This window comes from Mesoplodon densirostris, chromosome 17 (genome assembly GCF_025265405.1).
Source record: "Mesoplodon densirostris isolate mMesDen1 chromosome 17, mMesDen1 primary haplotype, whole genome shotgun sequence".
Classification (NCBI taxonomy): domain Eukaryota; kingdom Metazoa; phylum Chordata; class Mammalia; order Artiodactyla; family Ziphiidae; genus Mesoplodon; species Mesoplodon densirostris.
Genome location: NC_082677.1, coordinates 42,299,040 through 42,371,128, shown reverse-complemented (window position 1 = coordinate 42,371,128; position 72,089 = coordinate 42,299,040). Strand labels below are relative to the sequence as shown.

Sequence of the window (72,089 nt, the reverse complement as noted above, 5' to 3'; positions counted from 1 at the left end):
AAGAAAGTAATGTGAAGCAAATTTTCCTCATGTTGTTAATATGTACTTTAATTCTGGGAATTCAAATAAAGCCAAAAAGGGAGAAATCTGTCAAGTGAACTGGACAGCTGAACAGCAGATACCTGAGGCTGCACAACAGAAGTGTGTCCAATTACTTTCAATCCAAGTAGTCCACAGAAGCCAGAAAATACATAAAACTCTATGAAATAAATTTCATGATAAATTTTAGTTGAAAATGGAATGTGTAGATGGAAATGTTATATAGAGAGTTAAAAATATACAACCGTGACATTAGAATATAATGTATATTTATAAGATATTTGTCTCTGTTATATCAAAAACAAGAAGGCAGATGCAAACTTAGAACATCAAGCACAAATTATGGAGAAAGTGAGGGAAGTGACATCACAGCCATTATACCAACACTTATTGAATACTTCCCATATAATATTTTATAAGTTCACAGTCTATAAGGAACATGAGTTTGAAAAGAAATGCCTGAAAAGTAACATAACTTTATTTTTGTGGCACTTACACAAGTGGTAACAAAGAAAAAAATGACCAACTCATTGAAAAACTTAGGGGAGATATCACAAAGGAGAAAATAATTTAGTTAGATATTAAAGATAGACAGAAACTTTTATCTTTGGACCCATGGAGAAACTGGAGTCCCAAGATAGATATTAGACAAAAAACTATAGTAATGTGAAAGAATGCACTATTTAGATTTTATTCCAGAAATGACAGGAACTATTAAAAGAGAAAATATTACCCATGAACTAATCTGACACATAAGGAAAAACAAATATTGTTAAAGTAGCAGTAAACTAGTGTTAATTGAAATCCTTTTATCTTCCAGGTGAGATGATGATAGACAATTAATATATAATATATATCTCATTTAATCATTCCCACAAGTATTATTGACAAGCACATTATAGCCCAGGTTTTACAGAGAGTAGGTATGATAAGTCACCAAACATATTATCCTTTAGCAATTTGACTGGATGCAAAGTATTTTGTAAGATGGTGTCCCCTACTCCTCCTGAAGTCATTTAAAAAAAATTGAAAATTAAAATTAGTAATGTCAATAAGGCCTAGAAATAGAGTTCTAATGTTTTAAGTTCCTTAATTTCACTTTCATATCTAATGTTGCCATTCATTCTACAATAGAAAGTCAACCTTGGTACAACTGAAACCCTTAGACACTGAATCCTTGATGTCATCAACACCTATGGCTTCTCCATCATTTCTCTCTTCTAACGCAGTGCTGAGTGGGTGTGTCTAATTGGTGCAGCAATGTTTGCCTGCTTCCATAAGTAGGGGAAATGAATTTGTTATGCCTTTTTCTTTGAGGCATAAGACTCATTAACAAGAATCCCAAAAGGAAAAAAACAAAACTCTGTTAAAGGAATCCTATGGCCTTATATTCCATTTTGGAAAATGAATATCCACTATAATCGGTGCATGCAAAGTCAATAGCTAAGGGGGTTTATAAATGGAGGAGATATCAAGTTGAGTTAAAAACTTAATCCACTTAGTTCTGATAGCATAGCTTTCTTTTTCCTCACATCACAATGATCTTTGTACTAAAGAGAAAAAAAAAACTTATAAAGAGAGAATAAGTAAAAATTGGCTCAAAAGGAATAACTCAACAAAAATATGCACAAATATATAGCCATTATGCTAAAGTCAAAAAACATTGAAGTTGAAAAAATTATTTTCTTTAATTTTATGAGCAAACAATATCGACCTTAGTTTTCTAAACTTTCTGAAGATTCCTCGTACAATACAGGTTATTCATTATGTGATACAAGTATTCTTAATTTATGAGTATCAAAAACTTCAAATAGTTTTTGTGGAATACAGGTTATTCATTATGTGATACAAGTATTCTTAATTTATGAGTATCAAAAACTTCAAATAGTTTTTGTGGACTGCAATATGAATCAATTTTATTCAAAATTTATAAACATGTTTATGATAAATAAGAGAAGCACAATTTTCTATAAACTGTATAAAATAAGCCCATATCTTGAAGAAAATGAGAAGTTTGCTTTATATAGTACTATATTCAACATAAACTATTTTCAAAAAAATTAAATCCTGAGTTTTTATAATGCATGCTGATATAAAGTTGCTTACCTCTGCTCACTTGAAGAGACTTTCCAGAGGGCCTGTAACTTCTGGATTCCTTATGTTAGGACAATATGTATATATGAATGAAATTACATGAAAATGTAAAGGAGTGTTTGAAATATCACAATGCCACATTTCAAATGGTATTAAAATAACAATGTAATGATTGATAAAAAAAATTTGATATTGTAAAACTTAAATGTCAAGCATATACACAAGATTAAATACCATCATCCAAAACAACATATAGATGCTCAGTGCCCAGTGGACTTAGATGGTTGGATAAACAGATGAATGGATAGATGGATAGATGGGTGATTGACTGTTGGAGATGCCATCATAACTTGCATCATATTTGAGCTGGATCTTCTGAAAATATTGAATAAAATGATGTTTCCTCTTCTTCTATACTCTCTCCTAGGTATTTGTTTGTCTTTTTAAAATTTATTTATTTTATTTATTTATTTTTGGCTGCATTGGGTCTTTGTTGCTGCATGTGGGCTTTCTCTCGTTGTTGCGAGCAGGGGCTACTCTTCATTATGGTGCACAGGCTTCTCATTGCAGTGTCTTCTGTTGCAGAGCACGAGCTCTAGGCACGCGGGTTTCAGTAGTTGTGGCTCATGGGCTCTAGAGCACAGAGCCAGTAGTTGTGGCCCACGGGCTTATTTGCTCCATGGCATGTGAGATCTTCCCAGACCAGGGCTCGAACCCATGTCCCCTGCATTGGCAGGTGGATTCTTAACACTGCACCACCAGGGAAGCCCCCTCTCCTAGTTTTAACAATACTATTATTTCTCTAGTGTCCTATGACAGAACTTTGTAAGTCATCCTTATTTTTCTCTATCCCTGTCTAATCCATTTCAGTCACTTCATGAAATCAGTATAAGACATGAATAGTAAAAGCAAGAAAGTACATATGAGTGGAACTAAGTATTTGCTAAGATTAGTTTATTCAACATGGTGCAGTTTTTTTTTTTTTTTTTTTTGCAGTATATGGGCCTCTCACTGTTGTGGCCTCTCCCGTTGCGGAGCACAGGCTCCGGACGCACAGGCCCAACGGCCATGGCTCACGGGCCCAGCCGCTCCGCGGCATGTGGGATTTTCCCAGACCGGGGCACGAACCCGTGTCCCCTGCATCGGCAGGCGGACTCTCAACCACTGCGCCACCAAGGAAGCCCTGTGCAGTTTTATGTAATAATAATTATGTAAAATTCTTAAGGTATTATTTACTAAAAATCTTATATTGGATGATAGAATTTGATACAAGCAGGGATTCTGGAAATTTAGTCCTAATGAAAATTCACTCTAATTTACAGTATATACAGTGACAATGACAAGGGCTGTCCTTAATATCTTGAACCTAAGACATCTGGGACTAAAACTATATTTTTAATTGTCTAGTTTACTCTTATGTACTTTATTACTGCAATTGAATGTGTTAGTTGGTAGATTATCATTATTATTGTTGTTGCTTTTATATAGAAATTAACCATGAAATTGATTTCATTTTTGCTATTTATGATGCCACGAGTCCATATTGTCCTAATATGTAAGAAAATATATCCTATACTCTTATTTTTGTGAATAACTATATGAAATTAAACAAATCATTTAAATTTTTGAGTAATTTCTCTCTGCAAAATTAGGTGGCTAGATTAGGTAATCACTATCGATGTTTTGAGCTTTAATATTATTTACTAAAAAAAGAAAATAGCAGATAAATACTTTCCTATATCATGCTAATACTTAATTCCTAAAAAGAGCTTTTCCATAAATTATCTATTGGAGTTCCTATTATAGAATATTAAATGGATTTTTATCCCTCCCAGATTTAGAATCTTCTATTCCCTTCACTTGTATATTCACATTTTAGCTGAAATGATCTCTTGTACCTATAGATTTCAACAATGGTACTGAAAAACCATTAGCTATTTTTTTTTTTTTTTTGCTGTACGCGGGCCTCTCACTGCTGTGGCCTCTCCCATTGCGGAGCACAGGCTCCGGACACACAGGCTCCGCGGCCATGGCTCACGGGCCCAGCCGCTCCGCGGCATGTGGGATCTTCCGGGATCGGGGCACGAACCCGTGTCCCCTGCATCGGCAGGCGGACTCTCAACCACTGCGCCACCAGGGAAGCCCCCATTAGCTATTTTTAAATTGCCCTCAAATTTTATACTTCTTTTTTACTTTGTCCATGTTCCAAAGGTAAATTCTATATTCAAAACAATAAGAACAGGAGATATGTGAAGACAAATACAGGACTCCCCATTTTTTCTTCTACTTTGCACAGCAATGAAAATCTGAAAACAGACACAGAGCAAAGGACTGCTAAGAAACACAGTACCTCTCCTTGAATCAAGATGTCTCCTTTGGGAAGAGATTGCATAGCTTTTGTCACCAGTAGTATTCATTCAGACTGATTTAATAACAGAAATGTTTATAAAGTTGATAATATAACAAAGAAATGGAGGTGAATATATGTATTAAGCATTGGGTGTATGTGTGTTTCCTTTGCTAAAGATCTGTGCATTTCAAAGTTTGGTTCTCTTGTTCTTACATTTTCCCCTAGAGCTCAGAGATAAGTAATGGTACTGCTTTAAATTGTGCAGAATAAAAGCAGTTCGCACCTCACCCATAGTCTACCCTCATTGACAGGAACATGTGATCATACAATCCTATCAACCTATCATATTTTCCATTAATGGAAAAGAACATATATTTAATGTGGGAGTTGATATTCATATATGGATAGTTGAATAAAGGGAAGATTTCAGTGTTTCTTAAGCAGGCTACTTAATACATATTTTGCTAGATAATAATACCTCGAGGTTGCACTATCCCTAGTTTTACAATATTTGAGGTTCTGTCTTTATATCCATGAAAACTTTTCAGTTGTAACTGCAGAACTAAAACAGAAGTGAATATCCAAATATATGTCCCTCACATGTCCTATTTTTAGAAAGTATAGAGTTTTTCATTATTTCACCTTGGTTATGTAAGTCATAATCATATAGTCTTTTGTTACAGAGAGAATTGGATTTGTCAAGTATCAAAAAATAAAAGGAATGCATAAAATAAACACATATTGATGATATTAACTGTATATTAACCTGGGTCTCCTTGAAAGCACAACTAGAATCAAAAACTTAGTGTCAATGATTGATTTGGAAAATGATCCCTGAGTGTAAAAATTGGAAGTCAGATGAATGGACCAAGTAAAGAAGGAAAGTCAATCCAAGAAGCATCCTTAAGGTGACCACTGCTAAGGATGACAGGTTAATATGCTCACTGACTCCTTTTGATGAGCTACAGTTCATTTTCTGATTTTGAGCATAAAAGATTAAAGAAAATCATTTATATTTTTTAAGGAGAAATCTAAGCTTCAAAGAGGTTTTTAAGACTCTCATTAAATTTCTAGAGATTTTAAATCTCCAAATTAAATGCATGCATGGGTCCTTCAGCAAGTAGTAGACTCTTAAGAATTTACCACTGACTCTAAGGCACACATTGGGAAGGAAAATAGGTCAAAAGTGATTTGAAATGAAAATATTTCCCACAATGGTCTCTCTAATCGAGGATGAGTCCAGAAAGGATAATTCATTTTGTGTCATCATAGCCTGCACTCCTGAAAGTCCCATCCTAAATTCTCGTGTATTCAACTCTGCTTACACAGGCATAGCAACAACAACAAAAAGTGGAGTAACAAAGTACCCTTGGAAAAACAAATCAGGCACAAATGGCAAGGGGGCGGTGGGCAGTTTATACCAGCGTTTCCTTTTTAGTAACGTTTACTTGCCATCAACACAAGCCTGAACAGAGACTCCACAAACTGAAATTAAATTCTGCCAAGATCACAGGGAATGCCAGGGGTTTGACCAGAGAGCATCAAGGGAAGCTCCATAGCTTCCCACTGACTTTGGAAAGCTGCAAGGTCAACATCTGGACTTCAGGCCATTTCTGAAATCAGAATTAAGAAAGTGAAACTCCTCTCTCCCAAATCTGCTGCCCACAGATAAAAGTGGGAAGCAGTTATCTTCAAGCTGCTACCCCCAAACTGTCAAGATTGGCCCTGCTGTGCTGAGTTTCCCTTTGTCTAGGTGTGCATATGTGATTATCACAGAAATCACCTTCCATGGCATTAGAGAAGTCCCTAAAAGAGGAAGTGAAGGGACTTCCCTGGTGGTCCAGTGGTTAAGACTTTGCCTTCCAATGCAGGAGGTGTGGGTTTTATCCCTGGTCAGGGAGATAAGATCTCACATGCCTAGTGGTCAAAAAGCCAAAACATAAAACAGAAGCAATATTGTAACACATTCTATAAAGAATTTAAAAATTGGTCCACATCAAAAAAAATTTTTTTTAAGTTTTTTTTTTTTTTTTTTAAAGAAGGAAGTGAAAGTTCTATAGCAAGATTTGGGTCAGGAGGCTGACCAGATATACTTGAACAAGACTTGCTCAGAGTCATCATGAAATGGTTACTGATGGAACAGCTCTAGATAGAGTTGGAGCCAAAAGATTTTATCATGGCACAAAAATTAGGCCCCATAGGACTTGTCATGAGTGCTGCTCTATTCGAGTGTCTACTAAAGCAGAACTAATGCCGTAAGTTACTTTGGTTAAAAAAATATGATTTTTGTATCCATATTACTGAAGTGAAATCTACTGGAACTGAAAATAAAATATAAAATAATCTTTATTTTTCAAGGTCTTACCTCTACCATTTTAGAGTTTCTATTTTGTTCTAAAAGAAAAAATATTACCATGTTAATTGAGGTATGCCAATAAAAGTGGCAAGGGAAATTGGGAAAAAAAACATTTTTAGCTGAAACTGAACATACAGCCACCAGGAAAATATCACCACTTAAGGGTGTATTGGAAATAAAATTGTGTTCAGATTTATTAGGAGTAATAAAGCAGACATTTCTGTGGGAAAATGAAACTATGAAAGCCAAAAGTTGTTTTCTGACCAAAGATTATAGTTTACTTATAGTCTAGATGTTCTAATATCAAACAGTCTATGAAATGATTGACCTTTAATATAATATTTGTTAGTGGAGAAAAATAGTTTTCTTTTCAGAAAAATTCACACATTCAATTTACAGAGTTCTCAATGCAGTTTTTTTTTTTTAGTAGAACAATGCACACCCTTTAGCTGTTTATGGTTGAATTAACTATTAAGACTTGTATTTTTTTTAAAAAAGCCTATAAGTTAATTAACCTAAAAAATGAACGCAGAAAAGCAGGCTGTATCCACAGGTGGTAAATCATTTCAACTGTGAGGGAAATGGGAAAGTAAAAGTGATAGCCAGCTGTTCAAAGCAGTGAAAATTTTACCTAGAAAACTGGAACATGAAATACAAGCTAAAACTTACTGCAATCCCTTCAAGACAGCAGATGCTCAAGGTGGAAAAAAAAGGGGGACAATTTGTTGTAGAAAATTACATTGATATTATGATCTATGATCCAGACATCAAAGGTCTCTATTAATCAATAGTCCAATATTACAAATACAATTTGATTGCACTGGCAAAGAAAATGAAGATTTTTTATTAAAAATGCATAGTAAAACCATCTGGAATGAGACCTTGTTAGTACACCATCCACCCTTAGGCAGATGCTTGACAAACGCTGTCGTAAATAATGAGACCAGGTGTATTAAAAAATAAAACAATTAATCACAGACCTCTCTCAGAATAAAGCACTTTCTGATGTATCATGGAGAATATAAAGAGAAAATAAAGATTTTAGGTCTATTTAATAACAGATAAAGGCTGTTAAAAGATAAAACAAATCCATAGAAAAATATAGAATTAATTTTACCATTGATAAATATATTAGATGAACCATAGTAAAGAGCAAATGCCCACAATATGAAAGCAATAAGGAGACTTCATTAATGAACATGTCTTACAGCAGGGGGTGGAATTATTTAAACTAATATAAATTACCTTCTCGGGTATTGCTATAAAATTGAATATTATGTAATTCAGCAAATTAAACACCATGTTTGCTCTTTTATTTATATTTTCCTCTTTTTAAAAATTATCTTTTGTTGTTTTTTTAGTAAGATATTTGACTTTAATTAGGGTTTTACACATATTTATATATCAATGAGAATGTTGGAAAAAAACCACTAATAGTACTATCTTAAAAAAAGGGAATCACATATTAATGTTTTCCCTTCATAGGTTTTCCAGAATTTTAATAGTTATTTAACTTGATTTTTGACCCTCATGAGATATTCTATCTGAATGTGAGAAATTCACAGAAAAATATTTTTTAACCTCATATCTCTTAAGAATTATATTATATATACACTGAACATCAGAGGGCTGACTTAGACTTAATATTTCACCACTTCTCTTAAAACAAGGAAATCTTGAAACTGTATAAGCCCTTGATGTTTTACTTATAATATGCATTTCATCTATGTACATTATAAACCTCAGAATACAGTGCTATAAGTTTGCCTTAAAACCATATTTTCAGAAAAAATCAAGGGAAAATACTCTTTTATATTTCACCCGTATTAGTATTTCCAATGTGTCTTGACTACTTGTTTCTTTTGTTTTCATTTCATGTCAGGACAAAAATTTACTGTAGTATTCCTTGTATTGTGTGCCCGTTGGTGAAAAAAACATTTTTTTCTTTCTTTATTCTGAAATGAGGTTTGTTTTCATTTCAAATGCCTTTATTTGGTATATTTGTAGTATATTTTTGCCTGATTTGGAATACTATGTTAACTTTTTTTCAGCATTTAAAATTCTTTTCTCACTGCCTCCAGCCTCCATTTTTCTGAATAGTCAGAAAATTGACCATCCCATTTTCTGAATATCCAATCAAGTTCCATAATATATGTGCAAAGTGTCATTTTTCTCTGACTTCTTTCAAGTTATTCACTTTATCTTTCTTAGCTATTTGGTTGTGATGTATTTAAGTGGCTTTTTTTTGTTTTTATTCTTCCAGTTTGTTGTTCTCTGAGCTCCTAAATTTCTAACTTTATGTAAATATATGTCTTTTCCCAAACAGCTACAATGTTTTCACTTTTTTGTTTGTTTTCTGCACCACTCTCCTCTTTCCATAGGAACTACAATACACATACAGTAGACCTTTTGATACTGCCCAAGAGATCACTGAGACAATTTTTTTTCTCAATAATCTTTCTCTTAAAAAAAAAATAGATGATTTCTATTGATCAAGTTTTAAGCTGTCTCTTTCCTTTGTCATTTCCACTTTGTTCACAAGCCTATTTAGTGAACATCTTATTTTATATACTGCATTTTCACATCTAGAAATTATTTTTTTTCTTTGCTGAGAATCCTTATCTTTTTATTCATTATCATAATATTTTCTCTATATCCTTGAGCTTACATGTGTTAACTGTTTTAAAACTCTTTTCTGATAGTTACAAATTCTAGGTTATTTTAGGTTTGTTCTCTGATTATCTTTTCTCTTGAGAATGGTTCTTGTATTCCTGTTTCTTCAACACTGTGTATAATATGATATATTGTAGAAATTATGGATTCTGCCACATTCCTCTAAAGAATATTACATTTTTAAGGGGGAATTATTCTGCCTGGGTTCATACTATAAATTCTATTTCTTTAGCAATCAGTGGTAGCCCAAATTTCAGTTGTTGTTGTTGTTGTTGTTGTTTTAAATTTAGCTTGCCTTCATGAAATCTGGATCACACATATGTAATTTAGAGAGCAGCTATGGAGTGAGCAGAGATTACACACAAAAATTATGACTGAACTTTTTTACTTTCCTCACTTTTCAGAAATTGTGATCTAAACCCTGTTCTCTGTTTTTTTCAGGACAATATTGCATGGTTTTCAACTACTCTTTGTTGTACAAACTCTGACTAAAAAATATAAAAATAAACTGCAAACATATTTGGGAACTGCTACAGTGTTCATGATGAATTGTTTATATCAGGCCTCAATGCCTTTTAGTGAATACAATGTGTGTTGCTTCTTCTTCTGTGTCTTTGCTGCTGCCAGTATCTGGAATCCAGAATAACCATACCCCATATCTCAACTTTTGTATATCCAGACATACAGTCATTTATTCCATTAACTAATATTTGTATTTCAGATCACAGTACAGTTGCCTCTGTCTCTGGGAATATTTTGTTGACAGGGCTGAAGTGGTCAGTTTTCATTGAATTGAACTGATCAATTCAATTTTCTAGATTGAATGCTCTATAATCATTGAATAAATTCATAAATGAGAGAAAAACTGGGGAATTACTAAAAGCAAGAATGAATAACTGTATGAATGAGTAAACAATCTTTAATGAACATCCAGGTTGTTTCTTCAAAGTGGAACACTTTTCTCAAGGTCCTATATATCCACTTCAGCTGCAGCTTAGATCTCATATTATTAAAGCTCAATACTTGTATTTGATTGATATAAATATATAAATGAATGAGTAAATAAAGTCATTATAAGGAATTGCCTTTACTTTTGTTTTTAGAGTAGAAAAGTGTCTAGTTAATGGTGAAAATGAAAGGAGGAAAAAGAAAACCTCAATAAAATCAAGAAAAATGCATAAAATTGGAAAATAAATGTAAAAAATAATTTAATTTTGGAGAAATTTTATTTAAACTTTGGAGAAATTAAAAGCTTAAAATGTTATGATTGCTGTTCTCTTCTAGAATATCTTCCAATCTCTGTAAGCCCACCTCCCAGGCCCCACAGAATTTAACAACTGAACCATTCATTTACACTTAACATAAAATTATTTATGTATTGTAAGCACAGATGTATTGTAAGTACTATTGATTGCAAAGCCTGTGGTTTATACTGTTTTGTAAGACAGTTCTACTACAAATTCCACAGCATAATAGGTGCTCAAAGTTGTAAAATTAATTAGAATGAATGGCTAACATATTTATGAAAAGTCAAGGAAGACTCAACGATGAAAGGAGAAATCAGATCTCCAGCTCCATGTTAAATTCTAGCATTGTTTCCTTCATAATTTTATGCCATAAATTAATAAATTAAATTTCATACTGTAATGACCATAACTCCTTTCATTTAGGATATAAATCAGATCATCCTTGAAAATATGTTAACAATTCAACTAAATGCTAGAATGTTAATTTGTCTAACTAAATATTGCATGCACTTAGAAATTTTTGACCACAGGATCAGAAAACTTCTTCAACTTTCAAGCAGTTCTATCTTTTAAAAAATGACCTAAAAGGGAGTTAGAATGTAATGAGTTACAGTATCTTGCTCTCTAGTCTTGTTGACATTTTAATGATTTAATATCCAACTGTTTAAAAAAAACAATAGAGGTAGAAAATAATTTTAGTTAATGCTCTGATGCATTGTATTTTTAATTCTCATAGCTCAGGGATAAGACCATCTGTGCTATATTAACTGGGTGCAAGATTTTTAAAAGCCAAGTATTTCCTTAAGCCTGAATATGCAGGTGCTATGACTCATGCAGTCGGGACTTAACAAAACATTAGTATAACTGCATAATCTAACTCTCAGAGAAGCAAAGATTGTCTACTGCAAGAATTGGGTTTTGTGTTAATGACTGATGAGATTGTTGTATCAAGTGAAAGAAAAGGCCTCCCTGGTGGCACACATATGCTAGTTGCTGATAAGATGTTTCTTGGTTGTGTTATTTTTATGCTATCTGCTTTTAATAGACTTCTTTTCTATTTTATTTTCTGACCACTTAGTTTTTCATGACTGTTGGTATCTTGATGTGAGGGCATTTATAGGAATGCAAAACCAAATAATTTGCTTGTGGAAATTATTGTGCTTTATAGAGTTATATACTCATTTTATCTTTATTCATTATCATAGATTTCTTTCAATAGTTGAAAGTTACAAGACCCCTGAAAGATCTTTCAAATATCAATTTTTAATGGATAAAACATATTGTAAAAAGGCTAAAGATCTATTAATTTTCCCTTTAGTGTTTCATTTCTAAATGTTCTTTAGCATTTTTCATTAGTGATTTTATTAACTACTTTAGGATTAAATTCCTTTGAAAATCATCATGACCTCCACAATATCTAGATGTCTTTGTGTAACACAGACTAAGTTTTTACAACATCGCACAAGTTTACTCTGATGAATGAGACTAAGGTGGGTAATAGTAACTTGTTCTGAATTGCTCTATTGAGATGATTACAAACTGTCAGAAATAATATTAAAAATAAGATTTAAATTCACAACTCAAATATTCTATAAATAAGCCCACATTTACTCAAGGAATATACAATGTGTGCAGATCAATTTTTTCACTTCCATGAGAAATTAAATAAACTACAGCTTCACACAGCCTGTTCTATGTAGAATGCTGAGCATGTACTCATAACAGAAGGGAAATATGTGGAATTTCTGCCTCCAAGAATTGTCCAGGATCCTTTGTCCTCAAATGCATATTCAGCCCCTATACGACAACTTCCTATACAAAATCATTATCAGTGAAAGTCAATAAGTACTTTGTTTAGTGGTTACATGGATCCAAACACTGTCTGAATTCAGAGATAAGTAAGACCATTGTCTCTCCAGGTGCTCATAGTCTTTGGAGAGATGTAAGAATATAGCAGGTGGTTCTATAAAATATAGTAAGATGTAAAATACAAAATCCTATAGGAATATAGGGGAGGAACCTCTGCTGTGTTTGTAACTACAATTTGTAATATAAAAGAAACCATTCATTTAGACTATGAGCCACAAGTGGGAAGTATATTGCCTGAAGACATTTCAGGCGCCCTGATGAGGCAGATGTTTTTTTAAGTAAAAATATTAGCAATCTTTTATCAAACTTATTACATGCTCAATTGCTTGTCTCCACTAAGTTTTTGAATATGCAGCCATTGCTTTAAACCTTGAGTATCTTATCTGAGTTCCCAACAGCAAACATATTGCACACTTAAATTAGGGCAATTCAAGTTGGCTTTAAGGTGTAAGTAGCATGTAGGGAAATAAAAAGCTAATAACATCTTGACTCCTACCTTCCAAACTATGAGGAGTAGGAGGGGGAAAACTTGAGCAAGATGGAGATTTTTGCACGGAGAGGAGTGCATTGACAGAAATGTAGCCAAAAGCTGGAAAGCAAGAGACTATACTGTTTTAGCCTATACAATTCTGCTTTCTGGAAAAGACAGCAGTGTATAAAATGCTATCTAAAAGTGTTAAAAGGATAACTAGTGAAATGAGTAAAACTATAATTAACTGAGGAAAACGTTTTCCTAACACCAATTACTAAAGAGACTATTATTTTTCCATATATATTCCTGGCTCCTTTATCATAAAATTAATTGACCATATATTCATGGATTTAATTTGGGACTCTCTATTGTTTTAACTGAAATTTAAAAAAAATTAAAAAATTAAAATTCCAATTATTAAGATGATTTTTATAGAGATCACATGAATGGTATTTTAGAGCAATAAATCTGTTGTAAGAGATATTTTTTAATTAAGAAATAAAGGTAAGTGAATCTATGTAATTGATGATTCTCTAGTGTTCATCTCAAGACTTGGAATCTTTTTGGTTTCCAGAAACCCTATCTGGAATTAAAAATTTAAACAAAGTAGTGGTTTATTTCTCTCTTTGAAAGAGACTTGAAGTAGGGACATCACAGCAACCCAATCTTCTATTTGATATCAACCATCCATAGAAATGGCTTCAATCTTTAGCATCACTTCATGATTTTAAATAGTCAGTCCTGTTTAAATAAATTTTCTTAAAAACTAAGTAATCAAATTATTTTTATATTCTCTTGCTAGAATTTATCATCTTGATGGCATCTATCTTCAAAGGAGAATAAGAAAGCGTATTTTATTTGAGGTTGTTTTTGCCTTGCATAAAATCAAGGCTCTGATTAAGGAAGAGAGGAGAATTGATGTTTGGTAGGCAAATAATCACCCCAACAAGATGTTCAACTATAAAATATAGGTATTTGCATAATCTAAATATTCCTTAATTCGGGTATGGAAGGGTAATTTACTTTCTATTCATATAGCTAATAAATTTATAAGACTTTTTTCAAGAAGTTTTTTTTATCCTACCAGTTCTATTTTTTTAAATTTTTCCTTCTCTCCTAGCATAAATAAAATTGAATTATTGTGTATGAATTTAGTAAATTGAATTTTTTATTCAATATCACTGGTACATTTCTGTGATACTGTGCTAAAATTCAGAAGTATAACAACTAAATTGAAGTTTAAAAAACATAAATAATTCTTCATATTTTATCAGAACTGTAAATACATTGACTTATGATTTCACTGATGTCAAAGAACTTGTGAATGAAATACCCAGAATATTACATAGCATAAAAGGCTACATTACCATTGGTGACCTTCTTTGATATAGCTTGTGGAAAACCAGTTCTTCATTCTTAAGGAAACACAAAATTATAAAATTTATTGACCACAATACATAAACATAGGAGACATGTACATTGGCATTTGATTATTGTTGCTTAACAAAGAAAATTAAATAAAAGAAATGATTATGTATTTTTACAAGGAGAAATATAGTAAGGTTTACCATTTTAACTATGCAAACACTGACAATATTGAGTTATAATACACTTGATTTCACAATAAATTTCAAATTCCATTGTTACATTATTTTATCAATAGCACAAGTTTTGTTTTAAGTAATATGGTATTCTGTTTGATATTTACACATAGACACTTTGGTCTCCATTCCACAGATCAGCACTTTTAAATATGAGTGAAAATATCAGTGCAGGCACATGCATGCTATATCTTTCATAATACTACAAAACACTTTTCTGCACATATATGGCAAACTTCCCTAAGGCTGTTAATACGTGGCAGATTTAATTGCATCCAGTGAAGTATATTTCATATGTGTTATTCATATGGTATACTTCAGTACCTTGTATGCCGAGAAACTGCATTAATAGGTAACAGCCACAAATAATAATGTAAAAATGATATTTGGGTTAAAATAAACTGTATGAACTTGCTTTTAGTCTTTTAATTCATGCAGGTAATTTTCTTTAAAAATTACAGATCAATGATGAATAATTATCTACTCTACTGTAACCCATTTTTGTTATTATTTGACCACTTTGTTATGGTACATCCATCTTTATTATTATTTTTTTTACTCAGTACCAACTTTTTATTTAAGTATAATTAACACATAACATTATATTAGTTTCAGATATATAATATAATTAATGGGTATTTGTATATGTTGCAAAAAAGATCACAATAAGTCTATTTACCATCCTTCTATCTTCACAGATGATACAGATTTTTTCTTCTGGTGAGAACTTTGAAGGTTGACTCTCTTAGCATTTTTCAATTATGCAATGCAGAATGATTAACTATATTCATCATTTTTAAATGCAAATCAAAACTGCAATGAAATATCACCTCACACTGGACAGAATGGCTACTATCAAAATGTCTACAAACAATAAATGTTGGAGAGGGTGTGGAGAAAAGGGAACACTCTTACACAGTTGGTGGGAATGTAAATTGGTACAGCCATTATGGAGAACAGCATGGAGGTTCCTTAAAAAACTAAAAATAGAGCTACCATATGATCCAGCAATCTCACTCCTGGGCATATATCCAGAGAAAACCATAATTCAGGAATACACCTGCACCCCAATATTCATTGCAGTACTATTTACAGTAGCCAAGACATGGAAGCAACATAAACCTCCATCTACAAAGGAAAGGATAAAGAAGATGTGGTACATATATACAATGAACTATTACTCAGCCATGAAAAAGAATGAAATAATGCCATTTGCAGCAACATGGATGGACCTAGAGATTATCGTATTAAGTAAAGTAAGTCAGACAGAGAAAGACAAATAACATGCGATATCACTCATATGTGGAATCTAATTTTATAAAATGATATAAATGATTATTTATTTAGAGAACAGAAACAGACTTACAGATTTTGCAAACAAACTTATGGTTACCAAAGGGGAACTACTGGGGGGAAATAAATTAGGAGCTTGGGAATAACATACACACACTACTGTATATAAAATAGATAACTAACGGTGAACTATTGTATAGAACAGGGAACTCTACTCAATATTCTGCAACAACCTATATGGGAAAAGAATCTGAAAAAGAATGAATGTACATATATGTATAACTGTATCACTATGCTGTACACCTGAAACTAACACAACATTGTAAATCAACAATACTCCAATAAACTTAATTTTAAAAATGTTACATCCATTTTAGACTGGTGTTTGGTCTCCACTATCCAGAGGAGCTAGAAATGGTGGTATCTACTAGCTCTGTTTCTCTGGCACCAGGAACATATGTGTCAGTTTCTTTGTTGAATTCGGGTTAGTGAAAAATAAAGAGAAGGTAATTAGGGCTGTTCCAGTGGCAGTAGTGGTGACCTACAGGTTGGATTTTGACCGCAGAAATATAAGTGGTAGACAGCATCATCTAGCGTTTCTTGCTAGTAGCAACTGTTTCCTTTTCAGACCAGATCTCTATCGCTGTTGTTGTTTTTTCAGAGCAGTTGTGGAAGCTTAGGTTCAAACCTAGTCCTCTAGCGTTCTCCAAAATTCTGAGATTAACATTTTACACCTTTTCTGCTTTATCTTCCAGAATCAGTTTCTGTTAATCATACCACAGAATATAACTTTTTAAAAACACTTGCATTTTGTGATAAATCACAGTATATCATCTAAAACACAAATAAAGATAATGAAGAAAATTACTAAGTATTTATATTCATAGGTATAGTAATCCATTCAAAGTCATCCATTTTTTTTAATCCAGATGATTCATACATGTTTTTCCAGCTCTTTCTGAATTTATTTAGAAATATTTAGCACTGCTATATCATCTTTTCATCCATGGATTTCTGGGAAAACATATTGTGAGAATGGAAAGATTTTTTTTTTTTGTGGAGATAATATATGAAAAAGCACATATTAAAATGATGTTGTTACATATATATATGAGCTCAGGTGCATATATGTTTTCATTCTTCAAATTTCTGCAGAATATAATTTGTCAGTGTAATCAAGGATTTAAAAAATGAGGTTTACGTTGGACAATGAGAATTCAAGACATATATACAGAACTGAAACTTTTATTCTCTAGCAGCTTTGTAGAATTAGGGGTTCTCCTACACTGAGCTTCCTGTCTACCAATAGCTTCTCAGCCATTCCCCAAGATAAATGACTTTCTCTTGGCATATGTAAATCAAACAAATGTATAAGCATTAAAATCCTTTGTTGCTGATCTTGGGACCTGGTATTTGACAAATAGAGATTTATAGACAATTTCACATTTGAATGTTGTAGGAAATCCTCATTTTATTACACATCTCTTTTACATAGACTTGCTATAGTGTTTTCTTCATTTTTCTTTTTAAATCTATATCCCAAATTAGTTATACAGGGACATTATAGGAGAGCAAAACTTATGTTACTTCTTTGACTTCTCCTGGATCTAAATTAACAAGATGCTGCCATAAACATATTCAGGAACACACATTTCTATGGTGGAGAAAGATGTGTGCTAGGTTGTGGAAACAAAAGAAAGGAATACACCCTCCCCAACCCCTGCCAAAAAAAACAGATGATTTTTTTGTAGAGTTTCAATCTTTAAAGTTGAGTTCACAAAATTAGAGATGGAGATGTACTGAGTAGAGTAGATGGAAGAAAGCCTCTTTGGGATATATTCCTAAAGAGCTTTTGGATTAAATAACTCTACATTCCATTCCTGGCTCAGTAAACAGCTCAGCCTTATAAATGTCCTCTCTTAACATTGGTGTGCTTTGCTTTCATAAACCACAAAAGAGAAACAAAGTCTGCCTAACAAGGTTGCTATGAGAATCAAGTAACACTCCATGTACGAATTACTTAATATATTGGATCTTTTTCTTGAAGGATTGGGATAGGTTATATCTTCTATTGTCAATGAAAATTCTACATTTTGTTGGACCATTGATGTCCATCCTGATCATGAGTATTTTGTCAATGGATGTGAGTGGTAATGACAATTATGTTTTGAGTAGAGGCTTTAAATGTGCGAGAATTTTGGCTTCCATTCTTACATGTCTGCCCTCCATGAGGAGAACATGCCTAAGCACTAATTTTATCAATCGGGATCCTAGAGTGAGAGAGAGGTAGAGCGGATTTGAACCTGACCTGGAAACTGGCAGTTAACCTAGCTGAGCCCAGCAGCTAGGTTATCCACAGATAACCCGTGGATCTAAGAAAATAATTAAAAGTTTTTTTATAAGGCTCTAAGATTTCATTTCATTTTTTGGTTGACTAATATAGGCACCAATAAACATTACATTTTTTCTTATCCAAGCTTCAGAAATTTCCTGAAGTCCACCTCCAGCAAGAAAATCCTTTACCTGCTTAAATTAAACTTGTGGAGTTTATTGTTCAACTATGGAACAATGACTTGAATTTTGTCTCCTTGAAAACTCTGGAACTAGTGACTTATAACAAGCTTAAAAGGTAGCATCTGCTGCAGCTTGACTACATAAAGTAAGGCCTGATGAAAATGAAATATTAATATGCAGTTTATGTTAGATGGTGCTTCAGAGTTTCAGAAAAATGAACAGTAATCAAATGAGGGTGTCACATAATACACAGCAAGCAGAGAGCCAATTATGTAAATGAATGCCCAAGGTTAGCATGACACAATGCTTTTTAATTTGACTAATATTAAAATCAGCTTGTTCTTAATGTAATAGATGGCTGTGACAACAGTTAAAGAGCACCAAATGTTTTTGTAATCCCCTGTCAAATTAAAAATGCTGTTGTGAGTGACCTGCTATCCACAGTACAATACTTGAAAGGTACAAAATGTGTAATATTTCTTTGGCTTTACAAACATTAGACTAAAATGCTTCTGAGATGAAAGTCATAATGACCAGTGTACATCTACCTCCTTCAATTGAAAATACACATCAGTGAACTCCAGTTACCACAGTGCATTTTCAAAATAAGAGCTTCTCTCATTTAGCTGAATCATTTGAATTTGACAGATAAACTTTAAATACATTTTTCAAATTATATACATTTACTCCTAACTCTATACAAAAAAATTCTTCAGCAGATTCTGCATTCCCCTTTTATTTTCCTCCTTACTAATCTACTCATCCAGCTAGTACACTTTTAAAAAATTGCTCACAATGAATAGAGCTATGGATTTCATTCTCTATATAAAATGAACGCACATATATATATATATTCATAAGGTGTATATGCAAATACATAAACAGACATGCAAAAACTATCCAGCCTTACAATTTTCAATACTAAAGGAATACACTATTTGCAAAATCAATGCAACATTTAACATATTTGAACATTTAAATTTAAATTTGGTAATGATAGTGTTTCATTTTGGGATGGTAATATCTTTATTTGTAATGTTCAGTGATTTATATCTGAAATCGATTTTTCTATAGAACTACAAGCATAGAATTCTCATAAGCTATTGATTATCTTCTAAGAAGAAATGACAAATCAATTTCACCTTGCCAGTGTTCTTTCTAACAAGTGTCAGAGTGTTTTTGTGCTAGCCTGAAATTTCTACCAGAAGAAAAAAAAAACAGGATGGGGAAAAGGAGAGGTCTGGGGAAGAATGTAATATCTCATCTTTATATTTAAACCTTTATCTCTAGTTATCAACCTTTATAATTAAACAAAAGTAATGTGACTGTTGCTTTAAATTAAACAAACCAATTGGATGTCTTTGAACCTGCTGATGAGAACTGATAGTGGATATTTCATACATCTTTTTCCAATTCTTAAGAAAGGTAAGCTATTAATCATTTATTCTTCAGTTTCTATACTAGTGTTTTTAGAACTGGAGATTATAGTATCTGCATGTGCTATTTAAGAAAAGGAATATCGAATTTCTAATAAAAAATTCTGTACAGAGCTTAGAAGTGTTTCATGCTGTGAAGGGCCCTGCAGTTTACAGTTCATTAATTTCTATAAATCTTTTCTTATGTATAAAAATAATTAACGAAAAATCTGAACACATTATTAAATACTCTCTCTTCAAAAAAAGAAAGCATTTCGAGGCATTAAGGTGTTGAGATTTACAAAACAAAGTTAAATATAAATTTTTTTTCAGAAAGAATATATTGATTCACCATCTTAAAATACTATTATTCCACCCAATTTTAGTTATAAAAATGTTTCAAGGGGCCTCCCTGGTGGCGCAGTGGTTAAGAGTCCGCCTGCCGATGCAGGGGATATGGGTTCGTGCCCCGGTCTGGGAGGATCCCATATGCCGCGGAGCGGCTGGGCCCGTGAGCCATGGCCGCTGGGCCTGCGCATCCGGAGCCTGTGCTCCGCAACGGGAGAGGCCACAACAGTGAGAGGCCCGCATACCGCAAAAAGAAAAAAAAAAAAAAATGTTTCAAGTATAATCATATTTATCACTCAGAAAGATATGGAAAATTAGTTGATAGTCACATAAATTCACCATTTTAAATCTCTATTTGTATTCCAATATATTATATAGGATACAAATGTTTATTAGTTTTTAGATATAAATCTATTAAAATGCTATACTCATGTTCTTCAAACTCTAAACAGGTTAATGAAAATTGAACGTTTCAGTTAATTGTATTCAACTTGGTGTATTAGTAATGGGACCTCAAAGATTCACCCATATGCACACTTCCCATTGAAAATCACATATTAACTTATGTAACTCAATTACATAGGTTTTATTTTTTAATCTTTATCAAATAAGATTTAAGTCTATTTGAGAGCTTTAGACAATTAGAAGAATCAATGTTTCTCATTGTTGTAATAGACATGTAAATAATAATGTTTTGAAGTAAACACATTACTTACAAATTTTTACTTCAGCTAATATATGTGGAATAATTGAAATTTATAAATAGTAATGATTTTAAAAAATTGCTCACTATGAATAGAGCTATGGATTTCATTCTCTATATAAAGTGAATGCACATGTATACATATTCATAAGGTGTATAGGCAAATACATAAACAGACATGAAAAAAATAACCAGATTGTGCTTCTGTGATCACCTGTTCATTACTTAAATAAAAGGAATAGCTAGCCAATAAAATATCTAAATTACATCTATTATTTTGTGCATTTGTTTTAAACAGAAAGTTAATAAAAGCTATAGAACTCTACTGTCAAATAAGATAACCATTAGCCACTTGTGGTTATTTAAGTTTAAATATCAGTTAATTAAATGAAGTCAAATTAAAAATTCCATTCTTGAGCTGTACCAGCTACATTACATAGTCACATAGCTGATGGGTAACATATTTGGTAGCATATAGAACATTTCCATCATTACAGAATTTATTATTGTGTAGTGCTATTACAGGGGTTTCACAAAATTATCTTAGAAGTCATCCCCAAATCATCTGTTGGTGATCTCCTCCTAATGATTTGAAGATCCCCCAGATACCACCAGCACATTGTTTTACTTTTCTTTTTTGGCTTTATCTTTATTTGCTATATGCTGCTGGTTTTGTTTATTTTAAAAATAGTTTTGCAGGGCTTCCCTGGTGGCACAGTGGTTGAGAGTCTGCCTGCCGATGCAGGGGACACGGGTTCGTGCCCCAGTCTGGGAGGATCCCACGTGCTGCAGAGTGGCTGGGCCGTGAGCCATGGCCACTGGGCCTGTGCGTCCGGAGCCTGTGCTCCGCAACGGGAGAGGCCACAACAGTGAGAGGCCCGCGTATCACAAAAAAAAAAAAAAAAACAAATAGTTTTGTTATTTTAAAAGAGGTCAGTGTTCAATGAAGTTGTACATTAACAAAGTTAAACATTTTTAGAACTGGTCTTCCTTTTTTACTCAAATATTTCATTACAAAGAATTTTAAACATACAGAAACATTGAAAGAATAACATGGTGAAAGCCCATATAAATACCGTCAATGTTTGAATACTCCTCCAGTAGTTAAGAAAACCACAAACAGAAAATCATTAAAGATGTTAAATATTTGGACAATGCTATCAATCAAATCCAATCATTGATATCTATTTAACACACCCAACAACACAAGAATACACATTATTTGAAGTGCACAAAGTATGTTTACCAAGGTAAAACACAAATTTTGGGCCATAAGACACCCACAATAAATTTCAGAGGGTTATAAATATACCAAATATGTTCTCTTATTACAATTACATTAAATTATAATCAACAAGAAACATACACCTAGAAAATTACCAAATATTTGGAAATTAAGCATGATACTTGTAAGAACCCAGAATTCAAAGAACTTGAAAGATATTTCAAACTGAATATTAATAAAACCACAACATATTAACATGTGTGGGATGAAGATAGTGCAGTGCTTAGATGGAAATTTATAGCTTTAAATGTCCACATTAGAAATAAGAACTATATAACATCATTTTTCTAAGCCTCAAAATTAATACACTAGGAAAATAAAAGAGCATATTAAAGCTACAGAAAGTGAAAAGAAGGGAGTGATAAGAGGAAAAAAAAACAATCATATAGAACAAGGACAAGTATTTCAGAAAGTTAAAGTCAAAAATTTGTTCTTCAAATATATTAATAAAATTGATAGACTATACCCCGAGTAATACTAATTCAGAAAACACAGGAAAAAGAAAAATTAATATTACATTGCCTAACAACATAAACTTTAAAAAGTAAGTGGAAACTATTATAAAATAATGTTCCTTACCAAAACAGAAAGAGGAAGAAACAAAAATCCAAACAGCATTCTTTACAGCTAAAAAAATGAATTTTGATTAAAAATCTTTTCCCCAAATAAATCTTGAGACATGAATGATTTCACTGGGAAAACTCTATCAAACTTTTTAATAATAAATAACACCACTGTAATATATACACATACTTTCAGAAAACAGAAGAAGAAGGGGTTCTTAACAATTTTCTATGGTAAAGAAGTGTTATCAAATACAAAAATGGGATACTGATATTACAAGAAACACACACACACACACACTCACACACAGAGGCACACACAAAAACACAAATATCCTTCATGAACATAGACCCAAAAAGTCATAATATATATTGGTTAAATCAAATCCAGCAATACATAAAAAGGTTGATATGCCCATGATCAATTGGAGTTTATCTTAATAGACCTTTTAACAAGTAAATCAATTCAGTAAGCCCATAAACATTTTCTCACCAGGAAAGCCATGCCCAGATCTTTCAGGAACATGAATCCATTGTTTATTCTTCAGCCCACAAGCTGTTGAGGTGAAGTCCTGTTAGCAGCAGTGGAATTTCACCCTTATTCCAGCTTTGTGATAACTAATATACATCACAACATCAAGTCAGGTAGAGGAGAGCAAGAAGGTGAATATTCTTGAACTCTTAGTTTCATTTATGTATTCAGAGGTAATTGTTTCCTACTGGTTCAGTTCTGCATTATTCTTATATCATTTCTGAAAGCTTAGCAAGAACCCACTCCTCAGTCCTTCCAAAATTTTGTAGTCATTTAATTTATCGATTTCCTTTTTGGTGATACTACATTTGGGTGATTTGTATTTCCTTAACAAAACTGTCTGATAGACTCATGTTGGTACTGATAGTTGAAAGCCAGATAGTTCATACTTGCTTACAAGCAATACAAATGAGTTAATATGTTTTGACAGTTTTTTTGTTGGGATTATTATTTTAATGATTTCATACTTATTTTCTGAATGTTTGCCATGTTATAATACAGTTATACCATAAGAACATTAACATTTCGTGGAAATTACTAGGAATGTTAGAATATTTTGTAAGATTTTATTATTTTTATTTCAGTATATCTAGATTTAAAATTTACAAGACATTTAACACTACTGTTATTACAATTTTGTGATCTTTGTATGCAAGATTTTCAAGGTTGCTCAAGTTTCCCATCCTCCATCTAATGCATGGGTTTCCTTGCTTAAAATCTGAAAGGGAAGGTTGTGGTGACATAGTGAGAAAGGAATTTCAGTGAATATAGGAATATAAATATAAAATATAAATAATCATATATAAATATAATTTCTATACTTCTCATTTGAAGTATAGATGGCTTCTTTTCGCAGTCTATTTTTGTGCCACTAGCATGTCCTACTCATATTACCTAAGTGTCATTGTCTTTTGCTACATTCTTCCTGAGACCACTTAACTTTTTTGCCTCCTACCTTTTTGCTTCTGGTCTGCTGATATATTTTTATTCATGTGATGTTAGATCTCTATAGTTAACCGAAAACCTTAAATATAAAGCCTAAAAAGAAATTTTCTATTTTAAAAAATTAAAATTTAAATAATGACCTCTTATTTGACCTGGTCAATCTTGGTTGACGATTCAAGCATATTATTTAGGGTGATTAATTAGGTTTTCAGTATTGCTGTGGATTTTAATGATAAGTTTTATGGCCTCCATATTTATAATATTTCACATAATCTATAACTTACCCACCTCTCCAAACTCTTCTTTTATAAGCAGTTTTTCATACACATAGTTCCATTTATTCATGCAGGCCTACTTTATTTTTACCAAAACATTTTTAAGATCATTATTGACAATTTATTTTCAAATATTTTGCATTCTGTGCCTGCATTCCACACACTTCATATCTTATCTTCCTAATTAGGCTCATCCTTTAGGTCTTATCTATGTGTGTGCCACAGATAGGCCTTCTTCAATTACTAATCGTAATTTGATCACTGCATATTTCTCTTTTATAACACTGTGTATTTTGTCTCAACTAATAATTGCATATTTATTCTTCATTAATGTATTTTCTCTAGTACTTTTTAAATTTTAGACTGGCAAAAAAAAAATAGCAAACATAACTATTTTGTATATAACTGTTTACCTAGCACCCAGAGGAGTTCCTGGAATATACAGGTATTCAGAAAAGAAATGAAAGTTTACACTTTAACAAAAATGACCACCCAGGTAATGTGGCCCTCAGGACTTCACCCACAAAATGTTATGCATTTAAAATTAATTCATAAAAATCTGATTATATGTCAATTATTGAAAGTGACTTCATAGGAATAATGAAAATATTAATAATTCTCTTAAGCTTTATATGTTTTTAAGGCTTTGTATGAGAAGATAACGGGAGGTAAGACAATGCCATAATCATATATTTATGCCATTGTCCAAAATTCTATATTTGTGATTATTACTGCTTTTATTTTGATATAGTGGAAGTGTTATTATTCTTTATTTAACATCGTGCTGCATGATGTCTATGAAATTGTGAGACTTAAGAAATAAGCTGAATCATCCAAACTAGTTTTACATTTTTTCATTAGTAAAGTTAATGATTTTCTACTGACATTGTCATTGTTTAAAACACCTTATGATTTATTATAAGACACTTTCGTGTAAGAAAATTCACTACTTTTTAGTTATATTTTTAGGCAATTAATTCAAAAGACATATTAAAAATTCTTATTGAACAATGGATCAATTCTAGACAAGATTATGATTGTAGCAGATGGCTTTTATGTTGTTTTCTTTCTTTCTTCACTCCTTATGCACAGGCCCAGTTAATTCATTATTTAATTAAGATAAATTGATGCATATTATATGTCAAAATAGTTACAGGTTCTGGGGATAGAGCACTGCATATTGAAGATTTATCCTTGTTTTCATGATGATCACATTCTAACAGAGAGAAACAGACAACACACAAGTGAGTAAAATGAAGAAAATGTTAGGTGGTGATGGAAAAATACTCATCTGAAAAAGGTAATAAATAATATTAATGGTTAAGAAACAGGGTGTCCTTTTAAATTCTATGACTGGGGAAAGTCCTGTAGAAAGTATTAAAACCCAGCAAAGACTGAAGGAAATGAGAGATCAGCCATGTAGATACATACGGGAAGTGTGTTCCGGACTAAGGGGTCACCAAGTTCAACAGTTTTTATAGGGTATGTCTGCTCCATTCAAGGAAAAACAGAGTGTACTGTGTCTGGAATTGAGTGAACAAAGGAAGAAAGTATTAGGAAATGACACCAGAATGGTAAACATGGGCTAAATTATGTAGGGCCTAATATGGTTTTATTTACTACTCTCAGTAAAATGTAAAGCCATTGCAAGAAATTAAGCAATAAGTTACATTATATAATTAAGATTTCTAAAAAGACCCTTCTGGCCACCGTGTTCATATATGGCTAATAGTTAAGTCAAGATGAGGACACATGGGCTAAAACTGATTATTGGACTTAGCAACTTGGAGATCATTTGTGATTTTTAGAGTTGCAATTTCAATGGTATTATTGTGAAATCTGAATGAGAGAAGATTTAGAGATGAAATTAATAAGAGGAATTGATTATGACAAGTATAGATGACTCTGTTGAGTCCCAAAATTGCTTTCAGTTTCCCCAGTTATTCCACTCCAGTGCCCATCCACATATACTATTCTCCTTGCTTTAGACTTTGGCCATCTTAAGGTCATTTATGTAAGCACATGTTTTTTCCTGGATTATATGTTTAAGAAGTAAATTCTAACAATTTCATACCCGCTAAGTATTAACTCTTTTCAAATTTATTTTTCAGAAATTCCATATGAATTTTAAAGTAAACACTTGAATATAACACTGTGACACAAAATAATGATCCAGATTTTCATTATTTTTCAAGTATTTCACAAAGTGGTGAGGTAATAACTTAGGGAGCTCCCTGTACTGATGCATTTGTTGTAGCTATTTGCATATTTCATATGCATCAATATGCATATGAAGCTTAACTTTCCAATTTAAACTGCTGGAAAACACACACAAGTATATACTACATATGCACATACCAAGTATAATATACTATAGTCAAAGATCACTAAATTTAAGGCAGGATATCTAGAATTTAGTCCCGATTTCACCACCCTCTATATGTATATCCTTGGATATGTCCCCGAATAAACTTTTGATATCAAACATGAAAGTGTCACAACTACCACAGATGATTACTCTGGACATAAAGTAAGAGAATACTAATGAAAACAATTGGTAAATTATAGAATTTTTATAGATATACATATACATATATATTCCAATTAATAATTTTATAACAAATACTTTAATGTAGATGCTTACCTAAATCATTTATCACCTAATGGTGCATTTTTATAAAACTGAGGCAAAATTCTTAGAGTTTTCTCACCGTGTTAAGAATCATAAAGTGTATCATTATGTGGTATCTTTTATACAGTTTGCAAAATTCTTATTTTCCTTTTTATCATATTATTATTTTAAATGTATAATATTCTTTCAAACATCTCCTATGTTAGGAAATAATTTCTACAAGAATTCATACTATTTCCACATGTTCAAAATGTGACCTCTGGGGGCTGGAGGAAGGGGCTGGTGATCAAGTGCTTAATGGGTATAGGGTTTCCTTTTGAGATGATAAAACTGTTTTGGGATTAGGTAGAAATGGTAGTTACACACCATTTTGAGTGTATTAAATGGCACTGAATTGTTCTTGTTAAAATGCTTAATTTAGGAATGTGAAGATTTAGCTCAATTTAAAAGACTGAAAACAAATTAAGAATATAGTTTTTTTCTTAAATCTAAGGGAATATCCCCTTCCACAATCAATCACTAGATAACAAACCATATGGTCATCTTATAAAACTTTATAAAATGATAGTTTATCTTGATTTGGACAATAAAATATATGGCTACCCTATTTAAAGTCCATAAAATAGTTAGGCACTAAGCTATATTCTTAAAATATTTCTACTTCTTTGTACAAGTATTTTCAGAACACTTGAAGGAATCCTAATTTATATAAATATTTAACATGAAGCTGACATTTTATATTGTCATAATTAGAATTCTACAGATCTTCTAAATATTACCTCCAATGTTATGTGAAATCTTCTAATTTCCCTGCTTTCACTAATCTGATTTTTATATTGAATTTAAACAGAATTTGTACAGTAAAAGTAACTAATAATCCTTTCTTTGTGAATGATAGTAATATGTTTCCCTTATTAATTCATATAATATTTTTACATTTTGGCAACGTTGACAATTATTTCTTATTTGGTTGGGTAATGACAATAACTGCAAATAGTTAGTTGAATCTCAGTAGCTTAGTTTTACATGTGAGCTTCTTTTTGCTCCTTGATATACCTCAGAGGCTATTTGTGCATTATTGCTACTTTATAAAACATTCTGTATTAAAATTCAGTAGATTATTTTGTTATAAATTTAGTATTTTAAAGCTCTGTGACATCACTAGATATACATTGTATAATGGATGTTTACATCTTTCAAAAAACATTTTACTTTTTAATTAACCTATTATTAATAAAGTGGGGAACTTTACAATACCAATGGCCTGATTCTTCAAAAATTAATGGCTTTGGAAAATAAAAGAAGAGGGATTATTAGAAAATAAAAATCATTTAATATATATATATATTTAATATATATATATTTATCATTTAATTTTAATATGTAGACTTCTTTCTGGTATCCTAATTCAGACATACATTTTTTTATATATAATAAGAGCTGTGATTATGAACTGGATATTGATGATATTAACAAATTATTTTAGTAAATTCGTGTATGATAACGGCACAGACTGTATGTTTAAACAAAAGCCCTTTTGGCTTAGTCACATAGCCCACTCAGGGAACTGTGACTTACTTCCTTTCACCAGGCAAGCTGCATCTCATCCTTCCCAGTTACTCATTACTCAATAAAAACTATCAGCAAGGAATTAACAATGGTTGGATTTGTATATAGTCTTTGTTCACAGTTTCCCTTGTCTTGGATAAAGTAGATTTAGGTCAACCCTGAGTAATTCCACGAGTAAAGCTTATACAATATATACAAACATGGGCAAAATCTTCTTGCATCTGAAACTAGAATAAAGATCTTAGAACCTTCTTTTACTCTATTTTTTCCAGTTTACCTCCTCCCCAATCCTTGCTACCCTTGCTATAGTTTATCCAGAGAGTTAAAAACAATTCTTAGGGCTTCCCTGGTGGTGCAGTGGTTGAGAGCCCATCTGCCGATGCAGGGGACACAGGTTCGTGCCCCAGTCCGGGAAGATCCCACATGCTGCGGAGTGGCTAGCCCCGTGAGCCATGGCCGCTGAGCCTGCGCTCTGCAACGGGAGAGGCCACAACAGTGAGAGGCCTGCGTGCCAAAAAAAATAAATGAATAAAAAATAATAAATAAATAAATAAATAACAATTCTTAAAGAAATAAAAGTCTACAAAATTCGAATTTTAGCCTCAAACACATTAAAGATATCCCTGATGAGATTTCTGATATTCCTTTACTAACTGGTCTATTTTTCACAAAATTTTACCTACTCTTATTTGCAAATTTCTACAGATGTTGATAGAAGCATTTACCTGTGTGCTACTTTACCAAAGCTAAATGTATTTCTTCTTCCTTCTATTATTAATCTCTGAGTATAATATATCAATTTGAATCTTAAGTGAACTACTTAAAATATATGTTTTTCTGGAGGATCATTTTCTCTAGACTTATATTCTTATTTGACTATACATTTGGACAATAAATAATTTTGTTACCCTATAGAGCTGTTGAATAAGTATTAATATAATGATTAACATACCACACATTAGTTACTCTTAATGTCATTGTTTTATTTCTTCTTGGAGAAAAAAACTAAGCAAAAATATTCTTTACCATATACTCTATTTTTCCTAACATAGAAACCTTTGAGATCACTGCTCTGTAAACTCTAAGTTCCAACTTATCTGAGATATAACTATAACCAAGCTCCAAAGACAATGTTTTCTTTGATGCATGTTTCCAGTTACCCATCTACCTTAAATGGAGTCAACATGTTCTTCATTAACCTGGCTGTTCCAAATAATTGTACCAGAGAAAATAGAAGTTCCGGGCACAGTGGCCAAGAAGATGTAGCAGTAAATAAAACAATGATAGTGATGATTTTGCATTATCTAATGATAGATAAGACCATAAGACCATAGGATTCCCCAACATTGACCTCATTATCCTGAGCCTCCAGCCCTCCCAACCATGTCTTTTAAACACATCAGAGCACATTGAAGTTAACATGCTTGTTAAAAAAATATTTTTTTAATGAAGATATACACCATCTCCAAGATCTTCAATGAGATTAATGCCTTATTAGATTTGACATAGTTGCATTTAGCTTTATCAGCTTACTAGGTTAACTATCAAACATGTTGAATTTTCTAGAACTGAATGACATTAAGGTCTCCTTCCTGGACTTACCTTGTCATCATCATTGTGTCCAGCCCTCTAGATAATACATTGTCCTTCAGATCCACACATTCAACCTAGTTCCCAAGATCCCTAAGGCCCTCTTATGAATCAGGGCCCGTGTTGATTAAGCCTCTACAAGTGCTGTGTCCATTGAATACCTGTGGCATTGAAGCAATTTAAGTATAATGTATTTGCCTATTAGAATTATGTCCCCCAGAAAATGTGTTGTCCTTCATACCTATAAAATTGTCTGAACAGAATGTCATTGTGATTCACAGAAACACATGCCTCAGATGTCATCTGCCAGTCAGAGTAAGTCCAGTCAAGCTTAGAGGGAAGATTTATCTCCAAGTTGAATAAGAACCAATGTTATAAAAATAATAAAAATGTAACCTAAATGAAAATTTCTACACTGCTATATTCAAGCGGAATATCTCTGGACACAGATTGATGTCTTTCCTTCAAATCATCAAAGTATACTTGTTGGGAAAATTTCATAGCTTGAATCCATTCAATTCTTCTAAAAGGATAACAAATCAGGGCTGTCTTTGAGAACTGGCCATGAATTGGCACCACAACTGAGAGAAACAACTCTGAATATTCTCTTATTCTGATATGAGCTCTTTGAAGAGAGTGATAGTATCTTTCTCAGCATCATTCTCCATTTATGGGTTTCCTTACTTTCTGTGGCAGCTTTCCCTAATTTTCTATTTTTTACCTGTCATTATACAGACTTGGCATTCTGAATGAGAGTCTCTGATTAAGCCAATTGTACTGGCTATCCACAGGGCAAGTTTCAGGAATAGATCTATCAGAGTTTTCTTTTTGGTTTGGCCTCTGGAAGGAGCAGTATAAGGAAATTAAAATATAATGTGATTGCCTTTACCACTAGGAAGTTGGGTGCACATATCATCAATTCTAGTTTAAGCTCTGAAGGAAGGTCACTCTTCAGCTTACTCTTGTTTTATTCTGAGAAATTAAAATAGTGTCCTGAGAAAAAGTCTTCTTCTGCTGGATAATAAGTGTAGTCCCTCTCTTGGTGTAATTTTATCTGCCAAGGTAATGGCAAATATTTTGTGATGTAGGAGACAGAGAAAATCTTATGATCCCATGATTCCCCCAACACAGGTCTCCACTCCCACCAACACTTATGACAACTTTCGAAAATATTTGCTATTCACCATTCCTCACATTCAGATGAAGTACACATTCACCAGTTGAGGCAGCCAGCCCTTCATTCTCTTACCATCTCCTATTCGAGTTACTATGGCTGAGTAGCAAATTACTTCAAAGTTTACCTCAAGACTGTGAGCAAATTTCAGCATAAAACAGTTATCTATTATGCTCCTGAATAACATTGGTTAAGAATTCAGAAAGGACATAATGGGGATCATTTATCACTTCTCCATGATATCTGAGGCCTGAGAGGGAAGACTCCAAGCCTGGAGGCTGAAATCATCTGAAGGCTCTCTAACTCACATGTTTGAAGGAAGATGCTGGATGACAGTGGGAAGGACCTTGTTAACTTACCACCTGGGTCTATATGTGTAGACTCCCCAAGTTGTCTTCCTCATAGGATGGTGGTTGAGTTCCCAGGACAAATATTTTTAGAGTGAGGATGGTAGAATCTGTGTAATTTTTACGATTTGTCCTCAAAAGCCGAAGAGTATCCCTTTTGCCATATTCCAAGGGTCTAAACCAGGGGTCGCCAACCACTGGGGCTGCAGACAAGTAGTGGTCCACGGCCTGTTAGGAGCCAGGCCACACAGCAGGAGAGGAGCAGTAGGCGGGTGAGCAAGCGAAGCTTCATCTGCTCTTCCCCATTGCTGCCATTACTGCCTGAACCTTCCGCCCCATTGCTAGCATCACCACCTGAAACACCTGTCCCCAGTCCGTGGAAAAATTGTCTTCCACAAAACCGGTCCCTGGTGCCAAAAATGATGAGGACTGCTGTTCTAAGCAGTCCACAAGGCCAACCTCAGATTCAGTTGAGGGGGATATAAACCCCACCTCTCAGTGAAAGGATTGTCAGTAACAGCAAAAGTAGAACTTATAAGGGGTTGAGGGGGAAGGATGGAGTGGGAGTTTGGGCTTGGCAGATGCAAACTAGCATATATAGGATAGATAAAAAACAAGGTCCTACTGTGTAACACAGGGAACTATATTCAATATCCTGTGATAAACCATAATGGAAAAGAATATGAAAAAATATATATATCTGAATAACCTTGCTGTACAGCAGAAATTAACACATTGTAAATCAACTAACTTCAATAAAATATATATATATTTTTAATGTAGAACATGTAAGATGGGAGAGAGAGAGAGAGGAGACTAGAGAATTGTGGAAATCAGTGAAAGTCTAAAACATGGGTAATTGAAATTCAAGAATGTGAGGAGAGAGAATACAGAAAGCCAGTATTTGAAATGATAATGAACACATATTTCCAAAATCTGCTGAAAGATACTAGAAGGAAAGAGTATAACTGTTTTGGTAGTCTTTCCTCCAGCATCAAGGACACCTGAGGAGCCAATTCTTGATTGAATCTACCTTAAAACATCAACTCAGGGAACTATTAGGAATTTGATTGTATTGGCTCAGTGATAAATGAGAATCCAGCCCAGGGCTATGTACTGAATTAGCATCTGTATCTCATTGTCATTGTTGTTTATCAAGTAATGAATAACTGGATATGGTGAGATGCAGCTGCACTAGAAAATCGACATTATTATGTATCCCTTGAGAATTTTGCAACTAGCTAGTCACATAACCTTGAGGGAATAATGTGAGCTGCTAAGGAAAATTGCTGAAAGGAAACCATGGCTTCTTTGAGCGGACCTCTTCCTCAAGTTATGTTAATCTCTCATAATTACACACATCTAGACTGTAGGATATCTGGGCCTTTGGAAATAGCGACTATAGGTCTTAGACTTTAGCTATTCTATGTTGTTTACCTCACCCTCAGAGAATATTGATACTCTTAGCTTTTAACTAAGTACACTTGATATGGAGAGAAGCCTATTTACTCTCATGAATCTGATTGCCCATCCAAACCTATGACCACTGCTCCTTAAAATCCGAAAGAGCATTGCAGGTAGATTGCAAATAAAGGGAGGCATAAAAAGTAGAAAATGGCTCTGAGATATTATTTTTTGGTGCTGCCACTCTCTTAAGTGGTAATACATCCACTGACATGGAAGGCAAAGTAACAAAATCAAACAAAGAGAATGTTGAGACATATTTGAAATTGTGACAAGAAGAATAACATTCCTCCCCCACAAGATGCCTTTTCTATAGTTTCCTAAATCTGTGGATATGTTACCTTGTATGGCAAAAACATCTGCAGATTAAATTAAGAACCCTGAGATTTTCCTGAATTATCTGAGTGGGAATAATGTCATCACAAGGGTTTTTATTAGAGGAAGGCAGGGGGATCAGAATCAGAGAAAAAATATGATGATAGAAGAAGATGTCAATTGGAGTGAAGTGGCCATGAACTAAGGAATGCAGGCAGCTTCCAGTGCTAGAAAAGGGAAGTAAATAGATTCTCCCCTAGAGCTTCTTGAAGGAGTACACTAAGTCCCCTACATATGAATGAGTTCCATTCCGAGAGCACGTTCTTAAGTTCAATTTGTTCGTAAGTCCAGCAAAGTTAGCCTAGGTACCTACCTAAAATAGTTGGCTAAATAGTACTGTACTGTAATAGGTTTATAATACTTTTCACACAAATAATACATAAAAAACAAACACACAAAATAAATAAAACAATTATAATCTTACAGTACAGTACCTTGAAAAATACAGTAGTACAGTACAACAGCTGGCATACAGGGATTGGCATCGAGTGAGAGGCGAGAAGAGTTACTGACTGAAGGAGGGAGAGGAGGTGGGAGATAGTAGAGCTGAAGGATAATCAGCAATAAGAGACAGAGGGCAAGCTCTCTTTCTGCATGGCTCCACTTTCTCAATTATTTTGACTTTTGTTTCTATCATCACTGCTTGGCACTTCTTAGCAGTATCAGCTGTATCACCGCTGCTTTTATGCTTGCTTCCAGACATCCTGGGCTTGAAATAAAGATACCGTATTACTGTACTCTATACAGTACAGTACAGAAAAGTACACAAAAGCACACTGACTTGTAGAGGATGCACTCATGTGACAAATACACCAGACACATGAACTAACTTATGGGATTGGACATATGAACCCATGTTCACATCTTTGCAAGTTCACAACTTGAAGGTTCGTATGTAGGGGACTTACTGTATAGCTCTACTGATATCTTGAATTTGGCCAAATAAACCCCATTGTGCTTTTCTGACTTCAGAACTGTAAGATAATAAGCATATTTTTAAGACACTAAATTTTGGTAATTTGTTACAATAGTAACACAGTTGTAGCTACCAATTACATAAGATGGAATGCACAGTGATGAGTAGTGAGGCAAGACAAATGATATGTCTCTGATCTAACCAGTGGTAGAAGCTATGGTATCAGTAGCCATCACCCCATGCATGGACCTTTATTCAACTCTCTTTTTAAGAGAGCAAGAGACCATACTAGAACCTGGGTCAACCTGCTATTTACTATGAAAACATGGTCTTTAAGGGTATTAATGATATTTGAGTCATTTAAAAGGATAATGGTTGCTGCAAAAATAATGATAATGGAAATAAGAATGCTAAATTGAAGGGCAATATATATTTAATCAATAATGAAATAGTTAAAAAGGAGGAGATTGATGTGATTGTTACAAAAAGCTAGTGGCACATTATTGTCATCTGGATGGAGAAAAAACAACCCCTGGCAGGCAACAGAGCAGCTAAAAGAACCTGCCAAATATGTTCCCTTTATCTCATCTCATATACATTTAAATTCAAGCACATTAAGGGAGAAACACACACACACACACACACACACATGCACACACCCACAACACACACCAAGATATCAGAACAGGGTACTGAAGAAAATTAATATTTCAATGTGGTAGTAATAGAGGATGAATAGTATGATTTGAGGATCAATATAATTTCATTAAATCTCCAGCAAGGGCTCCAGTATTGTACACTATAATTAAAGTTAAACAGGCTGGGTAAGGAAGAAAACTTTTTGTGGGAATAGATATTGATACACCATATACTGGAAGACAAGGGGCTATGATCACATGATTAAAACTGAAACCTGGAATGTAAATTCATACTATGGCAGCTGTCACCAATGTTATGGTGAAAATATAGATTATCCTGTATCATGGTGTGGTAACGTCACCAGTACCAGAAGACATAATTGGAATGAATGAGACCATCAATGCAATAAATCATCATTGAATACTTATAGTTGGATATTGGGCAAGTCTAAACTTTGTTTAATTATTGTGCTAAATAAAAACTTTTTGGAATTTTTGAAAGCAGAAATTTTGTATTCAAAGAAGAATAGCAGAAGTAGGCATACTAGATTCAAAATATCTCCACTTACAAGAGTTCCCACTGCCCTCTAGGAAAACTAGATTATTCCTGAAAAGTAAATGCTCACTCTTATGACTTGAATTACATAATTTCTCTAATAGAATCTGCTGCCTGCTATGATGACAAGCTAAAGTGTAAAATTGACTGTTAGGATGTTGTAGAGTTGGCTAAGGTTTCCTTTTATGTTCTATCTCAATTTTGAAGAAAGCCAAGCACATATTCCTTTTAATTTTTGTTTTTTTCCTTTCTTTTCTTTTTTTGTCCTGTCTGCCCCCCCCCTCTCTCTCTCTTCTTTTTTCATTACTTTTTTACTTTATCTATCGATTGATTTAGTTTTAGTGGAAACTTCTGAGGAGATTATTCACTGCTCTTCTAATAGGGTGTCTGAATTTTCCAGTATACTGTTAGTGACCTGATGAAATGAGGCATAGACTTGATTGCCATCAAAAGTAAGTTGATTCATTACATTGATTATAATATAGCATTACCTTTTTCAGAAAAGATAGCCAAGAAATTTGGGAAATAGAATAAAGTATATGACTAATTTTTATAACATATGTACAATAAGCAGTGGGATACATGACTAATGGTTAATTATACCATCGAAAATACAGGGCCAGATCAATTTGTTAAATTATTAGGAATAGCTTGAGCATGGGTCACAGAAGACATTCCATAAACAGTACAGTGTACAAACTGTTTTACTTCATTCTTCTAACAATAAAGTGCTACAACACTATAGGAGGCTTTTTGGATTTTGATAGACACATATATATCACATGAGGATCTTATTAACATCTATACAAAAGTTACCAGAAAGAAATCTGAATCTGTGAATGTTTCAGAGCAAAAAGCGTTTTTTGAGGGACTTGCAGACAATTGCAGTGCAAGCAACACAATTAGGGATATATTATAATAATATACAAATATATCATTAATGATGATTTTATGGGGACATATTTTATCCATGAGGTGGTTGTAGCTCACATTCTGGAACCAATAGAACCTCAGAGGACTTCATTATCTTGGCGGAATGGTCTAAAACTTATGTTTATTAAACAAAACAAGCTAGTTTAACAATGGAAGCTTCCAAATCTCATTTCCATATTTAAATTGGTAATCTACCACCATTTGACTACAGAAGTTGAAGAATAAGACTTTGAATAGGCAGAATTAAGGAAGTATATGTGGCTGTACAGGAAAACTTAAATCTTGTCCCCAGGAGGTGATATTTGACTACTTAAGAGCATGTGACATGACCAAAGAATTCTTTCTTATGGCCAAGCAAATGAACCCTCCTTAGTTGGATAAATTAAAACAACACTCCAAAGGGAATCCAATCACAGAAATTACTGTGCAGAATATGTGAGGGGAATTAAATTTGATCATGTAGCTTCTTCCAACCCCAGGAAAGAAAAAAAAAAAAAAACTGCTTATACAGTTGGGGTTTAGAATTCAAAGGTGGATTTCCTACTGATCCTTGGAGGTTGCTATTTAGATATATGAAATGAGAAGGCACAGTGGTTCTTGGGCTATATAAGTTTGTGGGCTTAGCCACAAACTAAAGATGCTGATGCAATAAAATGCTGTTTAGAAATAATAAAGAAATGATGTAAAGACAAATCAGGAAATAGTTAACAGGAGCCTGAAATGGCTGCAAATGGATCCTAACTGAGAAGATACAGCTCTACATCAGGTGCTGCTTATCCTCTGATCAAATAACACCTAACAAAAGAAGTAAGTATTTAGAACAAATACTTTGTTATTGTGCCTCAAAGCAATTCATCAGGTTATGTCTTTATATTAATATAGACATTCCACTGGAGGCAACTGGACAAAAAACAAAACTGTTGTATAGATCTATGAGATCCCTTATTACCCCCAAGTATCAGTTAAATTGAGAGTTGGATGAGGAAATAAAACACCTGTTAATAGAAATTTAGCTGAAGAATAGTAGATTATATTTTGCAAAAAAAATGGTCTCTGTCTCTCTATCTTTCTTTTTCTATTGTCTGTGCTTCCATTTGGACACTTTCAATTGACCTATCTTACAATTCACCACTCTGTCTCTCTCTTTATTTTTTGCTGTATATAGTCTACTATTAAATTCATTTTAGAGTTCTCGATTTTGTATGTTCTAGAACATCTAGGTTTTTAAAAATTCACTTTATAGATTCCCGTTAAATTCCCTATGCATTTTTCTATTTTTCATATTTTTATATATTCTAGAACGTATTAATCAGAATTATTCTAGGTCCTTTTTAGGTAACCCCAATATTTGAATCATCTGTGAGTATATTCTTTTTTTTTTTTTTTTCCTGTGGGCCTCTCACTGTTGTGGCCTCTCCTGTTTCAGAGCACAGGCTCCAGACACACAGGCTGTGGTATCCTCCCAGACCAGGGCACAAACCCGTGTCCCCTGCATCAGCAGGTGGACTCTGAACCACTGTGCCACCAGGGAAGCCCTGTGAGTATAATTCTTTTTTTTTTTTTCTTTCATTTCCAGTCAAATGGTCCATGCTGTTTCTGTATCTTTTCAGATACAGTTAGCTTCCTTTGGGAATGATTAACATTTCCTTCTTTTAGGAAAGTAGAGTGGTTACTAGTCTCATTAATTATGGGCTGTCTTGAATTGAGTCTGGATTGCAATCCTTATAAATCTAGGTTTACCTTTGATTTGTCTTTGGGTTTCCAGGGTTTTCAACTATAATCCTCTTATATTTTGTGGACCATTGCTCTAGTGGTTTTCTTAACTCTAGTATATGCCTAATGAAGTTTTCAAAAATATCCTGTTTGCTTGTCAGTGACATTTTGCTAATGATTTTAGTCATGATTTCAAGTAACTTTAGGCTTTAGCAAATGTATTAAGAGAGAAGTAGTTATATCTTTGAAATCCCCAAGTCTTCACCAAATTCTTGTGGCACCTTTGTCCAGTCACAGTACTACCCTCTGGGCTATGATCTGGATCTTCAACCTCCTGCTTTAATCAGAATTAGGAAATTCTTTTAGAGTAGAAGCAGCTATAGCACACAGGTCACTATTCCAAGATTTCTCCTGCTCTATGCCTTTACACCTCTATTTTTTTTTTTTTTTTTTGCGGTACGCAGGCCTCTCACTGTCATGGCCTCTCCTGTTGCAGAGCACATGCAGGCCCAGCGGCCATGGCTCACGGGCCCAGCCGCTCCACGGCATGTGGGATCCTCCTGGACCGGGGCACGAACCCGTGTCCGCTGCATCGGCAGGCAGACCCCCAACCACTGCTCCACCAGGGAAGCCCACACCTCTAATTTTGATCTGCATTGTTAGCTTTCTGTCTCCTTCAAACAGGACAGATCTGTATTTTGTTGGCTTTTCTAGTTATTTTAGGTAGAAACACTGATTGGCTTTCAGAAACTTTATTTCATGAAACTGGGAAATATTTCAAAGCATAGTTTATTAGACTTTTTTCATGTAGAGGAAATTAGAAGTCATTAGAATCTCTTGTTAGAGCTCAATAGCATACTTGTGTATAAAAGATATATGTAACAACATAAACTGTATAGGTTATAGATACAATCTTAAATTGAAAGAAAATTAGGAAAAAAAGTGGACACAGAAATCTTATTTTCCCATTAAATAATTCTTGTAAAAAAATGTGTCTTTCACAGAGCCTAAAATACTGAAAGCCTACATACTGAAAGTATATGTTTAAATTTTTGACCAACCTGTCTGCCTGGCCAAACATTAGATGGTTACTAATGACACAATGCATGGTGCATAATAAAAGCAAACAGCTGAGGTGGGTTTTTTTGTGCATGTGCTTTGGTTTTTGTTTTTTAGTTTTTTTCTGTAGATTTTTGTTTTTATTTTTTTCTGATGAAAATATGTAACAGCAAAGTGTTTAGATTAAAAAAACCCTGAGTTTCTGCTATTCAAAAAATGGCAATAAATTTTTTATCTTATTTGATTGTAAATATAGATTTCCATAATAATAATATATATTATACACATTATTTCAATTATAAAACATTATTCACAGGAATATTTTACCCAAAAGTCTTATTAAATATAAGGGTTTATATTCTAATTATCTTAATTCTAGCATTTGATTCTTAATAAGAGATAATGATATATTCTTATTTTTTCTTATTTATTTCAAATATTATTGTCTCTAATGCATTTTATTTTTAGTTTCTCACTGTGTAAAACATAAGAACAATATTGAAATATATCCTAAATTATTTTTTCTAAAGTAGCCATATTGTATTATTATTACTTATTATCATTAATATTATAGTTATTCCTTTTTGACCACCAAGAAAGGAGGCAAATCAAACAATGAGTAATTAAAATACCTTCCCACTTGATCCAATCTAATCAACCACTAGACCAAATGTCCAGCATTTTTGGGAAGTAAATCATATTAGATTAGAATTGAAACACATTGCTGTGTTGTAATACCCTGGTCCTTAATTAAATTCATAGCATCTTCCTTGAAACAGGAAAAGTTTAATCCATGTGTTCTGACTGAAAGTGGGGCATACAAAAGTCCCAGTGTGGGCTATTATCTGATCCATTATGATGGCAGGTTTTTTGTTAAAAGTTGATTTGTAGGCTAATTTGGAAATTCTTAAGTGAATTATTTCAGCATGTTATCAAAAAGTGGCCTTGGGCTATTGCAAATTATGATAGCAGAATTATTATCATAGGGAGATAAATTTTGTTTGTCTGAATTCTGTTCCTGGCTATTTTGTGGGTACTTATTCAGATTAGCATCATCTCTGTGTTAGCAAATAGCACATGTGGCCATTTTACGTGTCACTAAAAAGGCAAAAATAATACTTATTAAATGGTCAGGTTATTTAATCAATAGACATTCAGATAACAGAGACCAGAGAAATCATAATACAGTACTACACTTTAAATTTCTTGATTTAAATAAATGCCCTTAGGGCTTTCATCATTTTAATTAATTACCAAAAATTGTTACCTGTTCCATTAGTAAATATATGTATAGGAAAGTCAATTACATATTACATCTTAGTATTTCATTCTAGACTTGTAGAACTTACTCATGGTTTTTGTCTGTTTGTTTTAGTAATATAGGCCACTTAAGCAGATACTGTAATATCTATCTATCTATCCATCTATCTATCTATATGTATATAATATATAAATTATGTATTTCTAATATAGTTAGTAGATAAAAATGTTGCATATAAAATGTATCTGTTGACATCTCACCACTTAGTATTCCAAGGAAAAATTTCTAAACCTCAAAGATAATAATGAACAAGAGAACAATATTTTATATGAATTACCTCTGAAGTACTATTTCTAAGATATATAGTGTAGCCTCTACATATGAGATCAATAAACTTAAAAGAATACTCTTTCTCACTCATTGACTAATTTCATGTACTTTTTAACTTCTGTGTTTTAGTTCAGAGTAATTTACTCCCAGATTTTTATCAAGTTGTGTTACTTATGTACAAAAGCTCATTGTAGTTATCAATTAATGACCTGTTCTGGCCCCTTCAAATCTACTATTATACATTGTCAGAAATTATAGCTTTTCTCTGTACAAGATGAGTGCAGAGAGGAGGAACAGGAGGCTCTTCATTCTGGAATGTGTGGTTATCTTATATCAAGGTGTAGAGAGAAAATGAGGAGCTGATCGTGTTATTGGGGAAGGCTTTTCTCATACACTAAATGGAAACAAAGAAGACTAAAAATGTGGCTGTTTATCTATCACACAGAATGTCCAAAATATAATAACATAATTGAACACCCCAAAAGAAGTATAAAGAGTGTTCAGTTCACTAAATTAAACAGTAATATGCTGAACTATCATACAAAAATCACCTTGACTGAATTAAAAAGGAAAACATATTAATGGAAAAATTTGAAATCAGTTAAATTAAACTGTTTCTGTTTCAGGGTAATAGAAAAACTAATAAACTCATGATTAAAGGAGAATTTATTAACTGGAACACAGACCTTTTAATGAGAAGAGTAAGATTTTAATTTTTTTATTGTAATAACAACAACCTTTTTTGTGTGAATTCTGTGAGACTTATCAGTGTGGTTAGCTACACCCTGAAGGACATTCATGATAATCAGATATTTGCACTCCTCAGTGAAGGCTCGAACAGCACAAGCCCAGAAAGATGCTCAGATTGAGGAAGGGAGATGAAGAGATACTGGGGTCCGAAGGCCAAACCAGGCAGAAAAATGTGTCTGCTCAGTATTTGAGTGAGATTGAGATGGCCAAGTTGCAGAGGGACAACTAGCTGAAGAAGGCCAAGTATGACATCTAGGTCAACACCCTCTGAGCACAGGGTGACCTGGCCAATCAGCTTCAGGTGGCCTAGACTAAGCAGCAGCTGGAGGAGCAGGAGGCACAGGTGCAGTTCATGGAGCAGCTCATCAGGGGGCAGTGCAGGAGCAGGAAATGGCCTTGCTATAGCTAGAGATTCGAGTTCAGAATATATTTGTGTGGATTTTTTTTCCCCATTTAAGTGCTTTATTGATTCCCTTATACTGTTTTCAATTCATGATGCATTTTTGTAACAAGAGGCCTATACACTGAAAACAGGGTAGGAAGAAGGGAAGAAATCAATATCAGAAGATGCCTTCTAGAATCTTAGTTAAAGTCTTTGAATGAAAAAGTAAACTTCTAGTTAGCTCAAATAGGATAAAAGAAATTGACCTGGTGAAGTCAATTCAAATGATGACAGAACACAAATAAGAAATGAAATGTTGGTCAAATAGGGGAGAAAAAGGAACACTTGTACATGCTTGGTAGGAATGTAAATTGGTGCAGCCACGGTGGAAAAGAGTATGGAGTATTCTTAAAAAACTAAAAATAGAACTACCATATGATCCTGCAATTTCACTCCTGGGTGTATATAAAAAAAATATTATTTCAAAAAGATACATGCACCACAGTGTTCATAGCAACATTATTTACAGTAGCCAAAAATATGGAAACAAGCTAAGTGTCCATAAACAGATGAATAAAGATGTGAGGGAGACCTTCAAGATTATGGAGAAGTAAGATGCAGAGATAAGCTTCCTCCCCACAAACACATCAGAAATGCATCTACATGTGGAACAACTCCTACGGAGCACCTACTGAATGCTAGCAGAAGACTTCAGACTTCCCAAAAGACAAGAAACACCCCCATGAACCTGGCTGTGTGGCTGACAGGGTCTTGGTGCCCCAGCCAGGTGTCAGGCCTGGGCCTCTGATGCGGGAAAGCCAAGTTCAGGACATTCGTCCATCAGAGACTGCCCAACTGCACATAATATCAAATGGGGAAAGCACTCCCAAAAATCTCAGTCTCAACGTTAAGACCCAGCTACACTCAAAGACCAGCAAGATACAATGCTGGACATCCTATGCCAAACAACTAGCAAGACAGGAACACAAACTCACCCGTTAGCAGAGAGGCTGCCTAAAATCATAATGAGGTCATGGAAACACCAAAACGCACCACCAGATGTGGTCTTGCTCACTAGAAAGACAAGATCCAGCCTCATCCACCAGAACACAGGCACTAGTCCCCTCCACCAGGAAGCCTAAACAACCCACTGAACGAACTTTACCAACTGGAGGCAGACACGGAAAACAACAGGAACTACAAACCTGCAGCCTGTGAAAAGGAGACCTCAAACACAGTAATATAAGACAAATGAGAAGACAGAGAAACACACAGCAGATGAAAGAGCAAAGCAAAAACCCACAAGACAAAACAAATGAAGAGGACAAGGCAGTCTACCTGAAAAACAATTCAGAGTAATGAGAGTAAAAATGAGCCAAATTTTTGGAAATAGAATAGAGAAAATACAAGAAATGTTTAACAAGGACCTAGAAGAACTAAAGAGCAAACAAACAATGATGAACAACACAATAAATGAAATTTAAAACTCTTAGAAGGAATCCATAGCAGTATAACTGAGGGAGAAGAACTTATAAGTGACCTGGAAGATAAAATAAGGAAAAAAAAGCTACCACAGAGTAGAATAAAGAAAAAAGAATGAAAAGAATTGAGGACAGTCTCAGATATCTCTGGGACATATTAAATGAAACAACATTCAAATTATAGGGGTAGCAAAAGAAGAAGAGGAAAAGAAAGGGACTGAAAACATTTGAAGAATTATAGTTGAAAATTTCTCTAATATAGGAAAGGAAATAAACAATCAAGTCCAGAAATGCAAAGATTACTACACAGGATAAATCCAAGGAGAAACATGCCAAGACATATATTAATCAAACTATAAAAAATTACATACAAAGAAAAAATACTAAAAGCAGCAAGGAAAAGGCAACAAATAACATAAAAGGAAATCCTCATAAGGTGAATAGCTGATCTTTCAGCAGAAACACTGCAAGCCAGAAGGGAGTGTCAGGAAATAATTAAGGTGATGAAAGGGAAAAACCAAGATTACTCTACCCAGCAAGGATCTCATTCAGATTCGATGGAGAAATTAAAACCTTTACAGACAAGGAAAAGATAAGAGAATTCAGCACCACCAAACCAGCTTTACAACAAATGCTAAAGGAACTTCTCTAGGCAGGAAACACAAGAGAAGGAAAAGACATACAATAACAAACCCCAAACAATTAAGAAAATGGTAAGAGGAACATATATATCAATAAATATGTTAAATGTAAATTGATTCAATGTTCCAGCCAAAAGACATAGATTGGCTGAATGGATGTAAAAACAAGAGCTGTATATATGCTGTCTACAAGAGACCCACTTCAGACCTAGGGACACATACAGACTGAAAGTGAGGGGATGGAAAAATATATTCCATGAAAATGGAAATCAAAAGAAAGCTGGAGCAGAATTCTCATATCAGACAAAATAGACTTTAAAATAAAGACTATTACACAAGACAAAGAAGGACACTACATAATGATCAAGGGATCAATCCAAGAAGAAGATATAACAATTGTAAATATTTATGCACCCAAAGAAGCAGCACCTCACTACATAAGGCAAATGCTTACAGCCATAAAAGGGGAAATTGACAGTAACACAATCATAGTAGGGGACTTTAACATCCCAGTTTCACCATTGGAAAGATCATCCAAAATGAAAATAAATAAGGAAACACAAGCTTTAAATGATACATTAAACAAGATGGACTTAACTGATGTTTATAGGGCATGCAATCCAAAAACAACAGAATACACATTTTTCTCAAGTGCACATGGAACGTTCTCTAGGATAGATCATATTTTGAGTCACAAATCAAGCCTTGGTAAATTTAAGAAAACTGAAATCATATCAAGTATCTTTTCTGACCACAATGCTATGAGGCTATATATTAATTACAGGAAAAATCTGTCAAAAATATAAACATTTGGAAGCTAAACAATACATTACTAAATAACCAAGAGATCACTGAAGAAATCAAAGAGGAAATCAAAAAATACCTAGAAACAAATGACAAAGAAAACACAATGATGCAAAGCCTACAGGATACAGCAAAAGAGTTTCTACAAGGGAAGTTTATAGCAATACAATGCTACCTCATGAAAAAGGAAATACCTGAAATAAACAACCTAACTTTACACCGAAAGCAATTAGAGAAAAAAGAACAACAACAAAAAAAAAAACCCAAAGTTAGCAGAAGGAAAGATATCATAAATATCAGATCAGAGATAAATGAAAAAGAAATGAAGAAAACAATAGCAAAGATAATAAAACTAAAAGCTGGATCTTTGAGAAGATAAACAAAATTGACAAACCATTAGCCAGACTCATCAAGAAAAATAGAGTGAACATTCAAATCAATAGAATTAGAAATGAAAAAGAAAAGCTAACAACTGAAACTGCAGTAATACAAAGGATCATGAGAGATTACTACAAGCAACTATAAGCAAACAAATTGGACAATCTGGAAGAAATGCACAAATTCGTAGAAAAACAAAACCTTCTGAGACTGAACCAGGAAGAAACAGAAAATTTAAATAGACCAATCACAAGCATAATTGAAACTGTGATAAAAATCTTCCAACAAACAAAGGCCCCAGACCAGATGGCTTCACAGGCGAACTCTCTCAAACATTTAGAGAAGAGCTAACACCTATAATTTTCAAACTCTTCTAAAATATAGTAGAGGGAGGAACACACCCAAACTCATTCTATGAGGCCACCATCACCCTGATACCAAAACCAGACACAGATGTCACAAGGAAAGAAAACTATAGGCCAATATCACTGATGAATATAGATGCAAACTTCCTCAACAAATTACTAGCAAACAGAATCCAACAACACATTAAAAGGATCATGCAGCATGATCAAGTGGGGTTTAACTCAATAATGCAAGGATTCTTCAATATATGCAAATCAATCAATGTGATACATCATATTAACAAGTTGAAGGAGAAAAAACATATCATCATCTCAATAGATGAAGAAAATGCTTTTGACAAAATTCAACACATATTTATGACAAAAACCCTCCAGAAAGCAGGCATAGAGGGAACTTTCCTCAACATAATAAAGGCCATATGTGACAAGCCCACAACCAACATCGTTCTCAGTTGTGAAAAACTGAAATAATTTCTCTAAGATCATGAACAAGAGAAGGTTGTCAACTCTCACCACAATTATTCAACATAGTTTTGGAAGTTTTAGTCAGAGCAACCAAAGAAGGAAAAGAAATAAGAGGAATCCAAATCAGAAAAGAAGAAGTAAAACTGTCATGGTTTGTAAATGACATGATACTATACATAGAGAATCCTAAATATGTTACCAGTAAACTACTAGAGCTAATCAATGAATTTGGTAATGTAGCAGGATACAAAATTAATGCACATAAATCTCTTGCATTCCTATACACTAATGATGAAAAATCTGAAAGAGAAATTAAGGAAACAGTCCCATTTACCACTGCAACAGAAAGAATAAAATACCTAGGAATAATCCTACCTAAGGATACAAATAACCTGTATGCAGAAAAATATAAGACATTGATGAAAGATATTAAATATGACACAAATAGATGGAGAGATATACCCTGTTCTTGGATGGGAAAAATCAACATAGTGAAAATCACTATACTACCCAAAGCAATCTACAGATTCAATGCAATCCCTATCAAAGTACCAATGGCATTTTTTCACAGAACTAGAACAAGAACTTTCACATTTGTATGGAAACACAAAAGACCCCGAATAGTGAAAACAATCTTGAAAAAGAAAAATGGAGCTGGAGGAATCAGGCTCCCAGACTTCAGACTATACTACAAAGCTGCAGTAATCAGGACAGTATGATACTGGCACAAAAAAAGAAATATAGATCAATGGAACAGGATAGAATCCCAGATATAAACCCACACACGTATGATCACCTTGTTTTTGATAAAGGTGGTAAGAATATACAATGGAGAAAAGACAGTCTCTGCAGTAAGTTGTGCTGGTAAAACTGGACAGCTAACTGTAAAAGAATGAAATTAGAACACGCCCTAACACCATAGACAAAAATAAACTCAAAATGGATTAAAGACCTAAATGCAAAACCAGACACTATAAAACTCTTAGAGGAAAACATAGGAAGAACACTCTTTCACATAAATCACAGCAAGATCCTTTTTGACCCACCTCCTAGAGAAATGGAAATAAAAACAAAAATAAACAAATGGAAACTAATGAAACATAAAAGCTTTTGCACAACAAAGGAAAATATAAACAAAATGAAAAGGCAGCCCTCAGAATGGGAGAAAATATTTGCAAATGAAGCAACTGACAATGATTAATCTCCAATATTTACAAGCAGCTCATGCAGCAGCTCAATATCAAACAACAACAACAACAACAACAACAACCCAATCCAAAAATGGGCAGGAGACCTAAATAGACACTTCTCCCCAGAAGATATACAGATTGCCAACAAACACATGAAAGGATGCTCAACATCACTTATCATTAGAGAAATGCAAATCAAAAATACAACGAGGTATCACCGCACACCAGTCAGAATGGCCATCATAAAAATATCTACGAACAATAAATGCTGGAGAGGCGATGGAGAAAAGGGAACATTCTTGCACTGTTGGTGGGAATGTAAATTGATACAACCACTAGGGAGAACAGTATGGAGGTTCCTTAAAAAACTAAAAATAGAACTATTATATGACCCAGCAATCCCACTACTTGGCATATTTCAAAACCATAATTCAAAAAGTCATCTACCACAATATTCACTGAAGCTGTATTTACAATAGCCAGGACATGGAAGCAACCTTTGTGTCCGTTGACAGATGAATGGATAAAAAAGATGTGGCACTTATATACAATGAAATATTACTCTGCCATAAAAAGAAATGAAATTGAGTTATTTGTAGTGAGATGGATGGACCTAGAGCCTGTCATACAGAGTGAAGAAAGTCAGAAAGAGAAAAACAAACACTGTATGCTAACACATATGTATGGACTCTATAAAAAAAGAAGAAAAAAAGTTCTGAAGAGCCTGGGGGCGGGACAGGAATAAAGACGCAGAGGTAGAGAATGGACTTGAGGACACGGGGAGGGGGAAGGGTAAGCTGGGAGGAAGTGAGAGTGGCATGGACATATGTACACTACGAAATGTAAAATAGATAGCTAGTAGGAAGCAGCCACATAACACAGGGAGATCAGCTTGGTGCTTTGGGACCACCTAGAGGGGTGGGATAAGGAGGGTGGGAGGCAGTCGTTAGAGGGATGAGATATGGGGATATATGTATATGTATAGCTTATTTGTTTTGTTATAAAGCAGTAACTAACACACCATTGTAAAGCTATTATACTCCAATAAAGATATTAAAAAATAAATCAATAAATTTCAGCCCAATTAAAAAAAAAAGATATGGTATATATACAGAAATACACACATGCACACCCATAGACACTCATGCACACAATGGAATACTACTCAGCCATAAAAAGAATAAAATGTTGCCATTTGCAACATCAGGAATGGACTTGGAGGGCATTATGTTAAGTGAAATAAGTCAGACAAAGAAAGGCAAATGCTGTATGATATCAGTTATTTGAGGAATCTAAAAATTACAACAAACTAGTGTATATATAAAAAAGAAGCAGACATATATAGAGAGAACAAACTAGTGGTTACCAGTGAGGAGAGAGAAGAGGGCAGGGTCAGGATAAGTGTAGGTGAGTAATAGGTACAAATTATTATGTGTAAAATAAGCTGCAAGTATGTATTGTACAAGACAGGGAATATAGCCAATATTTTATAGTAACTATAAATAGAGTATAACCTTTAAAAATCATGAATCACTATATTGTATGCCTGTGACTTATATAATATTGTACATTAACCATACTTCAATAAATAAAGAAATTAACACTATTAAAAAAAAAAAAGAAGAAGAAGCTAATGGGAGCCCAGCACTGCAAGCCTGAAACACCTCGTCAATACAGATAATTCCCAGCTGATAACACAGAGAGAGGCAGAAGATCTTTCTGTATGGATGCATGAGGAGACTGAGGCCTTTGCCCTAGAGGCCAGAGTCCCAGGCCAAATTTAAGCAGGTGGCCAAGAAAGCAGTAACTTTCCAGCTGGACCAGGAGGCTGCTCAGCTGATGCTGCTAGAGAAGGTGTCCCAGGTGGCAGGAAGGACCAGTTGTCCTTTGACATCAGCCAATAAGGTCACACTGGCATCCCGAGGAAGTGAGGCCATGGGAGTGGCCAGAATGACCTGTGAAGTACTGGACATCCTGAGCCACTGCCCTGAGAGTGTGGAGAGACTCACAGGTGTCAGCAGCTCCCAGCTAGACCACCAGCACTTGCAAACAGCCTGAGGCCTCAAATTTCACTGATGCCTAGGGTCATGGCTCAAGTTGCCTGAATGGTCCTCATTGCATGCACTTCAACTGGCCACTCTGAACATGTTCCTTGACAGCTGTTGTTCCACCCTCATCTCTCCTTGTCAAATTGTCTGTGCCTTGTCTCAGAGGGAAAGAGTTTCTCCACTTCCCAACTCTACACTCTCAAGACTTCCAGTCCCCTGAGGGCCCCATACCAGCCTTCTGATTATCCCACTCCACCCCAATTCATTTAACTTTAAATTTCCAGTCAAATTAGACTCTGAGCCTGTTGTCTAGAATTCTTTGCTGACTTAGGTTAAAGTATTTCCTGAAGGTTCTCAACTTCACTTACCAAATAAATTGCTGTTAATGTTTAAGGAAAAAAGTTTGGTTCATTTATTGCAACTAATAGAGTGATATGTAGTCTCCATTCAGTAACATACAATAAGGAAACAATTTTCTTTATGATGCTCTAAATGATACAAATGTGCTATTTTAGAGGGAAAACCCTTTCCTTCCATCTAATTTTGGAAGTCTTGGTATGAGATGGGGTCTAATTTTTCTAGTAAAAATTTGAAGATGAATATTTAATTTTTCTCCTTGTCCTGGTGTTAAGGTCACAGACAAATGAAGATGCTAACTAAGAATTTAAGTCTCCAGTAAATAACTTGAAAGCAAAAGGGCAGTTTACAACTCACCTATACAGCCATATTTCCACAAGCTACAGCAACAGTGACCAGTGGTGGTAGCAATTGTATCCAGCAGTAGCAATGAGTAGCAAGAAAAAAATGAGATTTATTTTCTTTTGGTAGTGTTGTTGATGGTTGTGTGTATTTGTGTTTCTTACCTAAATGTGGTTACCAGATAAAATACAGGATGCACAGTTAAATTTGAATTTAAGGTAAACCTCAAGTTCTATTTTTAATAAGTATACTCTGAATATTGCATGGGGCTACTTTTACTACTTCTTTGTTTTTGCTATTATTTAACTGAATTTCCAATTTAACTGGGCACCCTGTATTTTCATTTGATAAATTTGTAATTTATCCAGTAGCCTTATATTGAATGTGTTTTCACCTTGAGTTAGCAGATTCTTTGTTGCCAAATCTTTGATTTTATAAGAGTCAGTACCATGAAGAGGGGAGCTGAAGATAATATGTACTAGTCTGTTAATTTTAATTAGAAATAGTGATAAGATTAAAGATGAACCTAATACATGCTACCTTTAGAAGATGTCAACACTTGCTAAGCATGAGCTAAACACTTATTTTAATTGTAACATTGTTTGATATTGGAATATAAGAATTTCATTTGGGAACTGAGCAAGTAATCTTCAAACGTTGAAGTGTGTTGGACACTTTGGGTCTTGAGTATAAGTAAGTTTGCACATGTGGCAAGTTTTGTACCAAGAAGACTTATCTAAATAAGAGAAAAGAGAGTAATATGACACTGATAAGAAAGGGTCTGTTTCCTGAAGCTAGATATTAAATTTGACTACTAAGCAAATAATCTAGAACCTAGCAGATTTAGAAAGTTGATTTCTCTATACCAAGGTAATGTTCATAGGAGCAGACAGAGGAAGGTCAGAGGCTGAAGAGAATTATATGGAGTACAAAAGAATACAGATCTCTCAAATATCATCTCCACATTTTCCTTTAAGCAATTCTACCTGACAATAGATGAAATACCTCCACTTGTGAGGATGCAGCTGCAATGGAACCTGACAGCAAAGTGTAGATTAACTAAACAATGCTGTCTTGATGTCCCCTTAGGCAAATGGAAACTGAAGGTAAAGAATACATATAGTATCCCTCTCACCCTTCTTATCCCACCCCTCTAGGTGGTGCAAAGCACCGAGCTGATCTCCCTGTGCTATACAGCTGCTTCCCACTAGCTGTCTATTTTACATTTGGTAGTATATATATATATATATATATATATATATATATATATATATATATATATATATATCAATGTTACTCTCTCACTTCGTCCCAGCTTACCCTTCCCCCTCCCAGTGTCCTCAAGTCCATTCTATACGTCTGTATCTTTATTCCTGTCCTGCCCAGGATATGGGGATATACGTATGCATATAGCTGATTCACTTTGTTATACAGCAGAAACTAACACAACATTGTAAAGCAATTATACTCCAATAAATATGTTAAAGGAAAAAAGAAAAATGTGAATTACCTTTGTAGACTAGAGATTAAAGCAAAAAGAAAAAAAAGAAAAAAAAATACATATAGTTTACTTAGGTAAATTTTAGATAAACTTTTTTTTATTAATTAATTAATTTTTGACTGTGTTGGGTCTTTGTTGCTGCACACGGGCTTTCTCTAGTTGCGGCCAGCAGGGGTTACTCTTCATTGCTGTGTGTGGGTTTCTCATTGCAGAGGCTTCTCTTGTTGTGGAGCATGGGTTCTAGTTGTGTGGGCTTCAGTAGTTGTGGGTTGCAGGCTCTAAAGTGCAGGCTCAGTATTGGTGGTGCACAGGTTTAGTTGCTCTGTGGCATGTGAGATCTTCTCAGATCAGGCTCAAACAATTGTCCCCTGTACTGGCAGGTGGATTCTTAACCAATGCACCACCAGGGAAGCCCTAGGTGAACTTTTTAAGTAGGTAAAATTTATTTATCATGCTGTTCAGATTAAACAACAACAACAACAACAACAACAAATTTAACCCATAGGAAAATAAAAGGTAGAAAAATATTAAAGATAAAATAGAAAATTAATGGCTTAAATAAAAATTTGTAGAGGAGGTATCATATAAAAATTCAAATGATAGTTAATAAAAAACTAATAAATATCATAATTACCAAGCAAGAATAATAGTAACATAGAAAAATCAGCACACCACTCTTCATCAAATATATATGTATGTAAATATGTATATATACATATATATGTATATCAGGAATGATACATGATTATCACTATAGATCCAGTACTTCATAAACTGATCATGAAAAGATATGAATAAAAATTTTATGCTAATAATTTAGTAAATGTACATTAGAAGAATAAATTATTTGAAAAATGTAACAAAACCCAACAAAAAACTATGTATAGAATAATATGTATCCAAAAAAATCTAAAATTAAACATCTTCCCAGAAAAATTACTCTAACAGTGTAATTTCTTTCTAAATATTTAAGGAACAAATAAAATGACTCTTTCACAATTTTTTTGTGTGATATCAATAAGAGAAAAAGAGGTCAAAACTTCTTTTATGTGGGCAACAAAATTTTAATATTAAAACTGAAAAAAATCCATAATAGAGAACCAAGAAATACACTCACATAAATATAGACAACTAAACTTTGACAAAAAAACAAAGGAACAAAATGGAGCCAAGGTAGTCTCTTCAATAAGTAGTGCCAGAAAACTGGACATCCACAAGCAAAAAAATGAATCTGTACACAGCCTTTATACCTGTCAAAAGAATTAACTCAAAATGAATCATGAACCTAAATGTAAGATGAAAAACTATAACACTCCTCAAAGATAACATAGAAGAAAATCTATATAAATGGGTATAATGATGACTGTTTAGATACAATATCAAAGACAGATCCATGAAAAGAAAAACAATAACCTGGATTTTATTAAAATAAAAATAAAATTCTGCAAGAGACAACATCAAGAGAATTGGAACACAATCCAAAGACTGGATAAAAAAATTTGCAAAAGACACATCTGATAAAAATCTGTTATTCAAAATGTACAAAGAACTCTTAAAACTCAAGTATAAGACCCCCTCGCCCAAATATGATTATAAAATGGGCCAAAAACCTTAACAGAAATCTCATGCGAGAATATATGCAGATGGCAAATAATCATATGAAAAGATGCTCCAGATTATATGTCACCAGGGAAATGAAAACTAGAAAAACAATGAGATACCACTATCTTCCTATTAGAAGGGACAAAATCCAGAACACTGACAACACCAAATGCTGGTAAGGAGGTGGAGCAACAGGAACACTCTTTCATTGCTGTTGGAAATGTGAATTGTATAGCCACTTTGGAAGACAATTTGGTATTTTCTTATAAAATTAAACATACCCTTACCATTTGACCCAGTAATTGTGTGTTCCTTTGTATATACCAAAAAGATCTGAACAATTTTGTCCACACAAAATCCTGTCCACCGATGTTTAGAGCAGCTTTATTCATAATTACTAAAATTTGGAAGCAACCAAGATGTTCTTCATAAGGTGAATGGATAAATAAATTTTAGTACATCTAGACGGTGGATGTACTAAAAAGAAGTATATGTAAAGTCATGAAAAGACATACAGGAAACAAATACATATTACTAAGTAAAAAAAGTCAATCTGAAAATGGTAAATACTGCATGATTCAAAATATATTATATTCTGGAAAAGGCAAAACTATGGAGACAGAAAAAAAAGAAAAAGAAAAGCAACAACAACAGTGGTTTCTGTTAGTGAGATAAATAGGTGGAGCACAGAGGATTTTTAGGTCAGTAAAAAACTCTGTATGATACTATAATGATGGATTCATACCATTATATTTTTGTCCAAATCTATATAGTGCACTACACAAAGAATGAACTGTAATGTAAACTATGATTATGATGTGTCAGTGTAGGTTCATCAATTGTAACAAACACACTACTATTGTGACTGATGTCGATAAAGGGAGAGGCTAGACTTGTGTGGGGGCAAAAGGTAAATAAAAAGCAACATACTTTCCTCTCAGTTTTGCTAAGAAAATGAAGTGTTTAAAAAAATACAAACAAAAACTCAACAAGGACATTACAAAAAATTGTTTACATGTCAATAATCTCATGTAATCACAAACAGATTGAAATGCAAAGTTGGTTTAAATTTGAAAATCAGCCAATGTAATTTCATTACATTAACAAACAAAGAGAAGATGCTTATCATTATCTCAATAGATACAGATCAGCCAAACTTGAGAAAAAGAGCAGAATAATAAAAAACAGAAGGGAACTTTCTTCATTTAATAAAGAACATACACTAAAAAGTTCTATATTATATGTAATGGTAAATTATTGATAGTTTCATCTGGATAGTGAAAACAGAAAAGGATATCTATCACCATTAGTATTCACATTGTGATGGAAGTTCAAATGGGGGCAAAATCTGATTTTTAATGGTTGGAAAGAAAACGTAAAAGTGTTATTTCTCACATGTGAATATAAAATATTTAAAATAATTTTCAGACAAATAGTACAACTAATAGATGAATATAAATGAATGTGACAAATTCGCTAAATACAAGGTATTTTTTATTAAAACAAGCAATTGTATTTATGTGTATGACAAAAATATTTATAGAAAATAAAATTAAAATAAAAGTCACAACTAAAATAACATGAATAAACTTAATAGAATACATTTAAGGAACATATTTATTTATTATACCTAATTCATCTTTGTAGAAATCTATGAAACATTATTGAGATAAACTTAATAAGATCTAATTAAAGGAGAGATACTCCATGCTATTTTATTGGAAAATTTAATGTTGTAAATATGTCAACACAACATGCCATTGATCTAGGATTCTATGTAATTCTAGTAAAATATCATTGTTTCTTACCTTTCTTTCTTTTTTAGAAATTGATTTATAAATTTGAGAACTATTATGTAAAAACAAAAGGCCAAAACTACTCAATAAGCAAGAAAAACAGAGCTGGAGGATTATCATATATTAAAACTTATTTTATATTTACAATAATTGAGGAAGTGGCATGTGATTGGAATGGAGCACAGTAGGAACGCCAGAATCAAATGCATGCATACTTGGTCACTTGTTTTAGTACAAAGTTGATACTATTGACCAATTGGGTAAGGATATATTTTTCAGTGAACTAGGCAGTATTCATTTTGTGCCCATATAGAAGAAAATGAACATAACTCCTATTTTACATCATTCATAAAACTAAATTCCACAAGATGTAAAACAACAAATATACTGAAATTTAAAATAAGATATCATGTAAATGTCCTTGAATTAGGGGAAATTTCTTCATAGAATATAGGAAATTTTTAAGAGAACTGGTCTTTATATGAAGAAAATTTGTTTTAAAAATAGACACTGTTAAGAAGGTGAAGAATCAGGCCATGGAGTAGAAGAATATATTTGTAACATATGAAATCACATAAGGAGTCTAGTCCAGAATACATGTTAAGAACTTCAAACCAACAGAAAATACAGATATCACAATATAATATTGGATAAAGAACTACTAGAGTAATAACAAAAACGTGCATCAAATTGGCCAATGAACATACGAAAATGTTTTCACATTGCATAATAAACCAGATAATTAAAATTCAAACTACAACAATGTATCACTTTTTGCCTCCTACTCCAGAGAGAGATACTTGAGAGAGAGAGAGAGAATCTTGATGAAAATGAAAAAAAATATGGATTCTCAAGCCTTGCTGGTGGAAGTGTATATTACAAACATTTTTGAAGATATTTTGAATTAACTAAATTAAGGAAGCACAACTGGTGTTCCAAAATTTCATATCTTATACATACATTGGGTTGGCAAAAAATCTTCCTTCCGTTTTTAAGTAAAAATAAAAGACACGTTTTTCATTTTCACCAAGAACTTTATTGAACAACATATTCAGTATTTTGTTTCACTATCTTCTGCCATTTTTCAGACAACTTCATAATTCCATCTTCCCAAAACTTTTTTATCTTTTTGAGCAAAGAACTGTTCCAGGTGCCTTTTAACAGTCTTCCAGGGAGTTGAAATTTTTTCCATTAAGATAATTTTGTGAAGACAGAAATAAATGGAAATCCAAAGGTGCAATGTCTGGGGAATACAGTGGATGAATCAGAACTTCCCAGCCAAGCTATAACAGTTTTTACCTGGTCATCAAAGAAACATGAGGTCTTGCATTATCCTGATGGAACATTATGTGTTTTCTGTTGACTAATTCCGGACACTTTTTCTCGAGTGCTACTTTCAGTTGGTCTAATTGGGAGCAGAATTTAATCGTTTGGTTTTCTGGAAGGCGGTCATTATAGAGGACTCCCTTCCACTCCCACCATATACACAACATGTATATGTTCTTCTTTGGATGAAGACAGGTCTTTGGTGTGGTTTGTGGTGGTTCAGTTCACTTGCCCCATGATCTTTTCCATTTCACATTATTGTATAGTATCCGCTTTTCATGACCCATCACAATTTGTTTTAAAATCAGAACAATTTTCTTATGTTTCCGTAGAGAATCACATGTGGAAATATGGTCAAGAAGGATTTTTTTCTCTTAACTTATGTGGAACCCAAACAACAAAGCAATTAGCATAACCAAGCTGGTGCAAATGATTTTGAAAGCTTGATTTGGATATTTTGAGTATGTTGGCTATCTCCCCTGTGGGATATCATTGGTTGTTCTCAATTGATGTCTTAATTTGATTGCTATCAACTCAACTGGTCTACCCGACCATGGACCATCATCCAGTGAGAAATTTCTAGCATGAAACTTCACCAACCACTTTTGACACATTCGATAAGTCACAGCACCTTCTCCATACACTGCACAAATCTGTTTTTGCATTTCAGTTGTGTTTTTACCTTTCTTGAAATAATAAAGCATAATATGCTGAAAATGTTGCTTTTCTCTTCCATCTTCAATATTAAAATGGCTACACAAAAATTCACCTATTTTGAAAACTTTTTAAAAAAAATGCACACTGAAATGACAGCTGTCACAATACAACCTAACAAAATTGTTTCAAATGAAGTTATAGATAACTAAGCACTACTAGAACCATCTTACAGAACAAAATGAATGAAAACTCTCATGATGTACATCACAAGAAATGTATAGTGTTGTTCATAGCACCATTTTAAATGAAAATATCAACAATAGAATGAATAAAATTGTGTTGTATTATACATATAAATGAGTATTGCACATCACATGTTGTGAAAATAATCTATAAGCAAACTTCAGCTACACACAAAAACAGAGGTGAAGCTGACAAAAAGTGTTGTGCTAAAAAAATCACACACAGAGCACATTCTATATGATTCCACTTCCTCAATATTAAAACAGAAAACAAACAAACAAAAACAGAGAAAATTGCACAACAGGATTTTAATATATGGTTAAATTTTACCAAAAAGTAAGATAATTTCATTAATGCCTACTTTTCAGTATATATGTTATATTTATTTAATATGTTTATACAGCTACATACAATACATGATGATATGTATAAGTACAACTGCATGTGTATCAAAACAACTCTACTAAATTTCATATATCCAAAATTGGCACTAATTTCCTTTTTGTTACCTGTTTTATAAGATATTTAATCAGATTTCATTCTCGTGATCACACTGAAAAAAAAATCACTAACTCTTTTCCTCTTAGATATAACAAAACTGTATTTCCTCTTGGTCTTATCTTTAATGATTTTGGTCCTCAAAAGATTTTTTTTTCTTTAAACCTCATTTTGTCAAAAGAACCTCCAGCTTATCTTAATGCTGCTTCTCTTTTTCTTTTCTTTTTTCTTTCTTCCTTTCTTTCTTTCTTTCTTTTTTTTTTTTTTTGTAAGGGAATATTAGTGTCTATCACAATGATGTAAACTAATGGCATCTGCATGATAATTCGGTCTTGTCTGGTATGTAAGTCAGGATAAACTAGTTGTGTTGAAGTTACAACCTGATCCCTCAACCTTAGTGATGCAACACAGAGTGGTTTAATTTCCCAGCTACATATCCACCTCAGACCAGGAAGGTCTGCACATTTTTCTGAATCAGGGATTCAGACAGACAAATCTGATCTCGACAGATCTTTGATAAACTCCGTAACAATAAAGAGGTGTAGAGAATTGTACATTGGCCCTCAGCATCTTCTTATAAGAGTACCTTGAGTTACTTCCCCTCACACTGCAATGACCCAGCAAGTAATATAACCATATCTAACTTTAAGGTCTGTGGGAAAGTCCAGTCTTGTGTACCTATAAATAAAAGCTCTAAGATATTTGTAGGATGCCTAGTTATTACAATATGCAGGGTTCCTAAATTCAGACCAATGAATAATAGATATTAGGTCTTAGAATTTCCTAAGATATATGTACCATTTTCTTTTTCAATATGTTTTAAAAAGTGGGCACAAAATTATATTATTTTTAAAGTGTGCTGTGCACCTCACATACATTTAAAAACATATCTTCTAACAGTTTATAATTATGTGAAAAATTGTCTATTGTTTGGGTACAGTTATATTTTATCTAGTAGTTCACTACAAACATAGAGTCTTAATTGTTAAAACATTTTTTTTCTATTTAGGTTATCATTATACTAAAGGAATAAAGATGTTGAGGATTCTGTGTTCAAAATTACTTGATGGAGCTACTTGAATTGCTATAGTAATACATCCAGCGATTAAAATGGTAACTTCCAGAGCTATTTGCAATAGTAAAATACTGCCTTGTATGAAGGTTTCTTACCCTTTTCACTCTCTGAGATAATTAAAAAATCATTATGTCCTGATTTTCTCCACATTATCTTATTCATGAATACATTGTATGTTTGTATTTCTTTGTATATAGGATTTTGTTTGTGTTGTACTTTGTTGATACTGAATAACTTATTACTATTTTTAAATATAACATTTAAATTCCAGATTCCCTACTTGAATTACAAGTCCTTATAGTACCCAGTATGGGAATCATAAAGGATAGATACAAAAGAAAATACATGTATAGCTCCCTGGGGTCCATTGATTTTCTGGGGTTGGCTGTGTTGATAAAAAGCTTTTAGCTTTCTTTCTTTAATCTCCTTATCCTTAGTCCCAGATGCTACATAGACTTCTAATTTCTTTCTCATTTTATATTTGCCTCAAGTTCTTATCTGTTTATAGTCTCTTGCTTGTTTGCTTTGGATTCTGCTAGCCTATTATAAAGTTTTTGGGATAGACAGGGATTGGGTCATAAAAATGTTTTGGAGACTGAGTTCCTTACCTGTACATCCTGATTTCAGCTTTCAAAGTGCTATGTGAACCTGTTCTTATTATTATATCCTGATATCTAATTGTGGTCCAGCCTCCATCTCATTTTATTTTGATTCAGTATATTTCAGCTAATTATTCTTTCATACTCATGAACTCCTCCTAGATGAATTATTAATCTGTATTATTATCCTGAAAAGTAGAATATAGCTTAATCATGATTCAGAACTATCACCATTATATTTCAATAATTTTTCTCCATAGTACTTTAAAATTAGTCAATTAAAAATAATTCACTCATATTTAAAAGGTAAAAGTTAATAAAATACTCGAAGTAAAAACACATGTAATTTTATCCCTTATGAAATATAAACAAAACAAAGGCATGAAAAATATTACATAACAGTTCATAAAAGTCATGTAAGTCCTAATCTTATATAAAATCTTATATATATAAAATCAGGACTGAAAAATATATATAAAACTTTCCATAGTTTGATTATGGTCAAAGATTTCAAGATGAACGGTTGCATTGGCTATGAGTAGAAAACATATGTTCTAATGTATTAAAAGAGAAAGAACTACATAAGGCATTAACTTCCATATATAAAGTAAATTGATGAATGATAACAGATTGAAATGATACAACAATATAACTTTCAGTCTATATTCAAGTGGGTCACAGACAATTTTCCTTCCATCAGAAAATTTATAATCCAGTATGATTAGAGGCATACCAAATTAACAGGTAATTTTTTGAGAAGATTTATGGAAAAAATAGAACAGAACAATGTGTTTCAGAGAAAATTCAAATTACATGAGACAGCCAGGTAACAATAGTCATATAATTCCCCTTTGAGGAAATTACAATGAACGCCATTTTCAATTTTGAAAAGTGGAGACAAGGACCAATATATCTGCATAATAAGAAAGAGAGAAGAGAAAGAAGCAGATAAGTAAGCAGGGTCTTTTTCTTTAAGTATTTTATAGAAAAAAATAGTAATGAGTTCACTTACTCTGCTGAGTTAAATGATGAAATACTCTAAAATTTAAGACAAGGGATTATGTGAACTGATTTGTAATTTTTAAGACAATCTGGCTGGTGGATTAGGTTTGGCTCTGATATAGCAACACTGAAAGAAGAAAGGCCGCATAGGATGTTATTTTAGTAATACTTGTGAGAGGTAATTGATACCATAGCACTGGCCACAGCCAGTGCATCTCTACTTGGATAAATTTCAAACAATATACCATTTTCAATGCCTGTAGTAGATGGTCTACAATAAGAGCTTATTTGAAGAGAGAAGACCAGACAGCCAAACTCAAAGCTCCAGATACATTGTTGAGATTATTGTAACCCTTCTGAGCTCACCTGAGATGCCAGGGACTACATCCAGGCAGAGGTTTGTGTGTGTTTTCAGGCTTGACCATAGACCTAAATAAGGCTTCCTTGGCTAGTCCTCACAGGAGCAAACTGCCTCACTACACCACACTTGGTTCACAGACAAGGCACTGCAGGCTCTGAAAGAGTTGTTGTCAAGGACACATTATCAAGGACCCCCATCCCAAGGTTTTAGGCATACCTGTATCCCCATTCCAGATACCTCCATTCAGAAGTCTTTTTTTTTTCTTAAATATCTTTATTGAAGTATAATTGCTCAACAATGATGTGTTAGTTTCTACTTTATAACAAAGTGAATCAGCCATACATATACATATATCTCAATATATCCTCCCTCTTGTGTCTCCCTCCCACCCTCCCTATCCCACCCCTCTAGGTGGTCACATAGTCTTTTTATCAGGGCGGATGACAAGGGCCTTCAGCAGAGGCCTTCCTCAGGTGTCTCTGCTGACACCTCCTTATCAAAGGGAGAGGAGAAAACTTGAGATATTTTTCTCCACTCTGACTCAGTGCCCACTGCTTTCCAGTCCTAGTCCTTTCCCTTCTCCTTCCCTTTAACCCACAGATCCATAAAACTGCAGGGACCTTCTGTTTGGAGCCCTTCTGCAACAACAACAAAAAAAGGCTGAGAACTTGGTGATTAAGAGAAGGAGTATACAGACTCTATATGGACTACAAGCTTAGGAATCATATCTAGGATCAACAAACTACCTAGTGCAATGCAAGTCAAAGTATGGTCCATGTACCTGCATCATTGGATTCACCTGGAATCTTGTTAGAAATGCAAATTAATGGTCTAACCCATACCAACTGGGTCATACCCTCTTGGAACATAGCGCAGGGATCTCTGTTTTTTTGTTTTTGTTTTTGTTTTTGTTTTTGTTTTCCCTTTGTGGTACACGGGCCTCTCACTGCTGTGGACTCTCCCACTGCAGAGCACAGGCTCCGGACGTGCAGGCTCAGTGGCCATGGCTCATGGGCCCAGCCGCTCCGCGGCATGTGTGATCTTCCCGGATCAGGGCACATGCCCATGTCCCCTGTATCGGCAGGCGGACTCTCAACCACTGTGCCACCAGGGAAGCCCGTGATCTGTGTTTTAACAAGCATTACATTTGATTAAGAATGAAAATGTTTGAGATCTGCTAAGTCAGCAGGTTCTAAGGTATGTTTGCATTCACCTAAAATTATCAACTTTATTATTTTCTACGTCAGAAGAAGGAGTTTATTAATATAAATATTTTCAAAACTGGGACACAAAGGTAATCTGAGGCTAAATAATTTGCCCAAAGCCAACAGTAAATAAATTTTATTGATATTATTTTCATAACGTTCTTGTTGCCTAGAGGATAAACTGCAGAATTCATGTTTATTGAGATGTAATATACACACATTAAGATTCACCCCTTTTAAGTGTACTGTTTCATGAGTTTTTGTTTTTGTTTTGTTTTTTTTAGATGTTTGGGGTAGGAGGTTATTAATTAATTAATTAATTTTTGCTGTGTTGGGTCTTCGTTTCTGTGCGAGGGCTTTCTCTAGTTGTGGCAAATGGAGGCCACTCTTCATCGTGGTGTGTGGGCCTCTCACTATCGCAGCCTCTCTTGTTGCAGAACACAGGCTCAGCAGTTGTGGCTCACGGGCCTAGTTACTCCATGGCATGTGGGACCCTCCCAGACTAGGGCTCGAACCCATGTTCCCTGCATTAGCAGGCAGATTCTCAACCACTGCACCACCAGGGAAGTCCCTGTTTCATGAGTTTTGACATAAACATAACCATGCAATGACCACCACAATAAAGAATAGTTCCACTGGCCCCAAAATACTTCCTGAACTTTTGAATAAATCACATTCTCTCTTTCCCAGTTCACCCATGGCTTTTTCTTCTTCTTCTATTTATTATTTTTTCATTTTATTGAAAATAGTATAAATGCAATTATTCAGCATGAGTCTTTTATGTCTGGCTTGAATGCACTTTGGTTAATGTGTTTCAAATTCAGTCATGTTGTTGAATGTCTATATAGTTGTTTCCTCTTATTTTCCAATAATACACAAATGTATCCTATGATTTACCCATTCACCAGCTGATGAGTATTTGGGTTGCTTCCACATTTGGGCGATTATGAATGAAGATGTCTTGAACATACTGATACATATTATTGTAGAAAGTATTTTTTTGCTTTTTTTTTTTTTTTTTTTCTTTTTGTGGTATGCGGGCCTCTCACTGTTGTGGCCTCCCCCGTTGCAGAGCACAGGCTCCGGACGCACAGGCTCCGGACGCGCAGGCTCAGCGGCCATGGCTCACGGGCCCAGCCGCTCCGCTGCATATGGGATCCTCCCAGACCGGGGCACGAACCCGTATCCCCTGCATCGGCAGGCGGACTCTCAACCACTTGCGCCACCAGGGAGGCCCTTTTTTTTTTTTTTTTTTTTTTTTTTGCATTTTAAAGAATAAATATCTAGGAGTATAATTGCTGGGTTTTAAGGAGAATGTATGTTTAAATTTGTAGGATAAGGCCAAGCTGTTTTCCAGAGTGGTTTTACAATTTTACATTTTCACCAACAAAGTATTATAGTACCAGTTGAACAATTTTCTCACCAATATTTGTTATTGTCAGTCATTTTAGTTCAGGCATTCTAATATGTGTATAGTAACACCTCATTTTGCTTTTAATTGAGTTCACTTCATGATTAATATTTGTCATTGAAGGTAAAGAAAAAAGTAGAGGAATAATTTTCTGAGGAGAGACAAGGGCCTTTTGAAGAATTTATATTATTGATTAGAGTCAAGATTGTTCATATTTTGAAAGCCAGAGAATGGAGGAAATGCCATTTTTTTAAACAATGGAGCTGAGCAAATTAGATGTTGGTTGTATTTCTTCCATCATAAGTAATTTTGACTAAACTCATACAAGCCACCAGCTAAGGATCAAACACTCATGTTAACTCCCACCTCAATATGTTAATTAATTTTGAGTGTATTTTAGATAAATATTTAATATCTTAATTCTTTTAATTTCTATTGAACATAACTTCTATGTAATGTAGATAAAAATGTTCAAATGAAACTAGAAATGGTGAAAAACAATAATACTTGAAAAGTGTACTTTGCTTTCAAAAATATTTTCAAGTGTGGCTATTTAAATTGTTTTCCTCCCCAAATTGTAATAAACAATATAGGTCATAGAGCTTGGTTTAGAGGGAAAATAACAGTAATTTGATGTTATAAAAATTTTGTTTCAAATTTCCACTCCTCTACTTCCTTATTAGCTATGTGATCTTGAAAAGACAAAGTAGCTCCTCTGATCCTCAGTTTTTGGTGTGTAACTCAAAGTCAATGAACTTTGTCTGGGTGGCCTAAGGCTTAAAAGTGAAAATGGATAGAAAGTTTCTCTAGACTGTCTGATACTTAGTAAAGTTTTATTAATACACATAGCTGTGTGCATGCAAATGTATTCACACACACATGCACACACACTCATACACAAAATTTTGCTTCATTTTTCTTCAGTTGCTCTCTCAAATGGATTATTTCTATCTACTCCCCGGAGAGGAAAATAAATAGGTTGATTAATAACAACAACAAAAATAACGGATATATACCTTTAGTTTTCTACTGGCCAATATTTTATGTATTTTCCATAGATACTTATATATAAGTAAATTTCTTATGTTCACTAACAAACTTTATTAAGGAAGTAATACATACCTGAGTTAAGCTATTTTTTTAACTGGCATGTTATATCAATAAAACATGCTGTATATTTTGATTTACATTTCAGTATTTTTATTATTTGTCAAAATTTTATATTTTATTGGAGCAAGACAATAAAGTACAGCATTTTCTAATGTTGTCAAAATATACTAGAGGTGAGAGTACAATGATCTTTTACAAAACCAGGTATGAAGATGATAAAAATGTATATAATTCCTCTTGATGTATGATTATCTAATTATTTCAGAAACATGTTAAATAAGTCTGCTTCAGCCTTGTTTTAGTGTTCACTATGGGATAACTGGAAGAATTTCATCATATTTTATAGAGAAAGAGAATCATAGTAAAATTTGATAACAGTTGCTAAAATGTCTGTCTTTAAAATGAAATAGAAACAGACATTCACTTTCAAAATAAATGAGTACACAGGAAAACTACCACTTAAAAACTGCTTATTAAAAATATACCTCCACAAATCATGTATCCACACTAAATTATTATACCATTTGACAGCTTCCTCACCTCACTCGATCCACCCTCTTCTCACTTACCGACACCTCTCATCTCTCTTTTACTTCTCATCATTTCTATTACACTATTGCAATATATTTTTGCTTAGTTTCTGTGAACTCTGGCATTTTATTACTATATTAAATCCCAAATTCTAGGCAAGATGTAATCTTCTTAGCATTTTAATTGGATTGACATGTTTATCTTTTTTTATTATTATTATTATCCTTGTCCAGTTAAAGTGAAATGGTGTACAAGAGGTAAGCAGTTCGAGCCGCAGTAGACTTAGGTTCCTTGAGAAGAATTTTGCTGGTTTTTAGGAGAAATTAGGCAGAGAGAGTGATTTTCCACACACCTAAGTAATGTTAGTTATACTTTGTGTTTAGAAATAATGTAACTGTGGGAAAGTTCAGAAACATACAACTTCTTTATGTAACATTTGGCACAAACTCAATTTGTAAAGGATTTGACAGCCTGCTAGTAAATCAGAGACTACCTGCCTGTGTAGAACATAAATTTTTGGCATCTTTTATAAAGTGTCTATTTATTTTGTTTTCCCTTAATTGTGTAGGAATTCCTGTGAGTATTGTTCAATTTCAAGGCTACTCTCTTTGTGGTGTAGTTTGTAAAGAGTTTTCCCCCTACTCATCTTATATGCATACCTTGAAAATAAATTGTAGTTAGCATTTTATAATTTCCAAAGTGCTACAATTCATAGTAGTCAGATAGATGTTGAGAGACAGTTTTATCAAAATGAACCTGGACAGAAAATTCATAGCTTTGACATTAATAAATGGTATGGTCTCTAAAAAGTTCAACATAGGAATGATGTATCTATCTGACAATACTGCTAATATTTGAAAAAGATACTAAAATAAAAGTACTCTACAAATTGAAAGTGAAATAAGTAAATGGATTATTTTAGTGAATTTTTCTCATTATTCCTGACTATAGTTGGAATTTAAAATACCTTTTCTGTTTTCACTGTAGGTTCCCTTATCAGAGCTTTATGTCTTCCTTTGAAATTTCCAGGATTTCCTTACAACACTCATCTTCCAAATGAAAATTTACTTATATTTTAATGTACTTATAGATTTAAAAGAGAAAATCCCTACATTCATAAGCATAAATATTTGCTTTTTTTTGTAAGGTGCCTTACATTTTTCATGTTCTTCTTATGCTAAATACACTTTTGAAATGGTACTCAGAAATGAAATTTCATTTAAAGTAAGAAGTATCATTTCTTATTCAGGTATTCTTAAAGCATAAATATTTGAGCTATATACATACAGGAAACTTTCCAAGAAAAATATCACTAGAAGATTTTTTTTCACTCTTTAAATCAAAGCAAAATTACATTTATTTTTTGCCTAATAAATTATAGTTAACATTGTCTGAGAGCTCCCTGAATAGTTTACATAATAAAAAAAAGCATTTTGAATATTTTATTTATTTACCAAAATAATTCTTTGAGCTAGAGTTTGTTAGTCTTATTTTTCAGGATGGGAAATCAAGGTATTAAAAGTTTGAAGCAAGTTAAAAAATAGACAGCTTATAGATTATTAGGTTTTCCTTTGAATTGAAATCTTTGTGTCATCAAATAGTGTCTCTTATGGACATATAATTTTGTTTATTAGTCAAGCAGTTGGGAACTAAAGATGGAAGTGATGAGGCAAAGAAATCGTAAATTGAGCATGGGTGGAACCCATGAAGGCAGATAGATAGGAATCAGAATTTGCTCCCACTCTGAAGTCTTCAACATTGTTTATGGGGCGATCCACTGGAGAGGCTGGACTTTTCAGCATGTATGTCATAACCCACATGGCTGCATAGTCAAAGAAGCTGACAGAGGATATTCAGGAGGAGCTGGATTTGTAGCAGATGTGCTCGGTCTTCCTCCCCACTAACCACACAAAAAAATGTCCAGCAGATAACTGGCAACCTATGTTAACTAAATAGTTATCCTGTATCCTGTTCCTAATTGGAAGTGTAAAAGAATGTGGCTTCTATTTCACTTCCACACATAACGTCCTTTGTAAATACCTAAGTTTGGAAATATTGAGCAAAGGGAATACTTGAAAACTATAGTTCCATCTTAGCTATGTTGACACACTACAGACTTACCAAAGTACAACTCTTGTCATCAGGGTTTCCATAGATACCATTTCTAAGAATGTTTAACTAACTTCCAAGTAAAGACACTAGAAAAGTCATGCTTCTACCCAGTATAATGCACCTTTCCTTCATATAACTAAAAACATGCATTTTTTGAAAGCTGTCTCAAATATTACCCCCCAAATCTATTTCTATAACCATCTTTGGGTTTTGCATTTTCTTCTAGGTAAGTCACATGTCCTTCTGATATTCTTTAACTTAAATATTGAGATTTAAGTTTAATTAATAACACTTCTTACATTACGTGTCAGGGGAATGGAAGAAAAAGAAAAAATGACCAATAATTACAGTAGTATAACCGTATCTAATTCAAAACATGGAATATTCATTATTATTGGGGCAAAATGCATATTAGGCATTTACAGTAAAACTCCATAAAAATGCATGGGATTATAAGGTTGTTATTTAAAATATTTGGTTTGTCATCTATAACCCAAAGGTGAGTGAAGGTCTGGGAAGAATGGATATGTTATTTTCACATTTATTTTATTTTTATTTAAGCCTATTTTTATATTTGAATTTATTTTGTTTGCTAAATTAAATACAAAGATTTATGTTATGTTTTACTCTACACTTCTGATAAGACAGGCTTCACTGTATTATATTTTTAAGAAAATAAATCAGCTTTTTACAATGCCAAAGTAGTAGTCAAGTAAACGTTGATGATTAAATTCATTTGGAAGAAATGACTTATAATGTTCTTTCTAGTTTCACTCAGAAGAACAATCTTGAATATATTGTTTGATTAGTGACCATAATTGTTAGTGAAGTCCTAAGAGCATAATTCAATGTTTGCAAACATGTAAAGACTAATGAAACAATAAAGCCATCAAAATGTAAGCATCACTTATTTAACAAAACCCTGAAAAAACTAAATCCAAAAGAATATACAAAACTAAAGAATATTGTGCTAAGAAATGGACTGAAGCAGATATTCAGGATTTCACAAGTAAACGTGAATGCTTTATGAACTTATAAAATCATATTCTAGAACAGTAGAATATAAATTATGATTGATAGGTAAAGATGATAACTAGCTAGATGATGGATAGATAAAAGATAGATATATAGATGCTTAGCTAGATATAGAGAAACATATCCAATTTGTGAAATATTACAGGCAGGCTACATCAAATATATTTGTTTAAAATACTGGGTGATTCTGCAACAAAGAAGGTAGCTCAAGTATTACTGCCCAAAACCCCATTAACTTCATATCTACAGAAACTAGTTGTGACATGGAAGACCCATTCATAGAAAAAAGGAAGTTGGCAAAGTATTTTTATTTGTAATTTAGTTAATTTTCTTATTGTTAACATGATAATTTTGTTGTATACGCTTAATTTGAAGAATTTTGTTTTTAATTCAAGACTTACAATTTCAAATAATTCTGATGTGAATATAGCATGAAGTATTTCATTGTCAAATATGTGGATTGAGGTTTAAGGTTTTTTTTTCATTCCAGTTTTATTGAGATATAATTGACATACAGCATTGTGTAAGTTTAACATGCAGAGCATAATGACTTGACTTATATACGTTATGAAATGAATACCACAAGTTAGTAAGCATCCATCATCTCATATAGATAAATATGTATAGATACAAAATAAGAGAAAAAATATAAATTTCTGATGGGAACACAGTATTTACTCTCTTAACTTTCATGTATAGCACACAGCAGTGTAAATTACATTTACCAGGTTGTACATTGCATACTGTAATTATCTAATAACTGGAAGTTTGTTTTGATTACCTTCATTCAATTTCCTTCCCCCAATCTCTGCCTCTGGTAAATACAAATCTGATTTTTTTTTCCATAAGTTTGTTTGTTTTTGAAGTAAGATTGACCTACAACACTATGTTAATTTATGGTACACCACATAGTGATTTAATACATCTATACATTTCAAAATGATGACCACACTAAGTCTAATTACAACATGTCACCATACAAAGATATTACATAATTATTGAATATATTCCCCACACTACATTTCATACCTGTGACATTTATTTTGCAACTGGAAGTTAGTACCTCTTAATCTTCCTCATCTATGTCTCTCTTCACACCAACCCCCTCTCTTCCTACATCCACCTGTAACTATTTCTCTTTAGTTGTTTATTTTGTTTTATAGATTTCACATGTAAGTGAAATCATACAGTATTTGTCTTTCTCTGACTTACTTCACTTAGCACAATACGCTCTAGGTTTATCAATCTTGTTGCACATGGAAACATTTAATTATTTTTTATGGCTAAATAATATTTCTGTTTTTAAAATTTTTATTGGGGTACAGTTGCTTTACAATGTTATGCTAGTTTCTGCTGTACAGTGAAGTAAATCAACTATATGTATAAATACATCCCCTCTATTTTGGATTTCCTTCCCATTTAGGTCACCATAGAGCATTAAGTAGAGTTCCCTATGCTATATAGCAGGTTCTCATTAGTTGTCTATTTTATACACATTAGTCTATGTATGTCAATCCCAATATCCCAGTTCATCCCCCACTTCCTCCCTTGGTGTCCATATGTTTGCTCTCTATGTCTGTGTCTCTATTTCTGCATTGCAAACAGGTTCATCTGTACCATTTTTCTAGATTCCACATATAAGCATTAGTATAAGATATTTGTTTTTCTCTTTCTGACATACTTCACTCTCTTTGATAGTCTCTAGGTCCATCCACTTCTTTACAAATGACCCAATTTCATTCCTTCTTATGGCTGAGTAATAGTCCATTGTATATATGTACTATATCTTCTTTACTATTCATCTGTCTATGGACATTTAGGTTGCTTCCATGACCTGGCTAAACACAACAACCCAAAATATATGGGATGCAGCAAAAGCAGTTCTAAGAAGGAAATTTATAACAATACAATCCTACCTCAAGGAACAAGAAAAATCTCAAATAAACAACCTAACCTTACACCTAAAGAAACTAGAGAGAGAAGATGAAGAAGTACAGCAACAACCAAAAAATACCCCAAAGTTAGTAGAAAAAAAATCATAAAGATCGGAGCAGAAATAAATGAAATAGAAATGAAGAACACAAGAGCAAAGACCAATAAAAGTAAAAGCTGGTTCTTTGAGAAGATAAACAAAATTGATAAACCTTTAGCCAGACTTAAGAAAAAGAGGGAGCAAACTCAAATCAATAAAATTAGAAATGAAAAAGAAGTTACAACAGACACCATAGAAATACAAAGGATCATAAAAGACTACTACAAGAAACTATATGCCAATAAAATGGACAGGCTGGAAGAAATAGACAAATTATTAGAAAGGTACAACCTTCCAAGACTGAACCAGAAAGAAATAGAGACTGTGATTAAAAATCTTCCAACAGGGTTTCCCTGGTGGTGCAGTGGTTGAGAGTCTGCCTGACGATACAGGGGACACGGGTTCATGCCCTGGTCCGGGAAGATCCCACATGCTGCAGAGCGGCTAGGCCCATGAGCCATGGCCACTGAGCCTGCATGTCCAGAGCCTGTGCTCCACAACGGGAGAGGCCACAACAGTGAGAGGTCCATGTACCGCAAAATAAATGAATAAATAAATAAAATCTTCCAACAAACCAAAGTCCAGGACCAGATGGCTTCACAGGCAAATTCTAGCAAACATTTAGAGAAGAGCTAATGCCCATCCTTCTCAAACTCTTCCAAAAAATAACAGAGGAAGGAACACTCCCAAGCTCATTCTACAAGGTCACCATCACCGTGATACCAAAACCAAAGATATCATAAATAATATTTCATTATACATATGTACCATATCTTCTTTATCCATTCATCTATTGATGGGCACCTATGTTACTTCCATATCTTGGTATCATAAATAATGCTGCAGTAAACATAGGAGTGAATATATATATATTTTCAAATCAGTGTTTTTTTTCATTTTATTCAGATAAATATGCAGAAGTTGTACTGCTGGATTTTATGGTAGTTTTATTTTTAATATTTTGAGGAATCTCCTACTGTTTTCCATAGTGGCTGCACCAATTTATATTCTCACTGAGAGTGCAGTGCATGAGGGTTCCCTTTTATCCACATCCTAAACAACACTTGTTATTTCTTATCTTTTTGTTAATGGCCATTCTGATATGTGTGAGGTGATATTGTGGTTTTGATTTGCATTTCCCTGATGCTTAGTGATGCTGAGCATCTCTTCATATGTCTGTCAACCATCTGCATGTCTTCTTTGGAAAAATGTCTATTTAGGTCCCCTGCCCATATTTTGATTGGGTTGTTTGTTTATTTGAAGTTTATTTGTATGTTTCTTTGTATATTTTGAATATTAATGTTTTATTGGATATATTTTTGGCAAATATCTTTTCCCATTCAACAGGTGACCTTTTCGTATTGTTGATAGTTTCCTTCACTGCATAAATGCTTTTTAGTTTGATGTAGTCTCATTTGTTTATTTTTGGTTTTGTTTCCCTTGCCTCAGGTAACATATTAAAAAACTGTTGGTAAGATCAATGTCAAATAGAATACTGCCTATATTTTCTTCTAGAATTCTTGTTGTTTCAGATCTTACACTTAAGTTTTTCATAAATTTTGAGTTAATTTTTGTTATGGTGTGAGAATGTAATCCAGTTTGATTATTTTGCATATAGCTGTCCAGTATTCCCAACACCATTTTTTGAACAGGCTGTCT

The 72,089-nt window shown here is 33.5% G+C and overlaps 1 pseudogene; it reads left to right on the top strand.

Moving 5' to 3' along the window:
- The first annotated feature begins 29,959 nt into the window (after window positions 1-29,959).
- Window positions 29,960-49,645, top strand: LOC132477425 (flotillin-1-like; annotated as a pseudogene).
- Window positions 49,646-72,089: the final 22,444 nt, after the last annotated feature.